This window comes from Helianthus annuus, chromosome 12 (assembly GCF_002127325.2).
Source record: "Helianthus annuus cultivar XRQ/B chromosome 12, HanXRQr2.0-SUNRISE, whole genome shotgun sequence".
Taxonomy (NCBI): domain Eukaryota; kingdom Viridiplantae; phylum Streptophyta; class Magnoliopsida; order Asterales; family Asteraceae; genus Helianthus; species Helianthus annuus.
Genome location: NC_035444.2, coordinates 95,257,547 through 95,329,635, shown reverse-complemented (window position 1 = coordinate 95,329,635; position 72,089 = coordinate 95,257,547). Strand labels below are relative to the sequence as shown.

General features: G+C 34.1%; 2 protein-coding genes, 1 non-coding gene and 1 pseudogene across 3 annotated transcripts; 3 read left to right on the top strand and 1 right to left on the bottom strand.

Annotated features, from left to right (window-relative positions):
- Positions 1 to 25,853: 25,853 nt before the first annotated feature.
- Positions 25,854 to 29,392, top strand: LOC110888827 (annotated as a pseudogene).
- A 19,096-nt stretch (positions 29,393 to 48,488) lies between these two features.
- Positions 48,489 to 49,674, top strand: LOC110891149 (protein IRX15-LIKE). Its single transcript, XM_022138815.2, has one exon. The coding sequence runs from the start codon at positions 48,516 to 48,518 to the stop codon at positions 49,476 to 49,478; it is 963 nt and encodes a 320-aa protein (XP_021994507.1). The 5' UTR covers positions 48,489 to 48,515; the 3' UTR covers positions 49,479 to 49,674.
- A 396-nt stretch (positions 49,675 to 50,070) lies between these two features.
- Positions 50,071 to 52,312, bottom strand: LOC110891148 (tRNA-dihydrouridine(16/17) synthase [NAD(P)(+)]). The gene is made up of 3 exons (XM_022138814.2): positions 51,637 to 52,312; positions 51,445 to 51,551; positions 50,071 to 51,004 (listed from the first exon to the last, which is right to left on the bottom strand). Exons 1-3 carry the CDS (start codon positions 52,279 to 52,281, stop codon positions 50,311 to 50,313), a joined length of 1,446 nt encoding a protein of 481 aa, XP_021994506.1. The 5' UTR covers positions 52,282 to 52,312; the 3' UTR covers positions 50,071 to 50,310.
- Positions 52,313 to 64,068: 11,756 nt separating this feature from the next.
- On the top strand, positions 64,069 to 64,175 carry LOC118485358. Its single transcript, XR_004875658.1, has one exon. It is a non-coding gene; the product is annotated as a small nucleolar RNA R71 (small nucleolar RNA).
- Positions 64,176 to 72,089: the final 7,914 nt, after the last annotated feature.

Below are 72,089 nucleotides of genomic sequence, written 5' to 3'. Positions count from 1 at the left end.
TGAGAATCCTTTTGCAACCCCCATCTTAAAAGCTTGCACGGCTGTTGCAACATCAAGATGTGGGATATCCAAGGATTCTCGACTGAATTTGTTCACATAATCTCTCAAGGATTCCTGGGGCCCTTGAGTTATCCTGTAAAGATCACTGGTTAGTTTCTCAAAACTCCGACTACAAGAAAATTGACTGTTAAATAAATTCACTAAGTGAGCAAATGATGTAATCGAATGAGGAGGAACATTTAGGAGCCATTTCAAGGCTGATCCTGTTAAGGTAGAACCAAAACCCTTGCACAAGCAAGCTTCCTTGAGCTCCGGAGGGATAGGGTTGATCTCCATCCTTTCCCTATACTGGGCAATATGCTCTTCGGGATCCGTTGTTCCGTTATAAAGCTTCATATTTGGAGTCTGGAATCTTTTTGGGATTTCAGCATCACAAATAGGACGTACAAACCGAGATATCCTGGGGCTATCCTTGGATACTTCAGGAATCGGCTGAACCACCCCAGGTACACTGGATATCATATCCTTTAGCTTCTGTAGCTCCCTGGATAATGCTGATGTTACACCTGTATCCTTCAAAGATCCAACACTGTTAGTGGCAAAAGTATTATTATTATTAGGCACGTTACCAGTCGGAGGATTCTGCCCATATCTTGAATCATATCCTGAGCTCCTCATGGTTGACATCCTAACCGAGGAGGATATTTCAGGAGTATGATTCTGAGGAAGGCCGGGCACAATATTCCCCCTATTATCCTCAGTATACACAGCTGAACTAAAGTTCAAAGCTCTGGGCTGTAGTGGAGTGACGATATCCTCGGCAGATCTGCTCGAGCCGGACTTCAGGAGTTGTATTTCCCTCAACAGCATTTGGTTTGTTTCCTGTTGCTGCCTCATTTGTTCATGCACACTTCCAAATAAGGTTAGAATTTCATCATTAGAAGCTAAAATCGGAGCAGATCCCTGAACACTCCGAGTGGGGATAATATCCTGAGGTTGTGAAGAAGATTGCATCCTTGGAGGAGGTGGTGGAAGCACCGGACCAGTAGTAGCAGAAGTTGTAGCAGACACAGTGGAGGAGCTCATGTTTGATCTCGAGGCCATTGTAAACAATGTGGCAAAAAGTTTTGAAAACAGAAAACTGATTAGCGATTTCACAAAAATTTTTAGCAAAGAGAGCACCACTTGCCCACGGTGGGCGCCAAATTGTTTTGGTCAAAAATTACCTAAGTAATTAATTGATCAAATTAGTTTTGTGAGGTAGTGTGCTAAGAGAATGTGTTCAAAAAAGGTGTTGATTTAGTTCTTTGCAAAAACAGTTTCAGGATACGGCTCAGGATATCGAGCTGTATCTATAATCAAACAATGAGTAGAAATGTAAAGGTTGACACGTGATGTACGAGGAAAGCCCTTGATCGATTTAGATCTCCGGCATAAAACCTCGGGAGCTGACAATCGCAGCTGCCTTGTTCTTGTTATTACTTCAAACTTCAGGATACAGTGCAGGATGTGGTGCGGATCGACTAAGTGTTACAATGTAATTTGAATACAAGTGCTTGAATGTGGTGTTTGCAATAAGCTAGAGAGTGAAAGTGTACGAGAGTGTCAGTGGAAAAATTGTGTGTCTTAAACTGATCCGCCCCCATCTATTTATAGTAAAGATAATGTAACTAACTATCCTCTAAAACCGGGATCCAACGAATATTCCTTAGCCGAACGTTGTAGACCTAGTCTTTCGGGTTCAACGTCTCTCCCTCAACAGATACGCCCGAGTCTTGAGGAGAAGAAGTCCAATTGACCGTTAGCAAGTCCCAGCCTTTAACCTGCACGTGATTAATTTGATATACCTCGGGATATTATCTAGGACGTGAGCAATATCCCCGTCCAGTATCCTGATTACAAATAAACGATCACAATCAGAATATTAGTCAGGATATACGTTCAGAAAATGGCCCATAACACTGTTGATCCGGTTTTATTTGAGAAAAACACCTTTCTAATAAAATTAAAGGTTATTTTGAAAATATCATCAAAAGGATCTGGTAACTTTCCAAGCAACCTCATAATCACATCAATCTCAAATTTTATGACCACTGTTTGGGACCACTTTCTTATCAATTGATTGCAGAGTCCTCTTTTAAGTACAATCACTAGAGATACTATTGTTACCTGAACATTCGTGAATTAATGAATGCCCACAGTTGCTTGATGACCATTGTTTTCCAAAATTTTGAACTCTTAAGTGTTTTACATTTATTCTCTTTTCCTTGGACTCTAAAAGTTTTGAGATAAATACACTTATGAGTTTTTATGATTTTGCTTCTTCCCTTTCTATCCTTCCCATTCATAAGTAATGAAATACTTACTGGGAGGTATTTATTGAAGAAATACTTAATCCAGAATCATTTTGGAGTAATGTTTTGAGAGATCTAGCCACATTTGTACATGTTTTATTACCAAATCTCACATTACGTATGATTTGGACTGTTTTGACCCCTGATTTTCTTAATATGTTTTGACAGGGTTGATTTGGTCCTTTTGAGGATTCTCAACCTGCCTTTTAACACATAAGATTTCATGACTAAAGTTTTATTTCCCTCTTTCTATGTTAGTAAAACACTAATGTTTATATGAACATAGGTTTTGTTAATCTGAGGTTCATACTTTAGCATTAAACATGATGAAATCATCACAAATTTCATAACAGTTGAAATCAATTTTGAAGGATGATAATCATACCATAGTTACCAGACATGTTTTCAGATCTGAAAACTATGGGTGATTGGTACATGACATCACTTTTTGTTTGAAATTTATGAATCTTATGTCATCTTGGTTGTTTTACAGAGCTTTAGAATAGTCACTTTGAGCATGATTTCTCGTTGCTCTGTTTTTCAACTAAATACAATCAACCTTAGTATCAATGAATTTTGAGCTGAACTGTTATGTCAAATTGATTGTTAGATCGAATTTGACTGTCCGAGCTCTGATACCAATTGTTAGGATCGGAGGCTGTCATGATTGTGTTTGTTTGTATAATTTGAACAAATCAACAGAAATGAACAGAGTTTAAATGCAGCGGAAATGAACAACAAACTTTGTAAACACAATCAAAAGAGAAAATAGTTTTGATAAACACTTGCTTTACTTTACGCTGAATGATTACAATAGTCAAAAGATTACAAAGCATGCTTACAAAACTAAGCTCCCCCTCAGCCTGATACTCCAGGGTTGGTTGCACAAGATTAAAGGATTGAATTGAGGAGAAAGACTCACCCAAAACGATCAAATGTAACAGTACAGAGTACTGCTCCATTTATAGGCAATCCAAACCACTGAGGCATCTCAACTGACGTTACCATGAAAGTGACATCTAACAGACTAACAAACTCTATCTACTGTTCTACAACTACTGACCATACAGACTCTAATTATATAAACACTGGTGTATAAACACTGACTCTTCATTCCACTAATGTAGTTAACCACTGTTGTTTGAGCAACAGTGCTTCCTTCAAAGGATGATCAGGCCTTGAATTGGGCAGTGCATTATCTCTTCAGCAGTACTTGGATTTCGTCAGTAGATTGAGCTTCAGCCTTTAAACTCCATCAGTGCTTTGGCTTAACAGTAGTTTACAGGATCAGCAGTTGTTGATAAGGGCAGTACTTGGAGCATATCAGATGTTGGATTCACTGTCAAGGGGAAAGCTTAATGTAAACAGCTGCTTATGATTAATCCACTGTAGTGATCCGGTTTTGGCTTTCATTATCTGTTCCTCTGGTAGGGTTCAATCCCAACAAGTACACGAGACAACTCAGCTGGATAACCTTATGTTAACCAGTGTTTCATAAACATCCACAGTCGATTCTCACCTTTTACTACCGATGCACTATCGTGTGGACAATCCCTTTACCGAGGCACTTGATGTGATAGTTTTTCTTCACTATATGTTATCTTGGTTCAGTTGTAGAATAGAAGCGGTGATGAGGGTGTACGGGAAGGACCATCATACGGGGCCCGTGACTTCGAGAGGCACGTATTTTTTTTAAATCCGATATATATATGTTCATTTTTTTATAGTATACGCATACCAACTCCAAGATAGGCCCATTTACAAAACAATTTTTGTTATGAACAAGAAGTTAGCCCATTGACATTAGGTTTAGTGAGCCCAATACCCATTTGATTTTAAAAAAATATTAATAATAAAACATTACGGAATGACACATTTTTTCGAGCTCGAATATGATACTTGAATTCTCAAAGACGCTACTCTTATTGAATACCAAACACCATTATGCTCCTAAGATGAATTGACACCGACACAAGCAACGATAAAAATTGATCAACATTTTTTTGTTAAAATAGTGAGTACATGCCATTGTAATTTTCTTCAAGTGAAGGTGACACTTAATACACGTGAAAGATTTAAATGTTTGACATCTTAATGATATAACTTATAAAGTCATAATTATATAACTTGCTTAAGTTTAAACCTTGCTTTCTTGACCAGTCTTTGAGTATTAAAAAGAGTGGTATGGATTAAAACTTAAACAGAGCGAATTTCTAAATTTCAAATGACTTACTAAATATGTTGGCATGTGCATTTCTATATAAGGATTGTTTGTAAGGCTAGACGGTGTGGCCCTGTTTTTAGTCCGTCCTCACGCGGCGACGGACCGGCACACCATGCCGCTCCCTGCCGTCCCGTCCTATACGTCCTTTCTTCGCCGTTTACGACGGAACTTTTTGTGGGGCCCAAGTTTAAAAACTAGCCGTTATTTAAAAAAAAATTATTTCTCATTTAATTTAATATTTCAAACGGTTATATTTTAAAAAATCACCAAATTCACTCCCACTTTTATAAGTACTCACCCCTTTTATACATTTTTTCACAACTTTTCACCCACTACAATATCATATCTCTCTCACATTTTATAACCCCTCTTCTCTTTTTTTTATAAAAACTCATCTATTTTTATACCATTTTTTATCCACTACCACTCCATCTCCCTCTCAAAAATTATCATGGCTTCACCTTCTTCCATTTCTTCAATTTCTTTCATTTCTTCATCATCTTCGTCTACGTGGTATTCTTCATCTTCGGAAGAGGATGCTATTATGCATAACATGATTATGAACGCGGCTCAGGTCATCATGGCGGGTGATGAAGTGTCGTCCCAACGGCTAACTAGACGAGCAAAATTAAACCGAGACCAAGAAGGTATTTTAGTATTTTTTTCCTTATGTTTTATATAGATTTGAAAATATATTTTATAATTAATTTTATTTATGTTTCGTTTTAAATTTATAGCCGCCCACGTTAAACTAGTAGCCGATTATTTTGCCAACGAACCCGTGTACCCAGCCGAGATTTTTCGACGTCGGTTCCGCATGAGTCGTCCACTGTTTTTACGTATTACAGGCGACATGGCCCAGTCTGATCCGTTTTTACACTGCGAAACGACGCTAGGGGGCAAAGGGGTTTCAGTAATTTACAAAAATGTACGTCGGCCATTCGTCAACTGGCATACGGTTTCGCACCCGATGCATTAGACGAGTATATAAGGATGTCTGAAAGAACCGCACGTCTATGTTTGCACAAGTTTTGTGAATGGGTTGTCAAATTGTATAGCAAGCGATACCTACGGAAGCCGAACGCAAACGACGTTCAAAAATTATATCAAGCACACGAACAGAGACATGGTTTCCCAGGAATGCTCGGGAGCATTAATTGCATGTACTGGCCGTGGCAGAACTGCCCAGTTGCCTAGCAAGGTCAGTATACTAGGGGAGATCATGGATATCCGACTATTATTCTAGAGGCTGTTGCGTCACAGGATCTCTGGATCTGGCATGCTTTTTTTTGGTCTACCTGGTTCGCTCAATGACCTTAACATCATATACCAGTCACAGATATTTGAGGATGTAGTGGCGGGTACAGGTCCAGACACAAGCTTTACGGTTTCGGGGGTGGAATACAGGCGAGGTTACTACTTAGCCGATGGGATATACCCAACGTACTCAACAATTGTTAAAACTATTCCGTAACCGGCGGACGATAAAAGAAAAAAGTTTGCGAAGTTTCAAGAGGGTGCGAGGAAAGATATTGAACGGGCTTTTGGTGTTCTACAAAAAAAATGGCAAATCATTGAACATCCAGCACGTTCGGCTACACCAAAGCGGTTACGAAACATTATGTACGCTTGTATCATCCTTCATAACATGATCATTGAAGACGAAGGTAGAGCGATATGCGAGTACGATGAAAACGCGTCTACTGGAAATTCTGTTCCAGTTAGTGGGGAACAACAAGATTTGAACATGTTCGCTCTACGTAACGAGTACACACATCATAACCTACAAGCGGACTTGGTGAAGTACATTTGGAACAACGCTCAAAACGAACCCGACAACGACATGGAAGACGAAGACTAGTAGCTTATTTTAATATATTAGGATTTAAGTTTATGTTTTTTTTGAGTTTATTTTTTTAAGCTTATGTTTTCTTTTTAATTTTTTTTAAGTTTATGTAATGTTTTTTAATATTAATGAAAATATTTTGTTAGTTTATTTGTTAAATGTTAAAAAAAAAGTAGAAGATTAAAAAAATAAAAAAACATAAAAATGGTGGGAAGGACTATGACTATGACCATCCTCCCATACCCTCTACTTTTGGAGGATGGAGCATCCTTGGGAGGACTATGACGTGACGCCTACGTAGCGGATGGTCCTCCAAAGATGGGATGTCACCATACCCTCTAGCCCAATAAAAGATTCCTCCAATACTTTGGAAAACATCTTATCATATCTAAGTTTAATAATTAGTAACATTTAAGTTGGTTTATAAAAGTATAACAAGTTTAATTTCGTTTGTTTAATAATTAATAACATTTAAGTTGGTTTATAAAAGTATAACAGGTTTAATTTCATTTATGAAAAAACTAGGTTAGAATCCCGTGTATTACACGGGTTGATTAAATATATTTTTATATAATAGAAAAGTTACATCTTTAATTACCCGTGTATAACATGAGTTGAATAAGCACGTGTACTACACGGCTTGAATAAATATAATGTAATCAGTTAACACACACAGTCGTCAAAATACGTTTTTGGTAAAAAGAACTTTGATATACTATTTACATATTAGAACATTTTACTTTGTTTTTTTTTTATTTTTCTATTATTAGGTTATAAACTTGTGTATTACAAAAGTCCATTAAATCCACTTATTTCTTCTTTCCCCATTTATGACCCATTGTTTTGTACCTAAATATTAGTTTTTATTCTTCCCTACTTAATACATGTAATCTCAATCAAGTAATCAAAACTAAAGAGGAAAACAATTACAAAAAATGATATGCACTTTTCAATTTTAATTCACATACAGAACTAACATGAGGCTATCAACCTGCAAATATGGCTTGTTTGGCATTTAGTCAGCGAAACGCAGGCTGGATCTCTCCTTTGAGTGGATGTTGATAGCTCGGAATGAAAAGGGGCTTGCTCCATGTGAATGGCCCCATAAATTTAAGAGATCCAATTATGTTTGGACTACATCTCCGGTGAAAACACAGGCAATTTTGCTTGGGTTTCAGGCAGTTTTGCGTTTGCACCACATCCCCATTCCATTTTGCGAGTCAGTTGATTTCGGTCATCAAACGATAGTGGGATCCTCACATGTTAGGCATGTGAGGGAAATAAACTGAGATAATTAACTTGGTTAGTCATAAAGGATTAAACCAGCAACAAAAATAAACTTAAAGGATGTTTTTAGCAAGTTTTAAATATTAAGGCTGGAACCTGCAAGTTTGAGAAAACATAAAGGACGTTTTGTGCAATTTACTCGCAAAATAATAAACTAAAGATAAGTATAAAGATTATATTAGGTTAGATCCCCGTGTATTACACGGGTTAATTAAAACAATTATTTAAAAAAAACTCGTTTATTACACGGGTTGAACAAATGTAATTTTATATATTAAATAATAAAAAAAATTATATCTCTAAGAACCCCATGTATTGTACTGAATAAATGTAATTTTATATACCAAATAATAAAAACCCGTGCATTGTACGGGTTGAATAAATCTAATTATATATACTACATAATAAAAAAAGTTATATTTTTAAAAACACTGTGTATTACACGTGTTAAATAAATGTAATTTTGTAACCTTGTATATTACACGGGTTGGATAAATGTAATTTTACAAACTAAATAATAAAACAGTTATACCTTTATAAACCCCGTGTATTATACAGGTTCAATAAATCCAATTATATATACTAAATCATTATCATCATCATCATACTCAGTAAATCCCACCAATAGCAAAGCTAAGGTAGGGTTTGAGGATGGTAAGATGCAGACAGCCTTACCTCTACCCCGTATGAATAGAGAGGCTGCTTTCAGTGAGAGCCCCTACTCGATAGTAGTTTTGCATCATGCCTTGGATATAAGGCACATAACACTCAACAATCAGGACAAAGACCGATTAGTGCATGGTCCCTTTTGTCTTTCTACTATCAACGCCACTACATGATGATGATACATGATTAACCATCCTCCGCTTTTAACGTTATTTTCATGAACTTAGTAAAATAATGTTAAAATTAGTGCAATTTCACTTTTGCCTTCCGAGCGTCCACACATATACATTATATGCACATACCGCAAGCGGGGCGAATCTATACTATATAATAAAAAAAGTTATATCTTTAAAAACACCATGTATTACATGGGTTAAATAAATGTAATTTTGTATAGTAAATAATATGCTATTTGATTCGTTTAAAAAAGCATAAATTTGGTTCAGTTTAATTCGAATCAAGTCATAAACTTGGTTAAGTTTAATTCGAATTGATTAGAACCCCAATTTGAAAAATAAAAAACAGAATTATATTATAAGCTTCTCTTCCTAATTAGTGTTTTTTAAAGTTTGATCTAAGGTCTAATAACTTATTTTGTATATTTTGTTTGTATTTTAAATTTTTTATGAGCATATTATTGTTTTTTTAAGTTTAAAATTATTGTTTTATGTTATTATTTAAAAAATCTTTAATTTATAATTTAAATTTGAAGATAATATATTATTAGATTAAATAGAATGATTCTATCCGACATTCAAAATAAGATAAGATTTAATATTAATTGATTATTTATTATTTAATTATTAATTGATATAAGATAAGTATGAAAATGTAGGAAATTAAAATGTAGACGCCTTCAATGAGTGACACGTGTCCCAAAGTTGGTTTCTTTTATTATATAGTATAGATAATTTCTAATCTAGTAATTAATATAAAGAAGAAAATCGTTCCCTCCATCATTGTTATGAAAATACTCGATATTTATTTTAATTATTAAGATATAATTTCTAACCTAGTAATTAATATAAATAAATAATAAGATAATTTATGGAACTTTATCTGTAATTTTTTAACATCTGAGCCCCCAACGTCTTTTTTTCTAACCCATTTAGCCCCTAACACTAACCTCATTCATTAAATGTTAGGGGCTAAAAGGGTTAGAAAAAAGACGTTAGGGGCCAAAAAGATTAGAAAAAAAGACGTTGGGGGCTCAGATTTTAAAATTCTTTTTGGGCTAAAAGGGGCCAAAATCGTAATTTACTCTATTAGTTAAATAAATCTATGAGAAGGAGATTAAACTAAATAATAATTATCCATAAAAAATAAACTAAATAATATTTAGTATAAGAATTATCTGTAATTAATTAGAAAAGATTAAACTAAAATAACGTTGGGGCTCAGATGTTAAAAAATCCTTTTGGGCTAAAAGAGTAAAAATGCTATAACCACAGGGGTCAAAATCGTAATTTACTCTATTAGTTAAATTAAATAAATCTATGAGAAGGAGATTAAACTAAATAATTAATTATCTATAAAAATTAAACTAAATAATATTTAGTAGGAGAACTATCTATAATTAATTAGAAAAGATTAAACTAAAATAATAATTATCTATAAAACATGGCCTAATATGATGATAAGTGTCCTCAAAATAGTTTCTTTTATTATATAGTATCTATCTATTATACTAAAGCAAAATAAAGGTTGACTATTTGACCATGATGTGGCAGCTCTCTTAGGCCAGATAATTGAGAATTTGGGCGCCATTCTCCTTTTCTTCCATATTCCTTCATTTTGTTCAATGCTATTAAATTCTCTGTTACCTTCACCGCTCTCTCTCTTCAATTGTCTTTGTTACCACCGCCTTATCTTCAACATATACTTCTTCCTTTTCAAGTTCATCATCTTCAGTCGAATCCTGAAATTTTTCTTTGATCCATTACGAAAAATTGTAAGTTTAGATTGTTTATTTCTTAGTTTAATCCTTCTTATTTTTTTGTCGGAATTTTATTTTGGATCTGAAAAAGTGTTATTCTGTACAACAAACCCTAGATCCGATTGTCATTATAGATTTGTTCTTTATGATTAATTTCTTTTTCTTTTTGTTATACATTTTATTGTATACTCATATCCCTGTCTCGGTTTATCTCTTCTGTTTTTTGATAATTTTTTTGAATAAATTTTGTATTGTTATTTGTATGAAACCCTAAGTCCGATTCTAATTCCAGATCTGTTTGTAATATTTAGTAACATTATTATGTTGTTATTAAATTTGATGTTTATTCATAATCCAGATCTGTATGTTATTGTTATTGAATTTGATGTTAGATTTATTAAAATCCCTAGAATGATAAGCTGATATCACAATTTCATGGTAAAAAAATGTGATATTTTTATTGAAATTTGTTGTTTATTCATATTCCAGATCTGTATGTTATTGTTATTGAATTTGATGCTAGATTTATTCAAATCCCTAAAATGTTAAGCTGATATCACAATTTCATGGTAAAAAAATGTTTAATTTTTATTGAAATTTATTGTTTATTCATATTCCATATATCTGTTTGTTTTTGATATTGAATTTTATGTTACATTTATTCAACTCTCTAAAATGTTAACCTCATTTCACAATGTCATGGTCAAAAAAACATTTAATTTTGATTGTTTCTGTGTTGTATGCACCATAAATTCTTTGAATATATTGTTTTTAATAGAGGATCTTTTTTATTTGTTGATTTTTTGTTCTTTTTTCTTTTTATTTTATTCTGTATCTGATTTCCTACGAAGATCTGTTGATTTTTGATAATTAACCTTACTGTTGCTTTTTGATAATTAACATTCAAACCTGCTTTTTGATTCTGTGTTAATCCTTTGTTGTATTATGATTTCTTACATCTGAGATGGTATGATTCCGATGGTATGAATCATCTCCAAGAAGACGAACAATAAACATTTCAGATCCATTATCCCTCTTCAACCCTACAATGAACCTCCGTCAGGTTTGTTTTCTTCAACATTTTTTCTTTAATTTCAAATGGTTGGAGTGTAATGCTATTTGGTTTTATTTGATTAACATTGTTTGTTGATTATTGTTTGTGTTCGTCAGAATGCAATTAGGGCTTTTCGGTTGAAGGAGCACAATTAACTCAATGCAACTTTTGGTGTCCCTTGATTATAAGAGGGTATGTACATTTTGGTGATTTGAGTTTGTTTGTGTTGGAAGGTTTTTTTTTTTTTGCTCATTTTGGTAGTTTGTACTTTTCTGGTTGATTGTTGATGGTTAGGAATTTGGCGAATATTCACATGAGTTTGTTTGTTGATGATTAAAATTATGGAAGATTGTTTAAATTCTTTGCGAATATTATCATGAATTTTTGAAATTCCACTTGAACTACTGCTCCTATTGACCAGACCCATATCATGAATTTTTGAGTTTTTAAAAAGTGAAACATTTACATAATTTCTGTTTGGTATATGATTTATGGAAATAAGTTAGTTGCAGACTTATTCTTTTTTTATACACTTTGATTTTTTTTTTGTTTCATTGCGGGTTTTATATGCGAATGGTGATGAAGAATTGCTCGACTATCCTTGGTGATTAAGATTTTAAGGTATTGTTGATTTTAAGGTATAGTTATGATTTAATGACTTTCTGTTGCTTTTTGATAATTAACCTTACTGTTGCTTTTTGATAATTAACATTCAAACCTGTTTTTGTAGGTTTATAGTATGTCTGTCCCTTCTTCATTAAGGTATAATTTTTTTTATTAACGTATTGTATTATAATATCCCAGTGACATATTCAGTAAGTTATATTTCGCGTTCAAACCTGTTTTGTTAAGAAGAAACGTTCAGTTGTATAAAAAAATCAGGGAAAGTGTTTTGCTTGGAACATTGAGGCGTCGTTGATGTTGCCAAGGAGTCTCAGAAAATGTTAAGTTATATAATTTTCTTACACTCCTCGGCAATGTCAACGACTCCTAAAAAAAGTTCCTTCGAATCTCTCTGACTGATTGCTTCATCGACAGATTGTTTCTTTTTCTCATCACATATTTCCTCTATATTATATCAATTCCTTAACCGCCCTATTTTCATTATATATGGAAAGTTGCCTTTTGAATAAATAAACTTTTATTTTTTTTAGGTAATTTTGGAACCGTTTCCATTTGTACTCCATATATACAAAAATTGTTTTTAATATAATGTTTCAATCGTTCACTTGAGAAGCGTTCTCTTTTTTTTGTTCTTCATCAGACATCCAAATACAAGCATCGGTAAGTATATTGCACCTCTGTTTGACCAGGGGCGAAGGTTTATTGGTGCCCGGGGGTGCACCCGCCCACCCCAATATTTTGGTTAGAAGTGTATAGGTTTCGGTTTTTCGTCCGGAAATTTTAAAAATTATATAGGATCGCCTCCTCCCAATTATTTTTCCTAAATATTTATACAATATATAAATTAAAGTTTGTTACCACTTTGTATATAAGTGATAGGTAGTTTTGTAAATATATTTTAACTCTTATTTGTTTAACCCTAAGTTACCCACCACACAATAAACTTAATCATAAATTTTTATGTCTAAGAACGGGTCCTTTGAATGAATGAATTTTTTTAGTTTTATTTGGAACTATTATTATTTGACTTGACCCGAATCGATAGCCGACCCGACCCGAAATATAACGATAGAAAAAAAATATTTGGGTCCCATCACTTTACGCCCCCTCGAAACATTTGATCAAGCTCCGCCACTATGTTTGACATTTGTATTTTTTATTATATATAACCACAATTATAGTTATTTGGTTTTTATGTTCTATTTAACTGTGTAATTGATATTTCAAGTGGTATCGATATCATAAACAATAATCACTATTTAGAATTTTCATTATATATAACCACAATTATAGTTATTTGGTTTTTATGTTCTATTTAACTGTGTAGTTAATATTTCAAGTGGTATCGATATCATAAACCCTAATCACTATTTAGAATTTTGCTAAATACATGTGTTATACAAATACTGATTCAACTGATTGAAACGAAAATTATATTATCTATTGTTATGAGATTTATATTTTTATTAATTAACTATTTATACAATTTTTTAATTTTCTTATTATGGTTATTTTGATGTTATACAACTCATTCTTCAACTTATTCATTAATCCTTTGTTTGTTAATTATTTTTATTGAAATATATTAGATCTGATGTCTTTTTTTTGTATCCTGTTTTTTTGCAGGTATTTAGTATGGGTGAACGTTCATCAAGGTATTATGTGTATATTTTTTATAGTTTCTAACAATCCCCTTATCGTGTTATATTTTCTTAACATTCTATTATGTAATTCAGTTACAGAGGACCCTGGTTCTGTAGGGTAATGAATCGAGCAGACCAACTTATTCTGGTATAGGAAAAAAATATTACTTTAGTTATTTGTTTTATCTGTTTTTCCATATTTTTAAAAACATAACATTATTATTCTGTTGTTTAAATCAATTGAAAATATTTATAATTCATTTTCCATTTCATTATATTATTAGTCCATTCCGGATGATGCGGCCTCCAAACTATGGGGTGTTGACAAAGGCCCTACTAATGTTATGATACACACTGAAGATGGTCGTGACTTTAATGTTTTTTTAAGCGCGTCTAAAGGGAAGTTATTTTTTTTCATGGATGGTCCAATGTTGTTGAACACTTGGGTCTAACTCAGGGATGTTTGGTAGTATTTAATCCTTTAGATCATGCTACGTTTAAGTTAACAACTTATCAGAATGGTGTTAGTCGTGGGTCTTTCTGGACATATATGCTACCTCCATCATGCAATTTTTATGTAAGACAAATGTGATTTTATTTTTCCTTAAGTATTTAATTATAATTTATAAATTTATAGATACTAACCTTTTTTTTTTTCATCCTACAGCTCATCCCTGAATGTATTTTGCCCAAGATTTACGATTTTTCGTCAAATGATGTAACCTCTACTGTGATGATCGACAACCAAACGTTTAAAGTTTCCATTGTAACTAATGATGGCAAAGTCGGTTTTTCCGCTGGTATGGATGTAATTATTAGTATGTTTCAGTTGGAGGTTGGTTGTTATTTCTTATTCACCAAAGGTTTTGGACATTTTTTCTATTTGAAAGTCTTTGGAAAAAACGGTGTTGAAATCACATATCCTAACTTAGATTTTCATGAGGTAAATTAAATATATGTACTTACTTCTATGTATTATACATATCAGAATGTAATTCATTTTTTATATATTAATTTGCAGATTGAGGTTGCACCTATAGATGTTGATAATGAAGTTGAAGAACAAATACATGGTGGTGTTACTCGGTTTGTTCGTACGGCTGGTGAAGATTATTTTGTAAGTTTTCATATCATCTTCAAAACTGATAAAACACATAAGTTTTATGTTATTTTATTTTATTTAATGAGTATTAATATTTTTTATTAATTTTATTTAAATACAGAGAATTCCTGATCACGTTTCACGCATGGCTAAGCTTCATGAAGGGTTAAAAGATTTGACCATAAATTTTTTGCATCTGGACCCGCCACTGCAGATTACTAACGGTACTAGACGTGAAAGAAGAACCAATGGTCGTGGTTATCGATACGCTTTAACCTCTTGGAAGAAGTTCATGAAAGCCGCTCAAATTAAGGTCCGTGACGAGGTTCACTTTTCTTTTGATGAAAATGAGCAGGTCTTGACTATTGAGAGGGTTGTACCTTACGTTAACCGTAGTAATTAGATATATGACAATTAGGGCATGTTTTTGGCCTTTCAAGTTTTTTTGGTTATAACATTGGTTTTGGACTTTAATTTCAAGTTTTTATATATCTTTCAATCTATTTCTTATTTTAACCACTGTAAGAAAATACTTAAAAGTATAATATATCATTTTACTAATTTATATTCCCACTAAAACATTTTATCATAGATAAAACCACGATATTCAAACTACTTTTATGGAAAAAATTAATCTTATATATTCAGTATAACATTGCTGATTATTGTTTACAACTAAATATGTAAAAAAACAATATATAAACTAACTTTACATATATGAAAAATTATTATGAACTTAGTATTATATCTTCAGCATATTACACTAATTTGTTACATTATAAACATTTTATAAACCTTCCAGAATAGTTTTTTTATTATATATAATAATTGCAGAAAGTCAGGTACGACATAGTAGGTTGCATATTTATAAATGTTTTCATTATTTCGAAATTTACTAATCATCAAATTTCCCTCCGTTCCTTGCAATTTCAAATTAATAACTATTGAAATAGTTAATATGCCCCATGTGTTTTTTATCCAGTGTAATCGTTTACAAATCTATAATAAGCCAAAAAATATACAAATTTAGTATACGTAGTTATGGCCATTATATGGATATGTTCGTCAATGTGTGATATGTCATAGTTCAATGCTGAGTTTAAAACTGCTAAAGTTGTAGAATGTTCCATAGTTTCAAGTTCAATTAAAGGTTATGAAGGAATTTAATATTGACAATCCGTATACTAAGTTGGTTAGTTACATTTCATTTTCTAATTTTTTATGACATATACCATATTTTTGGACATTTAGATTGATTGACTATATTTTTAGAAAATACCTTCATATTACATATTTCCATTTTCATCGTATATTATAATTGATTGTGTTCGATATTTTAAATTTTTATACTTTACAATGTTTACTTAATTAACTTTGCCTACCTATTATAAATATTCTTTAAACATTTCACATTTTAATCAGTCTTATCTATTCAGCATTTTTTCTATCATTTTTCATAATCTTTGGTAAGAATACCATTGACAGTTCTATACGATATTGATTTATAATTTATTACAATGTGTTAGTATATAGTGTTTTTTTTCTAATCTTTTCTTTGAATTTTATGCAGAAATGGAAGAAGGTGCAATCACATTGTTGAATAATTTGGACCTCAATGTTGATAACTATACCATAAGAATACGCATTGTTCGTTTGTGGACAAGAGCTGATTTCAATAACGTTAGAAAAGTGTATTGTTATGATATGATAGTCATGGACAGTGAGGTAAGTGTTCATATACGTATTTTATAATTTAAGTTTATATACTGTTAATTGTCAAAGTACGTATTATTTGTCTAACATAATGTTGTTGTTTGTCAGGGAACAAAAATGCAAGCTTTTGTCTTGGCTAAAAACGCTTCTGGATATCAACATCTTTTGGAAGAAAAGCGTTGTTTGACGATTAGAAATCCTTCATTGGGTGAGAATCGTCAGAAGGTCAAGTACGCAAAAGGTGGTTTGAAGATTAACCTTAATAACAACACCGTTGTTGAGGAATGCCACGAGGCTATTGGTTCTGAATGGGGTTTTGATTTTACTCCGTTTGATTCAGTTGTGGAGGATCCAACAGTTGACAACAAGTTTTTTAAAAGTCCAATTGGTATGATATACAATTAAAACTATATAACTAAACATAACACATTTTTTATTTTGTTGACACTATTGAATTTTTATCCACAGATGTAATTGGTTTTGTGGTCAAAAGTTTTCCCTTCGAGATAGACACGGAAACTAATAATGGACAAAACCAGAAGAAAGTCACCTTTATGCTTGAAGACTTGAAGTATTTATTTATTTTTTCTTCACTTTTATTCTTTAATATATTTTTTTTATATTATGTATTCTGAACAGCTACTTTGTTTGTATTGATTTCAATAATGTTCAGCAATAAGCAGATATTTGTGACACTTTGGGACGGTTATGCGGATCAAATAATGGAGTATGAGAGCAGCAATCGAGGTGAAAAAAATGTCGTCGTAATCATTCAGTTTGGGAAATACAGATTCTGGGGAGGTATCGTATTACTTCAAATATATTGTGTTTTTTTCTTTATGGTTACATTTTGAATAATTGTTTACATTAATTAAAATAAATGTATACATCTGTTCAGGGCATTTGTCTGTTTCAAATTTGTATACTGTCACCCGAGTCTTAATTAACAGTGATATTGATGAGGTTGCTGAGTTTAAACAAAGGTTCACTATCCTAATAAGTTTTTTTAAATTTCCTATGCATTTCTGTGAGTCTAAATTATTAAATTTTATTTTTTTACTAGATTTATCGAGAAACTTTCTCCCCAAATGTCTTCCAGTTATTCTGGCCTAAGTTCTTCTGTTGTGAAGTCTGCCACTGAAGAGTTCCTTTCTGACCTCACTTTTTTTCCCATTGGGTCGTTAAGCTCCATAGATACGGTAACACGGATAACAGATAGTTTTTATATGTTTTACACCATCCATTTTTGTATACTTTATATATATCTTAAACACAGACGAGGTTTGTTGTCATTGTTGGCACTATCAAGAGTTTTGCATCGAACAATGAGTGGTTTTACAACGCGTGCACAAACTGCAACAAAAAGGTTTCAACCGTTACTGTTGTTAAAGAAAAGCATGATGGTACTGATGGTTTTGAAGAGGTTACTGTCTTGGAATGCAAGACTGATATTTGTAATACAAGGACCGTTTCATCAATTCCACGGTAAATATTATCCATGTTAATTTTTGTTTGTCAAAATAAGTAAATCTCATTTATATTTGTTTGCAGAATTAGGCTTTATATACGTGTCCAAGATTGCACTGGTATTGTGAGTCTAACATTGTTTGAGCGTGAGGTGACAAAGCTTTTGAAGGTTAATGCTAATCAGCTTTTAGACAACAACATTGAAGTATGTACTAAATAATTCATTTTATCATAATTGTGTTTATTTTAAAAATATTAATTATATTTTATTTTTCAACAGTTAGCAAACGAAGGAAGCTTTCCAAAGGAGCTAAATTCATTACTCAATATGAAGTTTGCCTTCAAGATTGCTGTTTCTTCTTTTAACATCACCAAGAAGTCTGATGGATACTCAGTCTCCAAGATGACTGATAACCCGGTTGTTTTGTCCGAGCTTGATAAACATTTTGACACTATTCAGGTAAATTTATTCCAATTCACCTTTATACTATTATTACAATTTTCCAACAATATTTAACTACTAATTAATATCATATATTTTTTTAACTTAAAAAATTTTTAAAAATCAGCCTATTGATGAGGAAGCCGTCAATGTCGAACCATCCGATTCAAATCGTAATGATGATTTGCCTGTTAAGGTTTAGTATCCTTTACCTTATCTATGATTCAACTTTAGCTCATTATATGTTAAATGTATGTTTATAACTCACACCTATTTATTTATTTTATTTTACTAGGATTCTATATCCCAAACGGGAGACGATGTAACCCCTTGCTCAAATGTGTTTAAAGTTGGCTTTACAACATCGTTTGATCAGAAGGATGCTGACTTTGATACGAGCAGCGAGCGTGACTTGAAGCGCAATTTGGATACCGTGTATGACGTGGATGATGTATCTTCGCAGTCTTCGTCGAAGTCGCGTAAAGATGGTGGTTTGGATGCAGTTCTTCTAATTCCAAAGAAAGAAAAGTAGTCACCTATAATTCGAACATTTGATTTCATCGGCTGTTTTTTCTTAAGTATTTTGCTATTTTTGTTTATTTTGACAATGGTTTTAAGTGTGTGGTTGATTTTTATGAACATGGTTGTCTTATTGTTTAGTTGTTTGTTTTGAATATCAATTGTTATTTTGCTAATTTATTTTTCTAATCCCACTTTTTGTTTCTTATACATATGACATTATTATTCTTTTTGGTAACTAACATTTTAATATTATATTTTTTGAGTATTGATATTTTTATTTAAAATATAAGATCTAATATCATTTTGTTAATCAGTATTTAGAAAAAATTACACAGTAATAAGATAACAACTTTTTACGTTATTTAAATAATAAAAAAAAATAATCCGTGCTTTAAATAATGAATCTTACTTAAAATTTAGTTCCGAATATGATAATTCGTTAATATGGGACACTTAGATATCCATTTTTTTTATTATATAAAAATTTAATATTATTTGTTATTTTATGTAAATAAAACGTAAAATTTAATTATTGGTTGATATTTGAATTCAATTTAATTATACATGTAATGTAATGTATTTAAGGAATGTAGTTAATACATTATCCATTTTTAATATACAGTTACCATAAATTAATTCTATATATATATATATTAATTAGAATAAAATATATATTGTTTATACTATTATTTTTATATACATATTTTACCAACGAATTACCACAAATACTTAGCTGATTTCAACTGACCCTCTTCATTGTATGGTTAACAAATACATGGTAACGGTATTTTAACCCTTAGTGGAACATAAAAGGTTGTTGTGGTAATTTATGTTTAAATCCATGTTATTTTTGTCAGAAATCAAACTATAGGGGATGTATATGTAAATTTCATTATGGCGGTTCTAAATAAGGACTTTGTCCTTACCATACTCTACCATCAAATCATCCTTCTTATCATTCTTATCATCCCTAGGAGAACGCAAATCGCCGACCGGAACGTATCATCGGATTATCGCCGGAATCATCCATCTTTTAGGTTTCCGGCAACCGAAACTAGGGCTTCTAATCTTCACTTAAAGGTAACAACATTTATGTTCCTGTGATCAGTCATAAACTTTACTTTTAATCGTTTATATATTTGATTTTAGACCACTACATTGATGTACTTCTAAAGTTAACCATTAATATTGTTGATTTTTGTAAGATTTGATTCTTTAATTGTTTGAAAAATAGTGTTGTAGTTTAGTTTTGTTATGCTATGTTCAAAAGTTATTTATATACCGATCCTAATTTTTTCATAAACGTTTGTTGATGAATCTGTATTTAATAATTTACTTAAAATTTGATAGATACTGGTATTAAAACTTTAAATTGCTGATGCATTAAATTTATTTATAATATTGTATGTATATTCATATAAATTTTTAATTTGTTAAGCATATAACTTTGGGTTTTTCATTATTTTAGTCGTCATTTTTTGTAGTCCAATCAGTGGTATGTATATATTTGTTAAGATAGATATATTAGTGTTTGGTAAAGTACTAGAATTTGAAAATAATTTATTGTTGCAGGTTTCAAAATGTATACTTCATTTGTAAAGTATCTTCTAAACCCATCCTCATTGAGTATAGTAAGTATTCTTTATGTAATCTATAATTCCGCTTTTAGAGTAATATAATTTATAATTTTGTTATTTGAAACTTATAATACTAAATATAGTTAATATTAATATTGATATATATACAGGATGTACCTATCAGCTTTGTTACTCAATTCTACGGAGAGGATTGGGCCGATAGGAAGATGCGTATATATCACTCGTATATATCACTCAAGTGGGAAAATTTGGGTCGTAATGTTGAAACGATTAAAACGTATGCCAGTCTTAACTGACGGCTGGGAAACAGTTGTTTCAGATCTCAAACTTCAGAAGGATTCTCTCCTGACATTTCGTCCCATGAACCATTTTGGTCTCTATCTTTCATCTTTTGTTAATGGCGTCTGTGATCAATCTTATTTCACGATTAATCGTCATCTAAGATTGGGTTTTACGGTATGTAATCTCAATTATTTTTCCTTAAACTTTATATTTAACATGTATTTCACTTTTTATAATCTACCGTACATAGTCAACATTCAATTTGTTATGTTTCATATTATGTAGATCATTGAAGATTCATTTGTTCAACAATGTTTTGGAGACGATGTAATGGCTGGCTCATATGAAGTTAATTATAAGGGTTCTCCGTGGACGGTGTCAACAAGTAAGGTTAATTCAAACTATGTATTCTCACAAGGTTGGACTCAACTTTGCAACGATCTTGGCGTTCAGGAAGATGATTTATTGGTTTTTGAAAAACTTAATGATGTTATGTTTGATTTAACGGTGTATCGAGACGAGGTTGAGATAAGGTTGAGCAAGAAGGTTGAATCTGATGATGATGATGATGATGATGATGATGTAATTCAGATCTCTAGGGCCGATTACGATAAAGCACTTTTTAAGGTTCGAATCTATTAGGTATTATATTTTGTATCCATTTTTATTCTTCTTTCAATCTTTTTTTAATATGATTTTTTCAGGACATAGAGGTAGATGATAACCAGCCCACATCTGTTAAAAGTCCATCAGGAACAGTCCCGACAAGTACACCAAAGAATGTTCATGTTAAAGAGACGTTGAAAGTAGGTGATGCTTTACATTTCACGACAACACAAGATGTAAGTTTACACTCTCTATTATATTGTTATATTAATTTATTTATTATGACAATGACAATTGCCTATTATAACTAAATTTTTGAATTCAACCTACAATTAACCCATACGAACATTAGTACTGATAATAAACCAATTGTTGCATCTATATTATTACTTTTATAGTTTTTTTGTTTCTTTGTTTGTACAAACACATAGTTTAATCAATTTGCCTTATTAGTAATACCATGGGATAGTTTCAATCATCATAATAGTTGTATTCGAGTTGTTGGAACTTCATTATTTATTTCTTTGGTTTACAATTCAAGTATTAATTAAATAAACATGACAATGTACAATTAATTTAACAACTTTATTATGTCTGAAAAATAAACTCCAACTTGATTAGATCAATTAGAAGGTGAGTCTTGGATGTATTTTTTCCTTTTTTTTTCTAAAAAATTAGTACATTTTGTATATGTAATTTGTTGCTGACAAATTTTTGCTTTAAATTTAAAAAACATATAAGATGTAAAATATTTCATGTCCTAACTCTATTATTTCACAACAGCTCAAAGGAAAGGGAAAAGGTAAACTTTCTGTCGACCGATCCGTCACAGTTGAGAATTTCAACAAACAATGCAAAGGCCGAAAACGTTATACAACATCTGATCAAACTGTAAAGGTATTAAATAATTTATGTATTTTATTTTAACTGTACTAATATCCGTTTGTATTGTACATTATTTTCCTTATCAAAGGCAATTAAATTCTTAACTGTTGTTAAAAATGTGTAGCATCCAAAGAAGGTTTCAAGGAATGCAAAAAAAGTTTCCCGTATCTGCATTGATCCAGAATATTTCGACTTTAGCCGTAAAGCTGAATATAGGCTGGTACTTTTTCTTTTATACCTGATCAACAATTAAAAATTTTATAATTGTTTATATTTGCTTATAGTTTTTTGTTATTTTCAACGCATTTAGCGGCTTCCGGTTGAGGTTGTTAATAGAGCCGGCCTGTCTGAAAGATTGCAACCTATATCTGTCCAGAACTTGAATGGTGATGTTGAAGTTTATGACACAAAGACAGAGTTAAACAGTGGTACGTTACGTTACGCTGTGGATGGATGGAGGAAATTTATGGATGATAACCAGTTGCAGTTTGGACACATGTTGCACTTCACATATGTAACTTCACAGAGGAAGATTGTGTTGAACGGTGTAACTTCAATCTAATGAAGACTGCTATAAAGTGTGTTTAAAACAGCTATGGTTTGGTTAGTTGTTTGTTAGTCTTTTGAATAGTTTAACTTTTTTGGTTGTGTTTATGAACATGAAAAATTTGCGTCCTTTCCCATGGTTGACTTTATTTAGATCTTTTGTAATGATACTAATGTGACTTATTTTGTAATAGTTTTTAGATTTTGTTAGTGTTTTATATGTCTATTATATTAAGTAGTTACAATCTTCATATTTACACAGTTCATATCTTTTATTTATTTGTAAAGATGTTATAAATCTCAATTTCCTAAGAAAAATTTTAATATAAGGTAAACAAATTCATTTATGGAAACATATATAACAATTTACAAACTTATAAAATTAACGTATTACATAAATATATTTCCATATTTTTTATATTCTATCTCTATATATTATTATAGACTTCTTCCAATTTGTGATTTCTATATCCCCCTTTCATTTCTTATTGGATGATTCAATAAGAATTGATCAAAACACTCATTTTCCCTTGATTATTTCATCCTCGGTATTCAACCTTTCAACTCGGTTAGTTTGTTCAGTTTGTATTTTTATCTAATGTTATTTAATCATTTAGCATTTTATTTGAATCTGTATGTATTTTTGTTTTCACAATATTTGTTTTCGCACAGTATAATTCATTTAAGTTGTGCGCTGTCATTATAATGTATCTTTATATTTATATATTTATACATATATAATACATAAATTTTATGATTTAACACTCCGTATAAAATATAAACCATTGTACACAATTAACACCTTATTGTTTTGTTAAATTCTTTATATGAATCTTTATTGATTATTGATTAAATATTACTTAACATGTGTTCTAACATACCAACTATGTAATTTAACAATTCTTTTTCTAAATTCATAGCAATGCCTAAACGACCAAAAATTGTCTCCGTATACAATGACATTGATAAAGAAAACACTCAGCATGGTAAGTTATTTAAAGTTTTACGGTTTTTTTACCTTCTTAGTTATTTGATTATATTGATAGAGATGTATATTTTTTTATCCGCAGTTCACCGGAATGAAAACACATCCTCCGACATTGTTAACGGTATAGCACTAATTATTTCATTGTCCATTTATATTATTTTAGACCTACTTACTTAGCTCACTATTACGCTACAATTTTTTATTAATTCTTCCATTTTTTTTGTGTCTTTTTAAAGTTCGACGAGGCAGAAGACCTTTATCAAGCATAACGAATGGTATTATTTTAAGTATATATTTTTTTTAACAAAATGATAATTATTTTTTCCTTATCTACAATTAACTATTTTGATTTGTTATTGTTTGTTTATTATAATTTTTTCAATTTGTCTACGATTTTATAATAGCTGTCCTCCCAATTGTTACTCGAGACGAGGCATCTCATAGAAGAAAATTAAGAAAATTATACTTGGATAATAAGAAATCAAATGTGGGAACTACATCGTCATCCCTCAATATTGATTCCGCTAATATTAATTCCACTTCCACTCCGTGTGTTACATCTGATAACATAGTCAACAGAATTGGTTTTCACAATTTTGAATCCACTCCTGAGGTGACTAATAATGTTAATCCAAGTCCTTCAAGTATTGTAACAAGTAAGTATTTTTTTATTTTAATGTTTATATATATGGGAATATGTTCTTATTGTTTTGCATCTATATTTTTAAAATGCTTTTTGTCAATTGTAGCAGGTAACATTATTTGTAGTACCAGCAATCGTACAACGAGAAAAAACGATGTTGGGAATAATATTTCAACTGGCATCACATCAACCACCTGCACATCATCATTGAACCGTAATTTGCAAAGGCTATCATCTGGGAAACGTAAGTTGGTATCCAAAGCACGTATTTCGTCTCCTATACCAATGATCGACTTGACCACAGACGAAACCGTAGAACGAGATCCTTATAAAGGTGTTTCTACAGGTTAGGTTTCTTGATAAGTAGTGCTACATATTGTAAAAATACTAAGTCTTAAATACGTATATCTTTTTATTGTAATGAATGTTGTATATATAACTATAATAATGTTGTATGTTTGAACAGATTATTTGGATCACGGTGATCAAGTTATTACTTGTGAAGTTTGTTATGCAAAGTTATGGGACGCAGAGAAAGGAAGCGGAAGAAAAGAGGGTGGCAAAATATGTCATATGTTATGTTGTGGTTATGCCAAAGTTGTCTTACCGGATTACAAAACCGCGACACCTTATTATAAAAGTCTATTCATGTCCAATGACAATGAAAGCAAGCACTTTTTGAAGAACATTCGACGTTACAATTCTATGTTCGCGTTTACGTCAATGGGTGGTAAGGTTGACCAAACCGTGAATACTGGTAATGCTCCTTTTTGCTACAGAATTAGTGGTGAAAATTACCATTCTATTGGTAGTCTTGTGCCACCAAACGGAGGGAAGCCTAAATTTTGTCAGTTATACATATACGATACTGAAAATGAGTTGGCAAACAGGCAATCAGTTTTTAGGTACCATTCATGAACTAATTCTATTAATAACATTTATTTTAAGTATATATTTACTTAATATTTCAATTTGATGAAACAGGTCTTCAGACAATGTTTCCTCATCATCCACTTCAGATGAAACTGATAATAAGCTGATACAACAAATCAAAGCAATGTTTGATGCCGAAAATGTGCTTGTGAAAATTTATAGGATGGTTAGAGATTGCTTCCAACAAAATCCTAATACCACTTTAAAGCTTCGCCTAATTGGCAAAAGAGAACAAGATGGTCGGACTTATAACTTACCTACTTCCTCAGAGGTTGCTGCTCTTATTGTTGGAGATATCGATAACGCACTTGAGAAAAGAGATATCGTTGTCGAGACACAAACAGGTTATTAAAAAGAATAAGTGAATTGCATCCTTCCTATCTTGCACTTCAGTATCCTATTTTGTTCCCATATGGAGACGACGGTTACAGAATTGACATACCACATAGGGGTGTCATTGATGTTACTAACAAGAAACGTCCGAATTGTACAATGAGAGAGTTTTTTGCGTATCGTGTACAAGATCGTAGTAACCAGTTTTCATTGATTCTAAATTCCCGACGGTTATTCCAACAGTTTTTGGTTGATGCTTATACGATGATTGAGAGCGAGCGACTTAACTTTATAAGATTTCAGCAACAAGATCTCAGGTCTGATACATATGAGAATATCCGGAAACTAAGATATAACGGCCAACAAGATTTGTCTAAGGTTGGAAAACGTATTTTCCTTCCATCTTCCTTTACAGGCGGGTCACGATATATGATGCAAAACTATCTTGACGCAATGGCAATTTGTAAATGGTATGGTTATCCAGACTTTTTTATAACCATTACCTGCAATCCCAAATGGCCGGAGGTTCAAAGGTTTCTTAAGGACACAAATCTTAATCCGGAGGATAGGCCTGATATTTTATCTCGAATTTTTAAAATAAAGCTGGATTCAATTTGTAAAGATTTGAAAGACCGTGATTTGTTTGGAAAAGCTTCTGCTGGTATGTTTATAAAGTTACTTTTTAAAAATAACCTTAATTATAATTACAAGGTTTTTTTTTTTTTTGTAGTTGTTTACACTATTGAGTTTCAGAAGCGAGGATTGCCTCATGCGCATATGTGCTTATTCATGGAGAATGATTACAAACTTCCAACTGTAGACCATGTTGATCAGTTTATTTCTGCAGAAATCCCTGATTTAAACCAAGACCCGGAACTATATACGCTTGTGAAAGACCATATGATTCACGGTCCATGTGGTAATGCTAGAATGAGCTCTCCATGTATGGTTGATAGAAAATGTTCAAAAGGTTTTCCCAAGAAATTTCAAGATCACTCAACCTTGGATTCTAACGGATTTCCCTTATACAGAAGAAGAGATGACGGTTCCTTCGTTTTAAAAAATAAAATTCAGTTAGACAACAGAAGTGTTGTACCTTATAACAAAAAGCTTTTGAAAAGATATCAGGCGCATATAAACGTTGAATGGTGCAACCAAGCGGCGTCAATAAAGTATTTGTTCAAGTATATTAATAAAGGTCCTGATAGAGCAATAGTTGCTGTGGTTCCGAGCAATAATGAAAACGAGCAAGCAGAAAATGATGAAATTAAAGAGTATTATGACTGTAGGTATATATCTGCGTGTGAAGCCTCTTGGAGGATTTTTTCTAATGAAGTTAATTATAGGAGTCCTTCTGTTATGCGTCTTCCTTTCCATCTTCCTGGACAACAAACAGTTTGTTTCGGTCCTGATGAAGATATTAATCAAGTGCTAAACAAACCATCTGTGAACTCATCAATGTTTTTATCTTGGATGCAACGTAATCAAGATCCTAACGACCATGTTGCACGTACACTAACATATGTACAGTTTCCGCGTTTTTATGTGTGGAAGCTTGACAAGCGTATATGGGTTCCGAGAATAAAAGGAAAAACAATTGGAAGAATTCATTCCGTTTCACCTTCTACCGGTGAAGCGTACTATTTAAGAATTCTTCTTAACAAAGTTAAAGGACCAACATCGTTTGATGATATTAAAACAGTTAATGGTCGAGTGTACGATACTTTTAGAGATGCTTGCTATGCGCTTGGTTTGTTGGATGACGACTCGGAGTACATTGAGGCCATCAAAGAAGCAAATATATCAGGTAGTGCAGCTTATATTCGCAATTTATTCGCCACCATGTTACTGTCAAGCACATTATCTAGACCTGAAGTTGTCTGGGAAAGCACATGGAAGTATATGACAGATGATTTTCTGTACAGATTTTCAAAGTATCATCGTGTTTCAGGTAAAATTATAAATTTCATATTATGTTTTTGTGACAGTTACAAAAAATTTACCATTAAATTTATATGTGGTTTTGATTTTTCACAGGTTTATCAATTCCTGATGAGCAACTAAAGAACTACGTTTTATGCGAAATCGAGAAGTTTTTAACTCGGAATAATTCATCGCTTCGGAGATTTTTATCAATGCCTTACCCGGATACTTCATCTTTAGATAACTTTCGCTGCCGATTGATTAACGAAGAGCTTGTTTATGACAGAACAGAGTTACAAAATGTTTATCAAGGTCAGGTGAATTTGTTAACGGATGAACAACGTGCAGTATATGAAGAAATTATGAACGCAGTTCATGGAGACAATGGAGGAGTATTTTTTGTTTACGGTTATGGCGGGACCGGTAAAACATTTTTATGGAAAACATTGTCTGCTGCAATTAGGTCAAAAGGTGAGCTTGTATTAAACGTTGCATCTAGCGGAATTGCATCATTGCTGTTGGAGGGAGGAAGAACGGCTCATTCTAGGTTTCATATACCTTTGAATCTTAATGAGGATTCCGTTTGTCATATAAAACCAGACGATGATGTAGCTAAATTACTACAGCAGACCAAACTCATTATATGGGATGAAGCTCCTATGGTTCATAAACATGCATTTGAGGCTTTGGATAGAACTATGCATGACATTTTCAATATATCTAATCCATCCAGGTCTGATGTTTTATTTGGAGGAAAGGTAATTGTATTTGGTGGTGATTTTAGGCAAATACTACCTGTTGTTCCAAACGGTGGACGTCAAGAAATTGTGAATGCCTCATTATGTTCTTCTTATTTGTGGAGTAAGTGTAAGTTGTTGACGTTATCTAGAAACATGAGGTTAACTGTTGGAAGACCATCATCTGAAGTTGAAGAGATCAGTAATTTTGCAAAATGGTTGTTGGACGTTGGTGAGGGAAATGTTGGTGGTTCCAATGATGGAGAAGCAATAATTGAAATACCACCTGAGCTTTTAATTGATAACATATCTGATCCAATTTCTAGCCTGATTGATTTTGTTTATCCATCAATTTTGGAGAATTACAATGATCGTAATTACTTTAGTACAAGAGCTATACTTGCGCCTAAGAATGAGGTTGTTCACGAGATTAACGACAGATTGTTGGCAGTATTCCCTGGTGAAGAAAAAGAGTATCTTAGTTCTGACAGTCTATGCCCTACTGAAGATGGCAATGTTGATCAGCAAAAAATATACTCCCCCGACGTGCTCAATGGTCTCAAAGTGTCTGGTTTACCAAATCATAGGTTAGTGCTTAAAGTTGGTGTTCCAGTAATGTTGTTGCGAAATATTGACCAACGAAATGGTTTGTGTAACGGTACAAGGTTAAAGGTCACAAAACTTTACAGCCGTGTTATTGAAGCTGAGATAATTTCTGGTGGTAATATTGGTTCTCGGACATTCATACCTAGAATGAATTTGGTACCTTCGGACCGAAAGATTCCTTTTGCATTCCAAAGGAGGCAATTTCCAATAACTGTATGTTTTGCAATGACGATTAACAAAAGCTAGGGACAGTCGCTATCTAAGGTTGGGTTGTACCTAAGACAACCAGTTTTCACACATGGTCAATTGTACGTAGCTTTATCCAGGGTTACAAGACGAGATGGAATCAAGTTACTAATACTTGACAATGATGGCAGGCCTACAAATAAAACAGCCAATGTTGTATATAAAGAGATATTCAATGGATTGTGACTTTTTTTGTCACACCCCAACCAATGGCGGAAACATCGGGATGAGACGAAGTGTGAAGATTGCTAGAGACATCATAACGCTATTTGTGACAATATTTAATAAACCGATTTCATTTCATATTTCTTATGTTAACATTACAAAGAAATCAAATAACGTCAAGTTCAAAGGAAATACAATACAACATAATCAAAATTGATACAACGATTAAACCTAAACGTCTATATGTGTATCTAGGCATCAACACTACTTCATTTCATAGCATCATCATCCTCAACCTGTAACATGTTTAAAATAAAGTTCAATGCAAAAGCAAAGGCGAGTATACAAGTTTAAGCATAAGTATAAGTATAAAAGTTTAAAACGAATCCACATGGCAACTTAGTTTATACGAGATCAACCTATCGTGGCATGCAATATTTCTAGCCAACCTCTGTTTACGCAAGAAAGTTTAATTAATTCAACATGACCCAAGTTCAAGGGGGGCGGTGCGTTACTCCTATAGCGCTATACATGTCGAAGGGAGGCTCGTGAGAGCTAATGACTAAAACATATCACATAAGTATGGTCCACGTAAGCATCAAGTATCATAACATAGTATTCATGTATAAGGATTGTTTTGTGCATTGCATATAGAATAAGTTTAAGTGTAGTTTAATAGTAAAACATGTTACACCCCAAAAAGTGGTAAACATAAAAAGGGGGTTGCGAGTATACTCACAAATTTGCATATGCTTTCCGATTATCCAATGTGACGAAGTTGATGAGGTTAGAAGGTTGAATATGTTCGTTTAGGGACTTAGGAAGTTAAAACACAAGAATATATGTATTCAAAAGTAATCATCCTTTAACGTCAAGTACTTGTTCTTGACACTATGAAACCTCAAGGGTTAATGTTTTCATGAGTAGTATACTCATTAGAATCGTAACAAGTCTTATGTCTTGGATGATGTATTCTAATACTTTGACGAATGAACACAAGTCCACCATCAAGAGTTCGAATAGTAAATATATGTATAAGTATTATATGTATTATTTAGTCCAATAATCAAGCATGAGGTAGAAGATAAATCTTCATTTAGGTACCTCTATTGTGTCATAGAATTCATGTAGGAGGTAGGAAGAACAAGCTTCCATTTAGGTACCTCTTATGGTTCACCACTACACTTGATGTAAAAACATACAAGGAGGGTCATGAACTAATATCATTACAAGAATAAGAAACATCTACACTATGAGAAATCATCAAGGGATGTGGGGATTTTATGTTGGACAACCCAAGTTAGTCCACAATCACACCTTTATCAAGCTTGAAGCTTGAACACCACTTGTGGGTTAAAAACCCTAAATAAAACAGAAAGTATTTGAGGGTTATCCTCTGATTTTGTATGTCTCAACCTTGTTTTTAAGCCTAACTAACCATGGGAGTGGTTATAAGCATAAGGACATAGGTTTGAGTGAGTTAAACTCGTATCTAAACAAAGATTAATGAAAACAAACTTAAACAGTGGACTTTGAAGCCTCTTTGCCAGAGTTCCAGGGACTTGTTTGCTGTGAAACACCCCTAGAATCGAAGCCAAGGTCAAGCCAAGCGTTCTGGAAAAAGAATCGACGAAAACGGACAAGAAATGAAGAAGTTATGCTTGTTTGAAGAACATGGTATGAATCTGTCCACTCTTGCGAAAATCAGCAGATTGAGAGGTGTTTGAGAGTGATTGTGAGGTGTTTGAAAAGTGTAAGAAGCTTGGGAATGACTTGGTATTTATAGGGAAGGGTTAGGGTGGTTTGTAGTTGGGTAATCAATGTTAAAACATGTTTAAACTCAAAAAAATCATCAAATCCCGCTCATAAAACGCGTCTGAATCCCTTTTTGCGCGCTGGGTTATCTTACTGAAAGAGTGGTTAAGTATTAAGGGAGCTGATTTATGAACAAAGTGAGGTTGCAGCAGACTGGTTAGGCGCGAGTTTGTGAAGGCTGGGGACCCGGGTTCGATCCCTGTTATCCTCAGTTTTTTTGTTTTATTTTTTTTTAAAACTCCACTTTCAGCAAATTACTCAATAGAACATGTATTTTTTAAATTCTGCACTTTAGTGGAGGGTTCAAATGAGAAGAAATTCTTTGTAAGAAGAAAAAAGAAGAAATTTCAACCAATAGAAATGCTTCATTAGACTTCATTTAATATTTGTACTTAATGTAACTATAAGGGTATATTAGTAAACTTACATACATCATTAATTGGTAGTTTCATCTTTAATAACTAACTATATTAAATTTGTAACTTATTTTTAAAATATATATTTTTCACAAAAAATAAAAATAAAAATTCATTTATAGTGTAGGATAAATACGAGGCGTGTAGGATAAATTACGAGTTGTGTAGGATAAATTTCAATATGTGTATGATAAATTTTTAAATATGTAGGATAACTTTTTGATGTGTGTAGGCAAAAATATTTAGTGTGGAGGATTATAGTCTTAATGACTAATTAATTAGTCAAACATAATAATAAATGAGATGCGAAAAAAACTATTTAGTGTTTTACAATTATACCCTTTTATTCTTTTTCTTCTCAATAAAATTTCTTCTCAAATGAACCTTTCCCCTGCACTTTATTCTAAAATCCCTTACATTTAACTAACTAAGTTATATTATAAAAGAAAAAGAGAACTAACTTTATGGATTAACTAACTAAGTTTGTTTACTAGCTTTAATACTTAACGAGACTAACTAGATATTATAAAATAAACCGTTTTTTATAATATTAATTAATTAATTTCATTAACTAATTAAAATAGGATCGATAAATAACCATTTTTATGAACGAATTAAAATCAGGATAAAAATCCTTAACCGATTATTTATTTTATGAAGCTTCCAAGTCTTATTATTTTAAGAGTTTCAACTAGTTTAACGAGTATCGAGTTTCGTTGATTAATAACGAACCAAAGTCTTGGATAATATATCGGTTGCAACGAAAGACGGCATGCGAGAGTAAAAGGTTTCCAAAAATAGGACTTCAAGTAAGGGTTCCCAAATATAGAAAGTACGAAAACGCAGGGCGTTACAATCTCCCCTCCTTTAGGAAATTTCGTCCCGAAATTTATTCAAGAGGAAGGCTTGAAAGAGTTTTGGCATAAAGGTGATCATTAATAATTGAAACTTGGGAAGTTTGAAACGTTTTGAAAAGTACCAAATTTTGGAGAACGTCAAGGTAGATTTGCAAGGGGAAGTTTTTAAGGATAGTATAAAAAAACATACTTTCGTAAAACATGTTTATTGAGAGGAACGAAAAGGTTTGTTACTTTAAATAAAGCGTTAACGGTCTACTAAGTACGTTTACAAAAGAATAAAGAATAGGAAGACGGTTTTAAAGGTAATGAGATAAGTTAGGATTCGAAAGTTTAAACAAACTTGATCGCGAACGAGGTTCGTATGAAAGAAAGGATAATGGAGAATAATAGGAGTATGGGAGTGAATGATTGACTCTTAACGAATGCAAGTATATGAATGATATAAGTATTGGATTGACGAAAGTAGCGTGTTAAAGATGAAGTGTCTTCGTGGATAATCGGATATAATGCGTTTGTGTGTTGTTTAAAGTTCGTATTAGGTCCAAAGGTCTGCAAAACACTGAATTTCACATGACACGTTTTACAAAAGTTTGGTAATGTGGTGAAAACACTTATATATAGGAAGTACCAGCGGCGTATCCAGCATGTTTTGACCATGTTACGTTTGTTTCGTATTCGGTGTCGTGTTACGTTCCGTGTCTTACCATACACAGTAGTACACTCTATGGTTCTCATGAGCCAATCGCTATAATCCCGTGTGCACCCGCGATTATTTTGATCGTCGCATGATCCGTATAGCTTGTACTAGTTGTGTATGAATCGAGGTATACATAATTTAAAAAGTAAAAAAAAAAGTGTGTACGTGTAAGAATATAGTATATAAGCAAGTCCATGCTTAAGTATGTATGGGACCCACGTAAGCGAATCACTCGGATTACGCTCGCGTATGGGTATGAATGTATGTATCACATGCATGAATGAAAGTATGAGCATAAGTTTAAGTATGAATATGCATGTAAGTATGAGTAAAAACATAAATCTTATGAGTAATATGAGTATAAATATAAGCATAAAAGGTATGATTATAAGTATGAAGCGTATGAGTATAAGTGTAGGCACGATTAATAAAGCTACGTATATAGTGTATGTTGAAGTATAACGAATTCGGCCATATACAATGCTTGAGAATTTGAAAATGTAAACCGAATGATGTAAGCGAACTCGCCGCAAGGTGATGATTAAAACGTGTTGTATGATTTACATGTATAGTTGTTTGAGTTTATCGAATCAAAATAGATTGAGTTGATGGGGAAGGTAGAGTATAGTTTGTATAGGTAAGGGAACATAAAGTACCCATTGGTCAAGCATAATGTATTTTGTAATGAATGGAATGCCACTTTTGTTCCAAAATAGTTTACGTAAACCGAAGATGATCGGTCCCATGAAGTCTTCTTGCCCACGTGGTTTGTAAATTGGTGTAGGAAAAGGCTTTCGATAAAAAGTAAGTCCGTTTCATTAAACAAGAAATTATGAATTTAGGAGGTTCTTTGTGAAATCGAGGATCCTTAGAAAATAAATTTAGCAAAAGGGCGTAGTGATTGTTAAAAGTTTTATCAAATGATTCGTTGATGTTGAAAAGAGTATTTGGTAAAACGACCATATAACATCTATGAGGTCTTACAAGTAATTGGGAAAGGTTAATTTGATTTCGATTAAGAGTGGAAGTCTCTAGTATGATGATATAATGTGAACGTGTTTTAGTAAATAAATTGGATGTGAAGTTCATGGGCAAGAGATTCATTACACCGATTAAATTGATAGGTGGCATTTCGTAAGGTTTGGAAATTCGTGTAGTAAAACGTTTAAGACATGATTAAGAATCTCGTGTATATGGTTTATGTGAAATATATAATGGAATAAGGAATACGTTTGATAAAATATTAAATTTTGAAAGTCGCATAAGTAGTGATTTGATTAATGACAAGCAATTTAGGTATAAAATATGATCGAGTTTGCATAATAAGATATTTGGAAGAGACGTTTTGGTAACGATCACCTAGGTAAGGGAATCACCCCTAACTCGTTGGTGAGGTCGTTTTAAGAAAAGGGGAGTGGAGTTAATCGTCAAGGTAAGGTAATCACTCCTATCTCGATGATATGTCCTCACTCGTTGTTACAAGGAATACGAATTTAAACTATATGAAATCATGCATATGTATAAATGTATGGAAAGATTCAATATGATGTGTGTGTGAGAAAAAAAAAACGTCGAAGGTAAATTCGAATTTGAAAGATTGCGTCGTATAAATAAATAGTAGAGCACATGCTTGATTAAAATTTGGGATGGTTCCAAACGGAACTTTGACTAACCAAAGTGGTCGAAAAGTCTTTCGAGTTTGAGGAGCATGCTTTGGCCTAATAGGTGAAATACTCTTGCCGACAAGTCGGTTAACGGTATTTACCCTTCCGGTTACTACATGTCACAAATCGATCGAAATCTCGAGACTTGGCGGGATCTATGAAAACAAAAGATCGAGGAGTGGAACTGGTCGACAAGGTGCGGGTTTCACCCCTAACTTGACGATTTCGTATCCCAAGTGTGGTTGGTACTCGTCGGGTCAAAAGTTAATTTCGACCCTTTGACGAGGGTCCACTAGAATTTGAAATTTGAATTTCTCCATCAAGGTGAGGATTTCACTCCTAACTTGATAGTGAATTTCGTGTAAGAAAAGAAAAGTAGAAGGATTGAGAGTCATTCACCAAATTGTGGGTTTCACGCCTATTTTGGTGAAGTCGTCTCGTTTATGTATTATGAGTGTTTTCGGATTTAGAAATATCGAGTAAAATGCATGAGGGAAAGAGTATGTTAAGGGAATAAACAAACAAATATAAACGCACCATGAAGCATATCAAGAATAGCACATAATGAGTGGGACAATAAAACATGTATTAGCACATAATATAGCAAGTATAGCATGTCAAGTGTTAACACATAAGCGACATATATGCATAAAAGATCAAAAGAGAATAAATAAGAGCAAATAAGGTAGCATGCAAGTAGTTTCAAGTAAAACATAAGAATAAAGCTCTAAAACTATAGACTAGGTTAAAGCATTCCTACTTTTCCTAATTCCCTATAGTTATGGCTCTGATACCAATCTGTCACACCCCAACCAATGGCGGAAACATCGGGATGAGACGAAGTGTGAAGATTGCTAGAGACATCATAACGCTATTTGTGACAATATTTAATAAACCGATTTCATTTCATATTTCTTATGTTAACATTACAAAGAAATCAAATAACGTCAAGTTCAAAGGAAATACAATACAACATAATCAAAATTGATACAACGATTAAACCTAAACGTCTATATGTGTATCTAGGCATCAACACTACTTCATTTCATAGCATCATCATCCTCAACCTGTAACATGTTTAAAATAAAGTTCAATGCAAAAGCAAAGGCGAGTATACAAGTTTAAGCATAAGTATAAGTATAAAAGTTTAAAACGAATCCACATGGCAACTTAGTTTATACGAGATCAACCTATCGTGGCATGCAATATTTCTAGCCAACCTCTGTTTACGCAAGAAAGTTTAATTAATTCAACATGACCCAAGTTCAAGGGGGCGGTGCGTTACTCCTATAGCGCTATACATGTCGAAGGGAGGCTCGTGAGAGCTAATGACTAAAACATATCACATAAGTATGGTCCACGTAAGCATCAAGTATCATAACATAGTATTCATGTATAAGGATTGTTTTGTGCATTGCATATAGAATAAGTTTAAGTGTAGTTTAATAGTAAAACATGTTACACCCCAAAAAGTGGTAAACATAAAAAGGGGGTTGCGAGTATACTCACAAATTTGCATATGCTTTCCGATTATCCAATGTGACGAAGTTGATGAGGTTAGAAGGTTGAATATGTTCGTTTAGGGACTTAGGAAGTTAAAACACAAGAATATATGTATTCAAAAGTAATCATCCTTTAACGTCAAGTACTTGTTCTTGACACTATGAAACCTCAAGGGTTAATGTTTTCATGAGTAGTATACTCATTAGAATCGTAACAAGTCTTATGTCTTGGATGATGTATTCTAATACTTTGACGAATGAACACAAGTCCACCATCAAGAGTTCGAATAGTAAATATATGTATAAGTATTATATGTATTATTTAGTCCAATAATCAAGCATGAGGTAGAAGATAAATCTTCATTTAGGTACCTCTATTGTGTCATAGAATTCATGTAGGAGGTAGGAAGAACAAGCTTCCATTTAGGTACCTCTTATGGTTCACCACTACACTTGATGTAAAAACATACAAGGAGGGTCATGAACTAATATCATTACAAGAATAAGAAACATCTACACTATGAGAAATCATCAAGGGATGTGGGGATTTTATGTTGGACAACCCAAGTTAGTCCACAATCACACCTTTATCAAGCTTGAAGCTTGAACACCACTTGTGGGTTAAAAACCCTAAATAAAACAGAAAGTATTTGAGGGTTATCCTCTGATTTTGTATGTCTCAACCTTGTTTTTAAGCCTAACTAACCATGGGAGTGGTTATAAGCATAAGGACATAGGTTTGAGTGAGTTAAACTCGTATCTAAACAAAGATTAATGAAAACAAACTTAAACAGTGGACTTTGAAGCCTCTTTGCCAGAGTTCCAGGGACTTGTTTGCTGTGAAACACCCCTAGAATCGAAGCCAAGGTCAAGCCAAGCGTTCTGGAAAAAGAATCGACGAAAACGGACAAGAAATGAAGAAGTTATGCTTGTTTGAAGAACATGGTATGAATCTGTCCACTCTTGCGAAAATCAGCAGATTGAGAGGTGTTTGAGAGTGATTGTGAGGTGTTTGAAAAGTGTAAGAAGCTTGGGAATGACTTGGTATTTATAGGGAAGGGTTAGGGTGGTTTGTAGTTGGGTAATCAATGTTAAAACATGTTTAAACTCAAAAAAATCATCAAATCCCGCTCATAAAACGCGTCTGAATCCCTTTTTGCGCGCTGGGTTATCTTACTGAAAGAGTGGTTAAGTATTAAGGGAGCTGATTTATGAACAAAGTGAGGTTGCAGCAGACTGGTTAGGCGCGAGTTTGTGAAGGCTGGGGACCCGGGTTCGATCCCTGTTATCCTCAGTTTTTTTGTTTTATTTTTTTTTAAAACTCCACTTTCAGCAAATTACTCAATAGAACATGTATTTTTTAAATTCTGCACTTTAGTGGAGGGTTCAAATGAGAAGAAATTCTTTGTAAGAAGAAAAAAAAAGAAATTTCAACCAATAGAAATGCTTCATTAGACTTCATTTAATATTTGTACTTAATGTAACTATAAGGGTATATTAGTAAACTTACATACATCATTAATTGGTAGTTTCATCTTTAATAACTAACTATATTAAATTTGTAACTTATTTTTAAAATATATATTTTTCACAAAAAATAAAAATAAAAATTCATTTATAGTGTAGGATAAATACGAGGCGTGTAGGATAAATTACGAGTTGTGTAGGATAAATTTCAATATGTGTATGATAAATTTTTAAATATGTAGGATAACTTTTGATGTGTGTAGGCAAAAATATTTAGTGTGGAGGATTATAGTCTTAATCACTAATTAATTAGTCAAACATAATAATAAATGAGATGCGAAAAAAACTATTTAGTGTTTTACAATTATACCCTTTTGTTCTTTTTCTTCTCAATAAAATTTCTTCTCAAATGAACCTTTCCCCTGCACTTTATTCTAAAATCCCTTACATTTAACTAACTAAGTTATATTATAAAAGAAAAAGAGAACTAACTTTATGGATTAACTAACTAAGTTTGTTTACTAGCTTTAATACTTAACGAGACTAACTAGATATTATAAAATAAACCGTTTTTTATAATATTAATTAATTAATTTCATTAACTAATTAAAATAGGATCGATAAATAACCATTTTTATGAACGAATTAAAATCAGGATAAAAATCCTTAACCGATTATTTATTTTATGAAGCTTCCAAGTCTTATTATTTTAAGAGTTTCAACTAGTTTAACGAGTATCGAGTTTCGTTGATTAATAACGAACCAAAGTCTTGGATAATATATCGGTTGCAACGAAAGACGGCATGCGAGAGTAAAAGGTTTCCAAAAATAGGACTTCAAGTAAGGGTTCCCAAATATAGAAAGTACGAAAACGCAGGGCGTTACATTTTTATTTTTGTCATTTTTTGTTCATCACGTTATTTGTATCATTTTTTATTATATGCGAAGAAACTTATAACGAAGTATTTACGCATTAAAGTATATTCACATTCTTATGTATTATTGAATCAATAGTTATTTCTGGTAATAATATTGGGACATGAACTTTTATTCCAAGGATCCATATTCCTCCGTCCGACAAACTAATTACTTTCAAATTATATAAAGTAACCGATTCACATATAAACAACAATAACTTATTATGTTAATATATATACATACACATATTAATCAACAACCTTTTATAGATGATACCAACATTACTTACATTCCAAAATATGGTTTTTTTTCATGATATATAACTAAATGTCTTTAAGGTTAACCACTTACTACATTTCCATAACAAAAGTAAACATAACATCATAACCACTGATTACATGTGCAAAACAAAAGTAAACATAACATAACTTGCATAATATAGTCCTCATTTCGAGTACACAAAAAACCTTCTTCATTAGCTTAAACATTTACCTTTCAACCTGCATTAACTTGATCCACGTCTGTTAAGATCAGCAGATTTCCTTTGCTTATGAATTTGAAATGCATTTTGTCACCCAGACGAAGCCCATTCTCTTTCATGAACATTGGCCATCCTTCGATTGCATACCTCACATCATCTCCATTCTTTTGGCGCCTAACATTCATATCGACTGTTTTTCCCTTCATGCTCCTCACTTTTAACACATGCACTTTGTTTTTTAATCCGCCAATTCTTACAACATTAGCAGGCAATCTCTGCATGAATATCATAATTAACAATTAAACCAGCCTTATGAATGTTATAGTCTTACCGTTTATCAATTAGTGTTGAAAAAACATACCATTCTGTTACCTCCCTTTTGTGTAAATTCACAGCAACCATCTTTATCTACAGAATTGTTCCTTGCAACACGTTTTCGTGCAACATCTGATATCTTCAATTTACTGCCCGATATCTTTCTAATGTCTTTTTCCTAATTATTACAGAAACACATAATGTTTATATAAAATATGTATTATATATTTTAATCTCTTTGAGTTAATCATAAGTAAATGTTGTTATACGTACCAACCGACTGCGTGTTCTTTTTCCAACTGTTGAAACGGTTTGCATTTCCACTTCTGTTCCGCATATCAGCACCTTACCTTCGTCTGCCTTACAATATCCCTCAATATGTTTTCCTTTTTTCTTAACCTGTTTACACAATTTCTTATTTTAGACATCAATGTCCAAGAAGTAAAAAATAAATATGGCTATACATATTAAAAGTACTACTCATGTATTATTATGATTAAAATTCTTACATCTTCTTTTGGCAGTTGGTTTATCTCTTCTCTCATCACACTCTTTGTTTCCACGTTCGAGGCTTCTTCTCCACCAACGTTCTTACTCCCCTCATCTTTGTAACCACTTTCATTCATCTATTTATCATACATTTATACTTAGTAAAATCCCAAAAGCTAATTCTAATTTATATTTATCTACATAAATGGATGCTTATTACCTCACACATAAACAGATCAACTGAATCATCGTCTTCACATAAAGTCTGTCATACAATAACATACGTAAGTAAGTCGGATTTTTTACTAAAGTCTTATAATTTAGTATAAAATACTTACAAAGTCAACGTTTTTGTAGTATGTGTGTTTAGGTATTTCCAGCACAGATTCATCATCACTTTCTTCTTTGATGTTAACATCTAACTCAACTCCTCTACGATATATCTTTATCTCAAATGTTGCGTTGTCAGTTTTCGTCAACAACAGTAAATCATCCTCTTCTATTCCAAGATCATGAAATAACTTCGGACAACCTTTTGTAAAAACATAGTTATCATTTATTTTTTCCGTCTCAACTTTCCAACTATGACCTGCTGCATTTATGTTGTAACAGTCGTTCACTGGGACGTACGAGTAACATTTTGTGACATAAGCTTCTGGAAGCACCTGAAAAGTAATGTAACATTTTATTGATATATATTTATGTAAATCATCTATATTTCAAGTATGACAAAATAAAAAATCATTAAGAAATAATAGTATACTTACTATTAACTTTAAAACGTTGTAACGATTGAATGTTACAAAAGATTCACCACTTATGTTTTCAACGAAGCAACTGATTTCCATACTTTTGTCCTCCATTATCCTTAATCGCAATATCGTCCTCTTTGTCAATTCAAGATCCCTTACTAAATTACTCCATCCGTCGGTTATAACAGATTCCCCACTTACACTTCTTAAAGAAACTGGCCAACTTCTACGACTTTCATGATTTATCATTATTTTTTTCCTTTGCCAATATTCTCCGTATACATTCTTAACAAAATCAATTGGCAGCACCTGCGGTTAAAGTTAGTCGTTACATAATTTTTAATACAGGTTATATATATTATTTTTTATCCTTTATACATACAAGTTTTAACGACGATGGCTCTTCTAAGATTGCAATGCATGAGGGACTCATTTTTTAAACCTGCATTATACCAACATATGGTATAAACATTTAGTGTTGAACTTCAATGGATACATATATGTTCATATCAATAAGAAAATAATATTTTAAACAGATGTTCACACACATTTTGCTGATACAATTAATATCTACAATATACATATAAACAAGACTAAAGCAACTTTTCCTGATCATTACATTTATATAGAGTATTAGAAATAAATAAACGAGTCAATTATTTTTTACCAAAAATTATCATTTTATAGTGTTCAAGATGAGTTAAATATAATCTTACTTTGAATACAAATCAACAAAAAAAAAAATTGGATCATAAATTTAAGATGATAATCATACCTATTCAATCATCCAAATCACACTATTAACTAACATTTTTTCTTCATAACAATATCATCAAAATATATCAACCAAATCAAAGTAATAACCGAAATTATATACACTCAAACACATGCAATACATATACTCCTTCTTAAACACAGATAACATACAGAACTTTCCAATTAATGAAAACCTAACTCTGATTTCACGTCCAATTCTTCAATAATCGATGGAAATAAACACAATTCTTGAGTTGTTTGTAATACCGTTGATAATTTTAGTTGGTAAATGAAAGTAACCATGTTCTTACAAGTGATCGGAGTTGAAGTCGGAACTTACCTTTACCAATTTTTAGAACCGGCGGTGAAGCTTTTCTTGAAGCATGTGAAGAAGGTAAGCTTATTTTCAAGAAGTTGATTTGATATATTTGCAATGATAATGATGATAGTTTTGTTAAAAGATATTATCATACATTCTTGCCGAAAATATTTATTAAAAAAAAGTAATTGGACGGTAAGTTTGGTAAGAATTTTTTACTTTTATATATTTTACTCAAAGAATTTTAATACATATTGTTTTGTTTATTTTAGGATATAAAATTCTTATTAGATTATTAGATGTTCAATTTTTTACAACTAATTTTAAATATATTTACAAGTTTAGTAATGTACAACTGATTGTTTTTTCAATTGGTCTAAACCGAATTTGAAGTTATTTGTTACGAAACTCCATGAACCATAAGTTTTAGAGTAACAAATTTTAAATATATATTGACATCCGAGAATCATATTTCTTACATACACATCATCTATCCACTTTTTTTACATTTGTAGTACGATGAATATTTTTTTTTATATTATAACTTCAAATTGATATGATAACAACGTATTCTGTTTTCAAAAAGTAAGAAACATATCATTGTTCAACACCGCAATATTCGCGGGTATTATCAATAGGCATCATTGATCATAATGTTCTGAGGTACTAACTTTACATTTATGTAGATTAAAATACATCATAATATTAGAACGAAGCTGTAATAAAGAATTTACGTTTCAAAGTATAATTTATTTGTTCTTTAGCCACCCGTGTATTACACGGGTACTTAGACTAGTAGATATATATTTGAATTCCTAAAACTCTTGCTTCGTTTGTGATCTTAACTTTGTGTTTCTTTGTTATACTTACTTCTTAGCTATATGTACAATTTTATATATTCGTTGATTTTATCATATTAAGCTAGTTACTATCATTAGATTTAGGGCTGTAAACGAACCGAACGAACACGAAAAAGGCCTTGTTCGTGTTCGTTCGTTAAGGAAATAAATGTGTTCATGAACGGTTTATGAACACTTACCGAACGAGATTTTATGTTTGTGTTCGTTCATTAAGGAAATAAGCGTGTTCGCGAACGGTTCACGAACACAAACGAACACAAATAAATTTGGCGAATGCGACGAAGGATAAAAATAGATATCCTAGAGAGTAGCACTCGAACTTGAATCCCTTATTGTGGAATGGAGGTCGATTGTATTCGTAGATGTAAATAATGAGAAATGAAAGGGAAATAATGTGTAAACAAGGTGAAAGTGAGTTTCCTAGTTTAATTGTTAGGAAAATAAAATAAATAAAAGTTTAATAATATAAAAAGTACAAATGAAATATAAGAAAGTAGAAATAAAATATAAGAAAGTATAAAGATCTTCAATTAAAACACAAACATACGAACATAAATGAACGCAAATCAACAAATGTTCATGAACACGTTCACGAACACCTTACCGAGCGTTCACGAACACAATCGAACGAACGGGACCTCTGTTCATGTTCGTTCATTTAACTAATCGAACGAAATTTCTTGTTCATGTTCGTTCGTTCATTAAACGAACGAACATAAACGAACTTCCCGCCGAATGGTTCACGAACTGTTCCCTAAACGTTCGGTTCGTTTACAGCCCTAATTAGATTAGAATAAAAAGAACACATCATTGTGTATAATATATATTAAATATTAATGTTGCAAGAACACATACCAAACCACCCATCTCCAATTCGACATGAATATACCAAAACCTAAAAATAACTAACATTTTAATTTTGTGGGGTTGGTTTGGTATAAGACACGTGTAGCTTGTATCAAAACACATAAAAAGTGGTAAACTTTTCACTTAGCAAATCAATACATGTCACGTCAACTCCTTTCTTTACCCTCATTTTGCACTCAAACACTTGAGGTGCTCCCATATGAGGAGTCCATTTCTTTTTCTTTTTTTTTTATTATTATTTTGTATATCTATAAATAACTTATATTAAACAAAATAAAAGTACATTTAATTAAAAAAAGACATTTTACATTAAATTAAAATAAATAGAATTACATTAATATAATAATAAGACAACATGTTAAAATAAAATAAATAAAATGACATTAAAATATAAAAAAGACATTTTAAAACTAAAACCAATTTAACTATTCGTCGTCGAAATCCGCCTAAGGTATGGTAAATCTTGTTCTCCAAAATGCTTCACGAGATCATATATTAGTATCCAATGCGTATCTTCGTCAATGAGCTCGTTAAAAACAGTATCATCGAAAACGGGCTCGACTGGAGGATCCCGAATGTGTACCGGTTTAATCGCGTTTCTGTTGTCTTTTAGAATCATATCATGTATAATAATGCACGTATATACGACATACCTAATCCTTTTTACACTCATAGCACGCCTTGGTCGACTAAGTATACCCCATTTTGACTTTAAAATACCAAAAGCTCGTACACATCTTTTCTTGCCGCCTCGTGTTGCCTATTAAACTTCTTTTCCTTGAGAATGTGAGGATGCGGAAATGATTTCACAAACACAAACCAAGTAAGGTAGGTTCCATCTGTAAGATAGAATCCACGCTTGGAAAAGTGGTTGTTCACGTAAAATGGGTATTTTGGTGCAGTTCCATTTCGTTGAGTAAGAAATAACGGAGATTGTTGGAGCATATTGATGTCGTTTTGTGAACCACAAAAAGCATGCCAAATCCACAAATCTTGAGAGGCCACCGTTTCGAGCATAATTGTCGGGTACCTGTGATCCCCTCTCATACACTGACCCTGCAACTCTGGGACACATTCTCTAAATAAAATGTGTACAATCAAGGCTACCCAACGTCCCAAGAAGGTGATGTTTCTCCTCATGAGCTTGGTACAAAAACACAACGACGTGGCTTGTTGGTCTACGTAAGAACTCGGAAGCGTATAAATTACATACCATTTGGCATAAATATTCTAGACACTCACGGGAAATACTTTCGGCCATATTTAAATACTTGTCGTTCTCGTCTGGAGGGTTACCGGTTGCAAGTTGTTTAATTGCCGATATAACTTTTTACAACGGTGTAACACTCTTCTTCATTCTCCCATTCATGCCCTCTTGAAACCACGAGTTATTCGCTTGCACATCACTCACAATTTTAAAAAACAACCTTGTTTGACATACGAAACCTATGACGAAAAACTTCTTCATTGAATTTGGGCTCCTCAACAAAATAATCTGCCATAAGGACTTCGTGGCCTTTCTCTCGATCACGACGGACAACTTTTTTTACTAGATGTGCCCGTGTCTTCTAGTTCGGCTTCCTCGATGAGATTTTTGAAAAAAAAAATAAGCTACTGTCGCTTGAGAAAAAATCATCATCTTCACTAATTTCGAATGGAATGAATAGCTATGTCATCCGCCATTTTAGAAAATAGGGTGAGATTTTTGGAATGTGAAAGAAAGGATTTGGTTGATAGAAGTTTGGATTGTGAAGAGAAATGAAAAATGGTGTTGTTTATAAAAAAAAATTGTAGTTTTTTTTTTATTTAAAACATAATGGCTATATATAACAGTTACGTAACGGCTACTTTTTGATCCTTCCCACTCAGTGACTACTCACCGTTCAAAACACTTACCGAATACCCTTTGGGTGCCGACGGCGGTATGCCCGCACAACAAACTCAACTCCTCGATCACTTTGCCGAAACGCCCCTACCACCCTTATAGTTTCTTTTTTATTTCCTGTAAACGGGGTTAGTGGTAATTTCAATATCTTGTACTTTTGTTGTTTTATTAATGTTGGAAATTTAACTATATCAAATAACTAAAGTATTTGAGATAATTTTTATAAAAGGCATTTTACTCTTATTTTATGTTACACAAAATCAACTTTAATTAACATAATATATAAGAAATTAACGAGAAGTCCAACTAAAGAAAACTTAAATAATATTGTGTATTCAACTTATACATTGTCTTTTAGAACCTATAATATAGTATTATAAAACTTAAATAATATTGTGTATTCAACTTATACATTATGTCTTTTAAAACCCATAATATAGTATTATAAAAATATTTAACAAAGAGATAAATGCCATTTTAGTCTATGTGGTTTCGCCATTTTGTCAGTTTAGTTCAAATGTTTCATTTTTCGTCTGTGGGTCCAAAAAATTTTCACCATTGTCATTTTAGTCCACTATGTTAACTTCATCCATTATTTCTGTTAACTAGAAAGACAATTCGGTCATTTTATATGGCCGGATTGCCCTTCTAGTTAACATAATTACATTTAAAATGACTGAATTGCCTTTCTCGTTAACAGAAAAAATGGATGAAGTTAACCCAGTGGACTAAAATGGCAACGGTGAAACCTTTTTGGACATACGGGCGAAAAATGAAACTTTTAGATTAAACTGACAAAATGACCCAAACCACATGAACTAAAATGGATTTAACCCAAACCTTTTTTTTTTAAATGGATGTAACTCTTTAACAAAAGTATGATACAATTTTCACTTTCGGCATACAAGTGGTTCAACCGTATGTGACAGTTACATTTGTTTTATTAAAGTTACATAAGATCTTAACATTTGTGTACAATGGAGTCATGTATGGGTTACTAGCTTATGTGTCAATATTAGGGAAGTCTCGTTGGGTCATCTTATTAGGCCTATAAGCTAAAATACATTTGCAAGGTTAGCATTCCGAAATGTATAACTTAAGAAGTTAGAAAAGTAAATCCAAACCTTAGAATTAAGAAAAGTTAGGTTAAGAAAAGTTACATCGAACATTAAAACCTATACAAAGAAGCAACCTCTTAGTGCATATGTGAGTTGTAAGTTGGGTTTTGAGAGTCTTTTAAAAAAAAAATGGAAATTTTCCTTTTTAACCCTAAAGTTTTATATTTGACAATTTAAGTTTAAACTTGTAATCTTTTTCTTTTTAACCCTAAAGTTTTAATCTTTGACAATTTACCCTAAAATTTTAATCTTTGACAATTTAACTTTACAATTTTTAATCTTTCTTTCTTTTTTAACCTAAAGTTTTGATCTTTAACAATTTAAGTTTAAAGTTTTAATCTTTGGTAATTTAACCCCTTTGATTAATTTGATTTTTTACTTCTAATTCAAACGTTTCCATCTTTTGCGATTTAACCACTTTGATTTTTTTTACTTATGTGTTGTAATTTTGGTTTTGGGGTTTTTCAAAGAAAAATGGTTATACATATGGTTGTTGTAACCTTGGCTTTGGGGCTTTTTCAAAAAAAATTTTGATTTTTTTATTTTTCACCCAAAAGTATTTCATAAATTACTTTTAACCCAAAACTATTTGTTTTTTTTTTACTTTTAACACAAAACTTTTTATCTTTTGCAATTTATCCTCACAATTTTTTTACTTTCAATTTTGGTCCTTTATAGTTTTCATTTTCCGCAAATTTTTCGCTTTATGATTCGTTCTGAATTTTGTGACTTAAAACATCGCAACGTGCGTCTATGGTTTAGCATTTTTCACGTTTCGTTCTAAACTTTGCGAGTTAACACGACGCAACGTGCGTGTGTGGGTGAATGTTTTTACATCGTCTATTTTTTCCCGTTTGACAGGTTCAACATAACGTGCGCGTCCTAAATCGACTTAGTTATAATTAAAGAATCCCCGCCGCATTGCGGCGGGTCGTAATTCTAGTTAGAATTTAAAAACGTTACACCAACTATCTCACTTGTTACCATGCTCCTGCGCTGACCGTTTGTATACGACTTGATCACTGCTTACCCTTACGGTTTAACAACTACTATTAGCACTTTCTGTATTTATAGTCGGCGGTCTCATTTGAGAGCCCAATAAAATTTGCTCTCATCTCACGCTCCCTATACCCTACTTTTTTATCAAGATTTTACTAGGTAGTTTGTGTGTTTGTTAAATCTTCAAAAAAAAAAAAACTTAAATCAACATAAGTTTTCACAAACATATAGGGTATGTTTGGCAAAAGTAGCTGGTGGCTAAAAGCTGGTAGCTGGTGGCTGGTAGCTAGTAGCTGTAGCTTTTTAGATATATTTGGTGTTTGCCAGAGTAGCTGGAGCTTTTAATAAAATGTATAAAATGACCAAAATGGACATTACTAAAAAGTTAAAAAGTTTGTACATTAAAAAGTCTATTATCTTTAGAGGTTAAAATAGTTATTTTTTTCCCTAAAAGCTTGTAGCTCCTTCTAAACGCTACTAGTAGGAGCGTTCAACCAAAAGCTTCAAGCTCCTAACCTAAAAGCTTCAAGCTCCTTCAACCAAACAACTTTTTAGGTTCAAGGCTTGATACAAAGCTACAATCGAGCCGGGGGTCTCACTGAAAGCAGTTTCTCTATTCCAACAGGATAGAGGTAAAACTGTCTACATCTTACTCTCCTTAGACCGTAGGATTTTGTGAGTATGACATATTAAGAAAACAAACATACAATCGTTATAAGTTATCTATATATAATAAGTTTGTTTTTTTTTTTTTTTTTTTTTCAAATACTCATATTTTTTTCATTAGTATACTAATTAGGTGCAAGAAGCTATATTACAGATGAAATCTCACAATCAAATATGGTGCCTTAGCCATTGTAGCGTCTCCATCAATCCCTTTTGCTTCAACCCTTATTTGCTCCCCAATCCATCTTCCTTCTTTATATTCACTCAAACCACCATCTTCCATCTCACAACACCAAACATGAAGAACACCATCAACAATGGAGGAACCAAGCTCATCCTCCTCCACCCTTACATCCAAAAACAAGGCTCTTCAACCCGCCTCTACTGGCTCATCGCCGCAGTCTCCATTTTCGCCATAGCCTCCCTCCTCACCTTCGTTTACACCCGCGAATCTTTCATCACAACCACAACTTCCGTCGCCACAGCCTCCATCACCACCGCGGCAACCACCCTGGACCACCACATTCTCCCCAAATCAGTCGCCAAAGCGTTAATGTACTACGCTGCAAACACCAACTCCTCGGATCACATGTCGCACACTGATATTAAACAAGTGTCCGACGTTATCCGACAATGTCCTTCACCATGCAACTTTCTTGTTTTCGGTTTAACTCCGGAAACACTGCTGTGGAACGCGTTAAACCACCGCGGACGCACAGTTTTCATCGATGAAAACCGTTACTACGCAGCCTACATAGAGGAAAAACACCCGGAGATTGAAGCGTATGATGTGCAGTACACAACAAAGATCAGTGAGCTTCATGAGCTTGTGACTTCAGTTAGGGAACAAGCGCGAAACGAATGTCGTCCAGTGCAAAATCTGTTATTCTCCGAATGTAAAATCGGGTTGAATGATCTTCCTAACCAGTTGTATGAGTTGGATTGGGACATTATACTAGTAGATGGTCCACGCGGGTACTGGCCGGAGGGGCCCGGGAGGATGTCAGCGATCTTCACCGCTGGCGTGTTGGCCAGGAGTAAAAAGGGTGGTAACCGAAAAACGCATGTTTTTGTTCATGATTATAAGAGGGAGGTTGAGAGGGTGTCTAGTGAGGAGTTTTTGTGTAAAGAGAATTTGGTGAAGTCTTCAAAGGATTTGTTGGCGCATTATATGGTGGAGAGAGTGGTGGATGATGGCGGCAGCCACCAGTTCTGCCGGACGGCAAAGGCTAAGGCTAAGGCAAAAAGGAGGGCGGCGTAGGCAGGTGGTGTTGGATCTCCGGCTGGCTGCGAGCCGTGTGTTTTATGATGGCCGTTGTAAAATTTGATTATTTATCATCAAGATTTGAAATTTTGAGTTCGGTTTTAAATAAACATTCTTGGAGGATTTGTGTAAATGTAATTTCTTGTTATGTAAAGAATTGTTATGAAATGGAAAACATGGATATAATTCAATACGTCTATCTCTTTATTAGTTTTAAAAAACAACGTAAGCGCCACGTTATAATCCTTGGAGGATGCCTCTCCAAGGATGAAACCAAGGAAATGGAGGATAAGCCTGCCCGTTAATGTTTGAAAAAGGGAATTTGATTTTTTTTTACAATGGTCCATGCCCCAAACGGATATATTTTTTGTCTTATGCGAGCGTCCCCAACGTCCCTGACTAGACGACGGGCCGGGGAGGGGGGGGGGGGATGGTGTGCAGGGCGGCGACGGGCCGGGGACAGTCTCCATACCATCTGGCCTACTTACCAAGTGTACTTGAAACGAGTAACAAGTCAAGCGTAAGCTTGTAAAGACATAAAACTAGAACTATTATGCAACTTTCCAAGATCTACATGATATACAAGTGCTAACAAATCTAATTAGGGCTTTAACGAGCCGAGATTTTATCGAGCTATTAGAATTTGAATTCGACATGAGCTCCTTAGAGTCGAGAATCATAACGTCAATAATGATGTTTTTTCATCATATTATCACAATTGACTACCCAAAAATGGAGATAAATACCAGGTTATTATCTTTGGTCTAATAATAAACCAATGAATTCATGTAAATTAATAGAAAAGTGATTCCCCTTTCAAATCCAGTTTCTAACTCTCTGCACAATGAACTTGCACTCCATCTTCGTCCTCAGATGCAGTTTCCGAAACAGTTTCTTCACCAAGATCACGAAGCCGATTAACCATATCATATAAAAACTCAAAGCTTAATTTGGACTGCTTGTTAAGATCTTCCCGTACGTGTGGATGAACCCTGAACCATTCCCCCAACATCTTATGAACATGAGATCTAATCATCCTCCATGGCACAGGATACTTCTCACAAAGCTGCAAATACTCAACCACCAAATCACGCTGATCGACGGTTCCGAATCCCGCAAACAGAGCCGGGTTTTCAAGAAGCGATTCAGCTGAAAGTACACCATCCGCGCCAGTATGCTCCAAGCAATCGTTCACATCATCCATGTGACGGATGTTTCCGTTTGCAAGAACTGGGATTCTAAGAGCGTGTTTAACCGCACGTATGGCGTCCCAATTCGCTCTGATCTTTTTCCCGTCTTTTTCGTCTCTAGTGCGACCGTGAACTGCGAGAAGAGAGCAGCCTGCATCTTCTAGCATTTTTGCGTAGTTTAGAGTGTCTTGCAAGTCTGGAAAGATTCGAATTTTGCAAGAAACGGGAACGTGGAGGTTATACGCTAGCTTTTCAACTAACGATCTGATTACTGGAAGTTTATCCATTAGAAAAGCTCCGTAGTTTCCGCGTCTAGCTATACGTTGTGGGCACCTGCATATGGGAAACGATTCGCAGGTCATCACTAAAAGGTAATATACTCAATGAAGCTGATGATGAAAGCAAACCCTAAATATTTAAAATTTAATAACCATGTTCTAGCATTAGTTCAAGCATCATGTACATGTATCACATACAGAGGTAAGCATATAACCAAATTAACCGAACTGTAACAGAAATAAGTAAGTAACCGACTCAAGCGGACCGAAATAACACAACCAAACAATTAACTTATGGTCCGCTTAAGCCATAACCGATTAACTGAAATTTGTGGTTCAGTTTTGGTTTTGATGTATGGCATAACCAAATTAACCGAATCAAAACAATTTGATTATACGTATAACACATTTTTCTACTCCATTGAACATCCATTAACAATTTTTCTCAACATTATGCTTCATGAATATCAATCAAACAAAAAACTTGCAAGTTACCCCAAATTAATGTCAACGTAATCACAACACGCCTCCACTCTACGCGCTGCTTCTAGCAACGTCTCCGGATCATTCGCACAAAACTGAACAAACAACGGCCGATCTTCCTACAATTTCAATACATAACAAGTTCACTACAACACAACAAAAGTCATCATACATTCTCTAAACACACACACAACATAAATGCACCTTGCAGGTAGTAAACTCCTGAGACCGATACTTGGCATTCTCAGAAAATATCCGAGAGTGAAGCATAGGACTATATGCAGCTTCAGCTCCGTATCGTCTACAGAGGATTCGAAAAGGTAGCTCCGAATTATCCACCATCGGAGCAACAATCAGCTTCGGTTGACCTAATTTTCTCCAATAAGATAAAGCTTTCTCGATCCGAGCCTCTCGGTCTGAACTACCAAAAAATGAACATTCTGTTATCAACGGCGGCGGTAAAGGGGGAGCGGTTTCTGTGGTTTCGGAGCAGATGCGGTCGTCGGAGTTAGTTACGGTGGAGGATTCGGTGGTGAGTGAAGTTAGGGTTTGAGTGAGAGTAGATATGTTGTTGTTCATGAGTGAGGTGTTGAGTGGTGTGGATGAAAGGTGTTTGGTGAAAAGGATATTGATGATGGAGGATTTGAATTTCATGATGCGGAGGAGGCGGCGGGAGGTGGAGCTCCGCCCATCGCCGCCGTGGATCGGTGTGTGGTTAAGGTTTCGGGTGTTTACCGATGGGTCGAGTCGGGTCTTGGGTCGAAATGTTACATCCAAAACGAATTTTTGAAATAGGTAAAACGATATGGGCCGGCCCCAGCATTTTATCATATACAAGCTAACCAACATTAGCACAAAATACAACCACCAATATTTTACCAAAAAATTAAACAATTACACACCTACATATGAAAAATCAAATCGGCACCCTTGGTCCCATGTAAGCGTTGGGACCTTTACTCGGTTTTCTAGCCACAGGTAGGCCACCATTTAGCTAAACATGACCGCATTCATCTCCTTTAGCGACCCAATCCCAAATCCCACCTGACTCTTTTGGCTTTATGATGTTACATCAGACTACCCAACTGTTCCGATTATGTTTATACGACGCCCCCCTCAAAGGATATCCCTTCTAAGCCTTTCAAGTTCATAAATGACTTGCTTTGGTGCTTTAAATCGTGAAAAGTAATATGTGGACAATGAATATAAAACTGATTCGATAAGCGTAATACACCCCCCCCCCATATGACAACGTGTTAGCTTTCCAATTTGAGAGCCATTTTTTAAAGGTATTAATAATCACTTTCCAATTTTTAACCAAGTTCATATTTTCCCCGACTTACAGCCCTAAATATTTAAAAGGAAATGAGCCTCTCCTAAGACCTGAGGATCTTGGCCATTTGTTGCAATTGCCCTTATCCACACCTAATCTAGTACAAGTTACTTTTTACCAAATTCACGTATAGCTGAGATGCAAGATAGAAACATCGCATAATTCTACTCAAATTGATGGTGTTCTGGTCCACCCATTCCCCAATGAACACTGCATCATCCGCAAATAGGAAGTGTGATAATAATTAACCATGGGGAGTACACTTGACCCCTTTAAAGAGCACCAACGAGCACGTGCGTTTAACCACCTCGGATAATACCTCCATATCATAATATCATAATAAACAAGAATGGAGATACATGGATCACCCTGTATAAGGCCTTAATGACACATGAACTCTTGAGCCGGAGCTCAATTAACAAGCACGAATGCCTTAACTATCGTGAACATTGTCGTGATCCCATTACACCACATCTCTGGGAAATTCATTTGGCACATGATTGACTTCAAGAACCCTCCCCCCCCTCCCCCCCCCCCCCCACACACACAATCTAGAGAATCATATGTCTTTTTAATGTCTGCCTTAAATGATGATGTTTATTTATTATTCTATCGTATTTTTATTATGTGATGAACCTTACCCGACCTAACCATCAAAGTGACTCGAAATTTTTATGTCTGGTCTATGATATTGAAGCATCCAATGAACCCACCGAAAAAATTCTTGAATCCGCCACTGGGGACATAAATTTACACTTTACATCACATAGTTTCCTTAGCATAGTTTGTATAACAACCCTTTTAGATGTTATCTCTTGTCAATGTATAATTGTATTTATGCTTTCTTTTTCAACCTAAGTACATCCATAACCCCTTATTACTCAATACTGATTATCAATGTTTACTTCAATGACTTATAAACATCACAGTGCTTATTCAACAATTTTGGGTCACAACTCACAATATTACACACAAAACCAAAGGATTCGTAAATGAACGTTTAACACCTAACAATGATGAAAAGCGGGTTGTTACGTAGCTTGATTTTGCCTTAATCATTAATCTTCTAATTTTCGCTTTGAGTATGTGTTGGTTTGTTAAAATAATATTGTTATAGAATCAGTTTTATGTTTTATAAATATTTTTATATGTGGTTTCTAATATTTGTGTTTGTTTTTGTCATGGGCTCGAGATTGTCTAAAGTACTGGGCTGAATCTACGGAGCAGTTATTGGGCTTATCAGTTGCGAAAGGGAGCAGATGGGCTTAGGGTATCGGTCTGCTATATTAAAGTGTTAGATATGGAAGATTGTCAAGGATGGTCCATTAGGTTCTCTCGTTTTTTCTTTCCAGCAGTCTCTTTCACAGTTCGGTTTAGGGTTTGAGCGAATATTGTTTTGTTAACCTGTTAGATCGAGAGCTGTATGAGAATAGGTCATCGTGTTGGGGTGATCGATTCGTGAGCTGTGAGTTTGTTGATAAAAGATAAAACTATTAGGAATTGAGATTTTCTACGGTTTTTTGTTGAAACACGAATTTGGTTGATCTGTACACATGTTGATAAGTAACATGTTTTTTTTTTCTCATTTGTTGTTATATAGTAGTTGGTTTTTTGATTGCTTAACAACTAGAGCTGTAATCGAATCGAGCCAGAGTGGGCTCAAGCTCAAGCTTGAAATTTATTGAGGCGGCTCGACTCGGCTAAAGCTCTAACTTGGAGTTGAACGGGCTGAGCCATGAACAGAGTCGAGCTTGGCTTGGTTACAAAATGAGCCAGCTCTGCTCACATCATCTAAAACTGAGGTTTTTTTAGCTAGTTTTTCTCTAGCTTTTTTGGAGCAAGTTACGAGCCGAGAGCTTTATAAACAACCCTATTAACAACATTAGCATATTTCTAAATCTTTCTAGACAATTTTTTAAAGTTATTTATGATGAACGGAATTTAGGTCTGATCGTGTTTCTGCTGCAACTTGTTAAAAGGTGGTCAAATGGTTTCTTGTTTTTGAAAAAATGTCAATATTGTGTTGGATAAATAAATATATACTTACGTACTGTCTTTCTAAGCAAAGCAACTTTATTGGTGTTTAGTTTTTCTTCATAGTCAAATGACCCATATCTCGTATTTTTTTTTTTGGTCTCCGTTGGTTTTTTGGTTTTTTTAGAAAGGTATATCAAACAAATTGGTAAATCGAACTTCTGACAGTTTCAAGTTTATTTGTATCAAAATGTTTTGTCCAAGTAATTACACATTCAAAGTTAAAAAGATTAAAATGGATATTGTTGTTAACTATCTTTAAGAGAATAATATATTAAAGTTGACAATGTTCTTTTAACCATAATAATAGATAATAGACAACAGTTAAAGTAAATTGGACCTTAGTGGTTATTGATGACATTTTGCGATTTCACGACAATCCGCTATTTTTTTTTTTTTTGAACATGTTAAAAATTGTTCATTTTGCCATGTCATCAGCAATCTTATGTTTGTTGAATGTTTTTTATGTGGCTATTTTCATGAATGTTTGGATGGTAAAGAAATATGAGTGGTTCTTGTTTGAAGGATTTTTTTTGTTTTTTCTTTTCTATTTTAGTCTGGTTAGGAATATAAAGTACTCTGATCTTGTAGAATTTACTGTAAACAATCTCGATTGTTTTCTTCTTATACGGAATGTACTTAACATGCCATTCAAAATAGTTGTAGATATTCAAAAAGTGTTGTTACTGTGATCTATTATATGTTTTTTTTTGTCGAAAGTGAATTTGGTTTAATTCTATCTAGTTCAAATTCAGAGTGTTTTTGTGTTTATGTGTGCTATTACTTCGATTATGGCTGAATTATTATTTTTTCAAAACTCTCAAGAAAGTTTTCTCTAGATTTAGGGTTTGTTTGAGTTTAACTAGGTTGTTCGAGCATCAATCTGTTAGATCATTAGAAAGAGTGAATACAAAATATTTTGTTGTTCTGTTAGGAATTTTTTTGATCCTCGTAGTTATTTTGTATTCTATAGATTTATTGAAAGTGGTTTAGATTTCATCCGATTACCATATTTTGACATGACTATATGAGTTTTGAGCTTTGTCTTTGATGTAGGTTGCTAAACATAGGAATCCTAGGTCTTATTACTGTTCTAGAAAACTTTGTCTTGAACTGTGTTTAAATGTCTATATGCAAGGAGGGTCTCTTGAATGTGTTTTCATTTTTACAAGTAGTATCATGTATGGAAGGATTACTAGCACTTTTGGTTTCATTGTTGTTTGCTTGATCCTCATGCCTTGTTTGTTACTGTTATACGATCTTGTTCCTGGCTGTTGAACCACGTGGTTCATAAATTCAACCAGTTGTATTATGTTCAAGATTGTTTCTTGAATGTTATAACAACCTTGTTTGCTCTTTTGTGAAATGGTTTTTTTTCTAATTGCAAAGTCATATGATTTATAGTTACAACTAGAATGTGTTTTTGGTTGTTAATTGTTGTCTGATGTAGAATTGTGTAATTCTCATTTTATCAGATTTGTTTTGAATCATGTGATTCAGGTTTTTGGTTCAATTATTGTGAAGGTGTGAAAGTTCTTTGATAATATCAATCGAGTCTTTATGTTCTTTGCATGTTTTGACCTGGTTTTTATTTCAGATGTGATTCTGAAATTTTTTTAGTCGTGTGACTTTGTTTTATTAGATATATATCTAATATTGGTTTAAAGTTTCAGTTTTTGTCATTCTGTGATGTTACAGGAAGTCGATGTGTTTTGAAACTTGTTTAGTATCTTGGTAGTGGATTTAAAGTTCATTTGCTAGTTTAAAGTCATGTGACTTTGTGTGTTGTCAGATGTGTATCGGATAATTGTTATACAGTTATATATTTCTATGTTAATTGGAATATACTGTATGATTGTTCTCTTCAGTGGTGATTACTGAAATTTATGATAGCCTTGTGTTTTAGTCTCTTGTGTAAGAGATATTTTCTGGTCATAAAATCTTGTGATTTTGTGGATTATCAGAATTTGTTTAGGCTATAATTCTTGTCTGGTATGGAAGTGTGTACTTGTTATTTTTCAGACTTGTTTCTTGAATCTTGTTTCTCTCTACAACTTGTTAGCCTCTCGAGTACGCATCATAGATTTAGGGTTCTTATTTAGAAATCTGTTAAATCTGAGTGTTGATGATTGTAGGTCCATCATGTTGATGGTCCAAGTTGAGAGTGCTATGTATTATGTGAGAGATTCGTAAGATTTTTTGTAGCTCTCGTACAGTTTGTTCCCAAAAGTATCTAGGGTTTCACAGATTGAGTTGATCTGCTTGATTCTTGTAGATTTAGTATAGATTATCGTGTGGTAATCTGTAGGGTTGACTTGTGAGAGTTTCTTGTTATATTTGGCTAGAGGTTTGGTGTATTTGAGTATAGTTTCTAGTTTCTATAAGTTAACGTTGGTTGTTGTTCGATACTCATGTTTACAAGTCTTGTCTTAGTTCTTAAAAGTCATGTGATTTTTATATGACATCAGATATATAGTTCTGTTATGCAATCATATGATTCTTTGTTATTTGGATATGTTGTATTATTATATTTTCAAGGTGTTGACATGAATCCAATTCTTTTCAGATTTTTTAATCACATGATTCAAAATTTTCAGATAAGTCTTTAAAGTTGTGTGATTCTTTTTTTCATCGTATATGATTCGCATATTGTAATTGAATCGTGTGATTCATTGTTTTTATTAGAAAATTGTTGTTTCTAATTCTTTGTTGTTTTATGAGGCGTGTGTCTGATATGCTTGTTGAACGGTGTGATTCACTTTTCTGATTTGGTTTCATTAAATGTTTTAGAAAGTTGTTAAAATTGTCTATAGATGAATGATTTAGTCATTTGTTTTTGAAGTGGATTATAAGTTCACTATTCAAAAAAAATTGGTAGTCTTGTGATTTGTGATAATTGTTATGGACACGTTGATTCTTGTTTTTTTTTCATATCTCGCTGATCTTTTATAACTATACATAATTGAAGTTTCCTTGTTTCTTCTAAAGTGGAAATTTGTAATTCAGTTATTTTATTCATTTTGAGTGAACAAATGTTTAGTCATTTGTTTGAAAAGTTTCTGGAAAAAAAACAAACAACAGTTTTGTGATCTACTATAGAAGTAGAGATCGTGATGTGTATCATGTTGTTTGTGAGGTTAAGTGGCTGGTAAATGTGCTCGGTGAACTGAACGTTGTATATGCTTAGAAAGTGTTTATTGCCACAATTTCATGATAATATGTGTTAGCTCCTAGGCCTTACTAACATGGTCGAAATATAAAACTGAGGGCGGGTATTAAAAATAATATTGTTATAGAATCAGTTTTATGTTTTATAAATATTTTTATATGTGGTTTCTAATATTTGTGTTTGTTTTTGTCATGGGCTCGAGATTGTCTAAAGTACTAGGCTGAATCTCCGGAGCAGTTATTGGGCTTATCAGTTGCGAAAGGGAGCAGATGGGCTTAGGGTATCGGTCTGCTATATTAAAGTGTTAGATACGGAAGATTGTCAAGGATGGTCCATTAGGTTCTCTCGTTTTTTCTTTCCAGCAGTCTCTTTCACAGTTCGGTTTAGAGTTTGAGCGAATATTGTTTTGTTAACCTGTTAGATCGAGAGCTGTGTGAGAATAGGTCATCGTGTTGGGGTGATCGATTCGTGAGCTGTGAGTTTGTTGAGAGTTTTACTTTGGTTTGATTAGATCTATCTTTGTAAAAATGTTCAGATTCGTTTGATTTTGTAAAGATATCATTGTTTTTGACATGGTATCAGAGCTATCAGTGTGCTCTGTGGGTTAATCAGTTCTTCGCTTCCGTTTTTATTCTTTCACCGGGTATGATTCTTCGTTCTAGGGTTTCGTATATTGGAGATTTGGTGTCTTATTGGAAGGTTGCACAGGTCTTACAAGATCCTTGTTGTTCTTGTCGGTTGAAGAAGATTGATCGGAGTCAGTCTTGGTCGTTCGGGTGAAGATTTAGGGGTTCTTGAAGTATTGGTGAATCGGAGCTCTTCTAGAGTTCTTGGGTGAATCGGAGTGTTAGGGTTCCGATTGTTCGTCCGCTGACTTGGCTTGGGTGTTCTTCTACAGATCTGTACTGGAGTTCTTGATTTGTGCTATCATTCAAGTATCCACTGTTAAGGAGTCTTGGTTGGTCAGGCACATCTGCCGATTTCAGATTGTGTTCTCGAGAAGTGTGCTGATGTGCGTGAAGTGCGAAATATTTTTGACGTATATTTTAAGACCTTTTTACACTTTTAGCCAAGTTTTAAATTTATAAAACACGATATTTACTAACACTAAACACACATATGGGCAAGTGCACCCATCGTGGACGTAGTATAGTGTTGGTAAGATACCGAGGTCGTCCAAGGACACAAGAGCTTTTAGTATCGGTTTATCCTCAACGTCTAATCAAATCAAAAAGTTAGAAAAGGTTTTTAAACTAAGAAAATAAAAACTAACTAAATGCTGAAAAATAAAAATAAAATAAAAACAGATAGACAAGATGAATCACTTGGATCCGACTCGTGTATTAGTATAACCTTTGATTATTTTCACACTTTTGCACTTGTTTAAGAGATTATCTTAGTTATTGTAGTAGGCCCCTCTTTTGAAGGTGACGTTACCCTCAACCCAGTAGTTTGAGTCAGCAAGGATACAATCCTAAAGGGTCGGATTATTGAAAGATAATGAATTAAGTTATTAATGCAAATTATGGTAGGCCCCGCTTTTGGCGGTGACGTTACCCTCGGCTAAGTAGTCTGAGTCAGCAGGGATACAGTCCTAAATAGCCGGGTTATAGTATTAATAGTAGTTAACTTATGAGGGGGTCAAAGAGTTTGGATCCCCGCCATCCAATACCTATGGGCATTGAAGGAGAACCTACTAAATTTGACCCAGGTCCCTTGCAGGACCTCTAAACGCTGAACAAGGGCAAGACCCTTACCAAACCGTTCCCTTAACCCCCGACCAGGTAGCCAACATACCTCCATATAGACCGTGGAGATATGAATGGTGAAAATCTTTTATTTTATATAGACAGTAAAATAATGCCAAGACACCACGGACAAACGATAAGGAAAGATCACCTTCAACATAAGCAACTAGTTATTAAAGTCATTAATACAAAACCAAATAAAAAGTGCAAAAGATTAAAAATAAAAAGTATTATACTATACACTTGTCTTCACCAAGTGATGTAAGAGACTTAGGCAAACATGGCCTTGAATGTCAAGAACTCTTACGATCAATCTTGGATCTCGAGACGACTCACACACTCTATGATGGACAATGGATGATGGTGGTGGATGATGGTGTTATGGTGGTGGTGGGTGGTGGATGAAGTGTGAGAGAGGTGGTGTGCCAAGGGATGAGTTGAAATGAAACCAAGCACTCCTATTTATAAGCTGAACAGAAGGCTGGGCACGGCCCCGTGTCCGCTGGACACGCCCCCGTGCCCGTCTGACACTCTCTCTCTTCATTAATTGTAATTCACAATTACAATTAATGCGCCTGCTGTACTTTCGCCACGCCCCCGTGCTCACTGGACACGGCCCCGTGGTGGGCAATAGAAGCTTCTATAGGTTTGTCTTTTATGCTGCTTCTTGGGCACGGCCCCGTGCTGGCTGAGCACGGGGCGTATTCAGTCTTCTGACTTCTCTTTTCTGCTTGGGAGGATGCCGTTGAGGGGTCGGGCAATCCACTTTTGTTCCTTTTCTTGTATTTATGTTAGATTTAGTTGTCTTTTTGCTTCTTTTGTGAATTTAAGCTCATTTCATCCTGAAAATACAAAAGGAAGACAAAAACACTCTTTTTCCAACATTAGTACTTAAAAAGGGTTAGTTTTATGCCTCATTTGATGTAATTTATATGTTGCATTTTACACACATCAAATACCCCCACACTTGAACTTTTGCTTGTCCTCAAGCAAAACTCTTTAATATGTGGCTTACACTCCCAAATGGAATGGGTAGAAGAGAAGGTTTTTGGCTTGTCATAGAGTGTCGGGAATCCAAGATCTTTTTGGTTTTATTTTTATTCATTTACAATCCTATTCGTTATGATTTATTTAGAACGTTTCATAAGAGAAATTACTTATTTGGGCATAGCATGCCTTTTTAAAATTTCATTTATATACAAGTTCACATACCTCACGGGAGAAATCACTCAACACTCGGCCGAAGGTGTATTTTTAGTGAATCACTCAAGAGCGATATGGAACTTATTCCTACCATAAGCTTGCCAAGCAATCAATCCTCCTCCTTTTTAACTATATACCTTTGTAAATATCAAGAGGGCTTTTTGGGTGAAGGGTTAGGCTTGGGCTAAAGGTGGGTGGTTGGGTTAGTGGTTAGTAAAAGGGCGAAAAGCGTAAAAAGCGTCGGTTTTTGTAAAACACTTTGTTTTAGTGACTTTTTATTTCGAAGTATTTCTCCAAACAAGCCTTTTGTTTTAATAGCTTTGTTTGTTTATTTCTAACTTCATCATTTTTTTGTCACACGAAAAACCAAGCTTGTTACTAAAATAAAGGGTGAAAATAAAAAGGGGTTTTGGTGGGTGAAAAGGTTTTAGGGTAAAGAAATGAAAGGTTTAGGCTCAAAGGGGTTAACTAGGGGGATTTTGGGTAGGTGGTAAAAAAATTGAAAAATAATGGTGTAGAAAGAAAAATGGTTAGTCCTAATGCCTCAATCATTTACTTACTTGGGTTTAAGTTGGTAAGGACTGGGAATGAATCGTCGTGGCAAGTTCTAGAGTCGTAAGAACCAAGCGGCTATTCACACAAGAAATGAAAAATGAGCATTTAGTCTAAAGATGTAAATTTGTATGCTCAATAAAGGCTCAAAACTCACTTTTGTGGGAAAGGGGTTTTTTATGTGATCAAGTATATATAATCGAATTTTAACCAAGCTTGTCATGCCGTTTCATAATTTTCTAATGTTGGTTCTTGTTATCACGACGCTATCGGTTGTAAATTTGTAAAAATATAACCTTATTAAAACTTGTTATTCCCAAATTAGACCCAGACAAGTAAAAAAAAAACGAAAAGTTTTTGAAAAAAATTTGGGGTGATTAGCGGTTCCAAATAGAGTTTTGTGTAAGGCTTGTTAATAGGACTTGCAAAATTTCAAGGTTTTAGCTTCCCCCCACACTTAAATTACACATTGTCCTCAATGTGTCCCAAAAATAAATTTTTAGGTTGATTGGATGTGTAATGTGGTGTTAAAAAGCAAAGATTTATGTTACTGGTAGTCTGGACACGGCCCCGTGGGGACCGGACACGGCCCCGTGTTCAGGTGCCAGTAACAAAAATTAAAGAAATGAGACAGAAGCCTGGACACGGGGGCGTGTCTGGTGAACACGGCCCGTGTCCAGTTACCTGAACTGGGCATTTTTCTGCAGGGGGTTCAGCACGGGGCCGTGTTGGTTGGACACGGCCCGTGTTGAGCCTTCTGTAATGGAGAAATTCATGTCGGGTTGCCTTGTTCTTGTGCATGGGGCCATTTTTCTCGTTCCCCTTTTCATCCTTTACCACCATGAGTGTGTTTTATTCCTGCAAAATTGAAACTAAAAGATTAAACTAAACTAAGGATAGTTCCGCGGAATGCCTCCGTGGTGCGCCACGTTTATAAGGGTCCTTGGCTAGACCCAATGTGACGTTATATATTTTCTGAGTAGGATGTTTGGCATCCCATGTTACACCGTCAGAGAGCCGCATCCAAACTCGAATCAATAACCTTCATGTAGTTGACCGGGTCGTCGTCTTCTATTCTCTTCCCAACTCCGAATTTTACTTCATCATCCCCGTACCTCAGGGTGAGCGTTCCATCATTCATATCTACCACTGCTTGTGCGGTGGCAAGAAATGGTCTCCCTAGTATGAGGGGGACCTCGGTGTCTTCCTCAATATCGAGTATGACAAAGTCGGCCGGATAGACGAATTTGCTTACCTTTACCAGGACATTTTCGATGACACCTTACGGGAATTTGACGGATCGATCAGCAAGTTGTATGCTCATTTTTGTAGGACTCGTTGTTCCTAGGCCGAGTCTTTTAAACATTGATGAGGGCATGAGGTTAATGCTAGCCCCAAGATCGGCTAGTGCATTACGAACGGGGGAATTCCCGATTGAGCAGGGAATCATGAAGCTTCCGGGATCGATTTTCTTTTGGGGAAGTTTGTTGAGTACGAGAGCAGAGCATTCTTCGCCTAAGTTAACTAATTGCAAAGTTTCAATTTTCTTTTTATGAGTGAGGAAGTCCCTCATGAACTTAGAGTATTTGGGCATTTGGGTTAGGACATCAATAAAAGGAATATTGACATGCAATTGTTTTAATAGACTTTCGAATTTTGCGAATTGCTCATTGGTCTTTTGACGAATTAACCTACCGGGGTACGGAACTCGAGAAGCCTTGGTAGGCTCTGATGACGGAGGGGAGTTCTTCTCCTGCAGAGGCGGGGGTACAGTTTCTTCTGTCGGCAGTGGTGCCTCCGCAGGCCCTACGATGCGGTTTCGTAATGTGATGAGATGAACTTGCGCTTTTGGGTTTGTTTCGGTATTGCTTGGTAATGCACCTTGTGGTCTCTCGGAAAAATTTTGAGCTAGTTGATTTAATTGTTTTTCTATGTTTTGAATACTAGCTTGTTGATTTCTAAAATTTGACTCTAATTGTAGAAACCTTTCCGAGTTTTTCTTTTCAGTGTCGGAGATGAGGCGAGATACAATATCTTCAAGCCTTTCTCGTCCACCTTGTTGTTGAGTGAAATTTTGTGACTCGTTTCTTGGTTGTTGAAAGTTTGTTCGTTGGGTTTGTTGGTTACTACTATTGCCGGGCTCTCTCCAACCAAGGTTTGGGTGACTTCGCCATCCTTGGTTGTAAGTGCCCGTTGGAGGACCCGACGGCCTAGGTCTATTATCAATGTAGCTTACCGACTCTTGTTGATCGTCTGTTTCTTTCATACAACTCCAATTTTCATGTGGCCCACCACACCCTTCACAAGCCATAACCGAGACTGTTTTTGTCATTTCTAATTTTTTTATTTTTGAAGAAAGGGCCTCGATTTGGGCTTGTAAAGAGGTGCTTTCATCAACCTTATGGGCGCCCGGGGCAATAGATTTATTGCCTCGGGGGGTGTGCCACTGAAAATTGGTTTGAGCAATTTCCTCAATTTGGTTATATATTTCATGCGAGCGGCGATTACCTAAAAGTCCCCCGGAGCTAGAGTCAAGTGTCTGCCTTGTGTGTGGCAACAACCCATTATAGAAAGTGGATACTTGTTGCCATATCGCAAGGCCATGATGTGGACACTTGCGTAATAGTTCCTTGAACCTTTCCCAAGTTTCATATAAGGATTCCCCGTCCTCTTGTGAATATGTATTAATTTCAGTCATTAATTTAGCCGTTTTAGCGGGAGGGAAATACTTATATAGAAATTTTTGGGCTAGTTCATCCCAGGTGTTTACCGATCCAGCTGGGAGGGCGTTGAGCCAAGCTTTTGCTCGGTCTTTTAGTGAAAAAGGAAACATTCAGAGGCGGATGGCGTCATTTGATGCTCCATTGATCCGAAAGGTATCACATATTTCTAAGAAATTAGTAATATGTAGATGGGGATCCTCGTCCGCAAGCCCATGGAAGGTTGCAGAGTTTTGGAGCATTTGTATCAAATGCGGCCGAAGTTCGAAGTTATTGGCTTCAACATTCGGTGCATTGATAGCGGCGCCTAGGTTACCTACGGTGGGTCGTAGATAATCCATGAGGGTACGTTGGTCCGCCATAGGTGGATTCCCCGAAACTTTCTCTTGGTTTTTAGCTTTTAGTCTTTTTCTGAGAAAGCGTTCAGGTTCTTCTAGAGGTTCTTTTATGTCCTTATTAGAACTGGAGCTCATACACTACGTAGGATGGCGTCTGGTTCCAAGTCCTGCAATAAAAACAGAAAAGAATGCTGGTCAGACGGTTCACCACGGCCCCGTGCTCAGCGAACACGGCCCGTGGTCGGAATTACAGTGATTGTTTTCCAGATCCCAGTTACTGGAAAGTTGGACACGACCCCGTGTTGCACCGACACGGCCCTGTGGTTAGCCTTCTGTAACTTGGAAAACTAAAAACTGCCAGTAACGATGCTGGGCACGGCCCGTGTCCGACCAGGCACGGCCCGTGCTGAGCTCTGCAGAAGCTGAAAACTTAAGAAAATCCTAAAAAATTAAAAAGAAAAATAAAAATATGATTAGGCCGTGAAGTGCGATATATTTTTGACGTATATTTTAAGCCCCTTTTACACTTTTAGCCAAGTTTTAAATTTATAAAACACGATATTTACTAACACTAAACACGCATATGGGCAAGTGCACCCATCGTGGACGTAGTATAGTGTTGGTAAGATACCGAGGTCGTCCAAGGACACAAGAGCTTTTAGTACCGGTTTATCCTCAACGTCTAATCAAATCAACAAGTTAGAAAAAGGTTTTTAAACTAAGAAAATAAAAACTAACTAAATGCTGAAAAATAAAAATAAAATAAAAACAGATAGACAAGATGAATCACTTGGATCCGACTCGTGTATTAGTGTAACCTTTGATTATTTTCGCACTTTTGCACTTGTTTAAGAGATTATCTTAGTTATTGTAGTAGGCCCCTCTTTTGAAGGTGACGTTACCCTCAACTCAGTAGTTTGAGTCAGCAAGGATACAATCCTAAAGGGTCGGATTATTGAAAGATAATGAATTAAGTTATTAATGCAAATTATGGTAGGCCCCGCTTTTGGCGGTGACGTTACCCTCGGCTAAGTAGTCTGAGTCAGCAGGGATACAGTCCTAAATAGCTGGGTTATAGTATTAATAGTAGTTAACTTATGAGGGGGTCAAAGAGTTTGGATCCCCGCCATCCAATACCTATGGGCATTGAAGGAGAACCTACTAAATTTGACCCAGGTCCCTTGCAGGACCTCTAAACGCTGAACAAGGGCAAGACCCTTACCAAACCGTTCCCTTAACCCTCGACCAGGTAGCCAACATACCTCCATATAGACCGTGGAGATATGAATGGTGAAAATCTTTTATTTTATATAGACAGTAAAATAATGCCAAGACACCACGGACAAACGATAAGGAAAGATCACCTTCAACATAAGCAACTAGTTATTAAAGTCATTAATACGAAACCAAATAAAAAGTGCAAAAGATTAAAAATAAAAAGTATTATACTAAACACTTGTCTTCACCAAGTGATGTAAGAGACTTAGGCAAACATGGCCTTGAATGTCAAGAACTCTTACGATCAATCTTGGATCTCGAGACGACTCACACACTCTATGATGGACAATGGATGATGGTGGTGGATGATGGTGTTATGGTGGTGGTGGGTGGTGGATGAAGTGTGAGAGAGGTGGTGTGCCAAGGGATGAGTTGAAATGAAACCAAGCACTCCTATTTATAGGCTGAACAGAAGGCTGGGCACGGCCCCATGTCCGCTGGACACGCCCCCGTGCCCGTCTGACACTCTCTCTCTTCATTAATTGTAATTCGCAATTACAATTAATGCGCCTGCTGTACTTTCGCCACGCCCCCGTGCTCACTGGACACGGCCCCGTGGTGGGCAATAGAAGCTTCTATAGGTTTGTCTTTTCTGCTGCTTCTTGGGCACGGCCCCGTGCTGGCTGAGCACGGGGCGTGTTCAGTCTTCTGACTTCTCTTTTCTGCTTGGGAGGATGACGTTGAGGGGTCGGGCAATCCACTTTTGTTCCTTTTCTTGTATTTATGTTAGATTTAGCTGTCTTTTTGCTTCTTTTGTGAATTTGAGCTCATTTCATCCTGAAAATACAAAAGGAAGACAAAAACACTCTTTTTCCAACATTAGTACTTAAAAAGGGTTAGTTTTATGCCTCATTTGATGTAATTTATATGTTGCATTTTACACACATCAGTGCCAGTGCAGAATAGTAAAACCCTAACTCTAGGGTTGTGCAGACGTTTGAGAAGAAGTTAATACTCGTTGGTCTCTGTATTCGATAAGGATACAGGGCATACAAACAGTCTTGTTGCTGTACTATTCTTCTTGTAGTATCTTGTAGCCCTAAGTGAAGGCTACAAGGCAGTGGCGGATCTTGCCCATTGAACGTCCCAGGGCCGAAAGCCACGGACACTAAAAACATGCCCGTGCCGAACATAGTAGGTATAAAAAATTTCGATCGAACCGCGAAAATTAGCACTTGTAGCCGAAAAACGTGCTAGGGTCGTGGCCCTGGCACAAGCCTTCTAAGATCCGCCCATGCTACAAGGCTGTATAGCTTGGAGTTAACCGTTTCAAGTTGTTTCCGATTCTTGGTTGGATTGCATGACACAGGCTATTAGTGAAGTTTTATTGGCTAATCTTGAGGTTTTTTCCCCTGACTATAACTGTGTAGGTTTTCTTGGCTAATCTTGAGGTTGTTTCCAAGCTTTAATTTAATTTTGGGTTTTTTTAAGTTGCTTATTGATCCCTACGTGCTATTTGTGAAGATTCTTGGTTTGTTGTTTTTTTTCGTGGTTTAATGTCAATGTTAATAAAAGATAAAACTATTAGGAATTGTGATTTTCTACGGTTTTTTGTTGAAACACGAATTTGGTTGATCTGTACACATGTTGATAAGTAACATGTTTTTTTTCTCGTTTGTTGTTATATAGTAGTTGGTTTTTTGATTGCTTAAAAACTAGGGCTGTAATCGAGTCGAGCCAGAGTGGGCTCAAACTCAAGCTTGAAATTTATTGAGGCGGCTCGACTCGGCTAAAGCTCTAACTTGGAGTTGAACGGGCTGAGCCATGAAGAGAGTCGAGCTTGGCTTGGTTACAAAATAAGCCAGCTCTGCTCACATCATCTAAAATTGAGGTTTTTAGCTAGTTTTTCTCTAGCTTTTTTTGGAGCAAGTTACGAGCCGAGAGCTTTATAAACAACCCTATTAACAACATTAGCATATTTCAAATCTTTCTAGACAATTTTTTTAAGTTATTTATGATGAACGGAATTTAGGTCTGATCGTGTTTCTTCTGCAACTTGTTAAAAGGTGGTCAAATGGTTTCTTTTTTTTGAAAAAAGGTCAATATTGTGTTGGATAAATAAATATATACTTACATACTGTCTTTCTAAGCAAAGTAACTTTATTGGTGTTTAGTTTTTCTTCATAGTCAAATGACCCATATCTCGTATTTTTTTTTGGTCTACGTTGGTTTTTTGGTTTTTTTAGAAAGGTATATCAAACAAATTGGTAAATCGAACTTCTGACAGTTTCAAGTTTATTTGTATCAAAATGTTTTGCCCAAGTAATTACACATTCAAAGTTAAAAAGATTAAAATGGATATTGTTGTTAACTGTCTTTAAGAGAATAATATATTAAAGTTAACAATGTTCTTTTAATCATGATAATAGATAACAGTTAAAGTAAATTGGACCTTAGTGGTTATGGATGACATTTTGCGATTTCACGATAGTTCGCTATTTTTTTTTGTTTGAATATGTTAAAAATTGTTCATTTTGCCATGTCATCAGCAATCTTATGTTTGTTGAATGTTTTTTGTGTGGCTATTTTCATGAATGTTTGGATGGTAAAGAAATATGAGTGGTTCTTGTTTGAAGGATTTTTTTGTTTTTTCTTTTCTATTTTAGTCTGGTTAGGAATATAAAGTACTCTGATCTTGTAGAATTTACTGTAAACAATCTCGATTGTTTTCTTCTTATACGGAATGTACTTAACATGCCATTCAAAATAGTTGTAGATATTCAAAAAGTGTTGTTACTGTGATCTATTATATGGTTTTTTTTTTGTCAAAAGTGAATTTTGTTTAATTCTATCTAGTTCAAATTCAGAGTGTTTTTGTGTTTATGTGTGCTATTACTTCGATTATGGCTGAATTATTTTTTTTCAAAACTCTCAAGAAAGTTCTCTCTAGATTTAGAGTTTGTTTGAGTTTAACTAGGTTGTTCGAGCATAAATATGTTAGATCGTTATAAGGAGTCGAGCTTGGCTTGGTTACAAAATGAGCCAGCTCTGCTCACATCATCTAAAATTGAGGTTTTTTAGCTAGCTTTTTTGGAGCAAGTTACGAGCCGAGAGCTTTATAAACAACCCTATTAACAACATTAGCATATTTCTAAATCTTTCTAGACAATTTTTTAAAGTTATTTATGATGAACGGAATTTAGGTCTGATCGTGTTTCTGCTGCAACTTGTTAAAAGGTGGTCAAATGGTTTCTTGTTTTTGAAAAAAGGTCAATATTGTGTTGGATAAATAAATATATACTTACATACTGTCTTTCTAAGCAAAGAAACTTTATTGGTGTTTAGTTTTTCTTCATAGTCAAATGACCCATATCTCGTATTTTTTTTTGGTCTCCGTTGGTTTTTTGGTTTTTTTTTAGAAAGGTATATCAAACAAATTGGTAAATCGAACTTCTGACAGTTTCAAGTTTATTTGTATCAAAATGTTTTGTCCAAGTAATTACACATTTAAAGTTAAAAAGATTAAAATGGATATTGTTGTTAACTGTCTTTAAGAGAATAATATATTAAAGTTGACAATGTTCTTTTAATCATGATAATAGATAACAGTTAAAGTAAATTGGACCTTAGTGGTTATGGATGACATTTTGCGATTTCACGACAGTTCGCTATTTTTTTTGTTTGAATATGTTAAAAATTGTTCATTTTGCCATGTCATCTGTAATCTTATGTTTGTTGAATGTTTTTTGTGTGGCTATTTTCATGAATATTTGGATGGTAAAGAAATATGAGTGGTTCTTGTTTGAAGGAGTTTTTTGTTCTTTCTTTTCTATTTTAGTCTGGTTAGGAATATAAAGTACTCTGATCTTGTAGAATTTACTGTAAACAATCTCGATTGTTTTCTTCTTATACGGAACGTACTTTACATGCATTCAAAATAGTTGTAGATATTCAAAAAGTGTTGTTACTGTGATCTATTATATGGTTTTTTTTTTTTGTCAAAAGTGAATTTGGTTTAATTCTATCTAGTTCAAATTCAGAGTGTTTTTGTGTTTATGTGTGCTATTACTTCGATTATGGCTGAATTATTATTTTTTCAAAACTCTCAAGAAAGTTCTCTCTATATTTAGGGTTTGTTTGAGTTTAACTAGGTTGTTCGAGCATAAATCTGTTAGATCGTTAGAAAGAGTGAATACAAAATATTGTGTTGATGATCTGTTAGGAACTTTTTTGATCCTCATAGTTGTTTTGTATTCTAAAGATTTATTGAAAGTGGCTTAGATTTCATCCGATTACCATATTTTGACATGACTATATGAGTTTTGAGCTTTGTCTTTGATTTAGGTAGCTAATCATAGGAATCCTAGGTCTTATTACTGTTCTAAAAAACTTTGTCTTGAACTGTGCTCAAATGTCTATATGCAATGATGGTCTCTTGAATGTGTTTTCATTTTTACAAGTCGTATCATGTATGGATGGATTACTAGCACTTTTGGTTTCATTGTTGTTTGCTTGATCCTCATGCCTCGTTTGTTACTGTTATACGATCTTGTTCCTGGCTGTTGAACCACGTGGTTCATAAATTCAACCAGTTGTATTATGTTCAAGATTGTTTCTTGAATGTTATAACAACCTTGTTTGCTCTTTTGTGAAATATTTTTTTTCTAATTGCAAAGTCATATGATTTATAGTTACAATTAGAATGTGTTTTTGGTTGTTAATTGTTGTCTGATGTAGAATTGTGTAATTCTCATTTTATCAGATTTGTTTTGAATCATGTGATTCAGGTTTTTGGTTCAATTATTGTGAAGGTGTGAAAGTTCTTTGATAATATCAAACGAGTCTTTATGTTCTTTGCATGTTTTGACCTGGTTTTTATTTCAGATCTGGTTCTGAAATATTTAAAGTCGTGTGACTTTGTTTTATTAGATATATATCTAATATTGGTTTAAAGTTTCAGTTTTTGTCATTCTGTGATGTTACGGGAAGTCGATTGTAGGATCGTGTGCGGACCCGGAACGAGTCGATCAGAGGGGTTCTAATCTGTTTCAGAGGCGGAAACTAAGAAACAGACGTGAAAACAGCTTGTATTCACTTAAATTTGCCTTGTATATTGATTTGAATCAGATTACAATCAAACGGCACTTCGGCAGTACCTCAGTACCGGAAACCAGAACTCCCTCAACTGATTTCGCTCTAAAGGTATATATAGGGAACTGATTCCGCTTGAATCAGTTCAAGCGAAATATGAACCTGCCGATTCCGCTTGAAACTGGCCAATGGTCATTTCAAGCGAAATCACCCTTTCAAGCGAAATCACATATATTACAATCTTAAACATCTTATTTTCTCATACAACGTGCCCTGATCTAACAATCTAATACTAGACTCGATACAAGACGAAGTCGACAGATGTATGCACCAACAGACTCCCCCTCAGATGTTGACGAGTCTTTCGTGTCAAGTCTTTACGTCTTCAGTCTTTATCAGTCTTTGGGCTTCACTCTTTCTATCAGCATTAACAGACTCCCCCTAACAATGTGCTGGCATTCCTTAAGTTCATCAGCATCATCTGTTTCAGGATCATAATCTGGCTTTCTCAAGTTCAATATCGTTGCCTGGCTCAAACTTTCTCCACAGAGTCCTCAGGTATCGGAAACTGGCTCTCTAAACACAAGCTTCTCAGGATCGATCAGCCTGGCTCTACTAATGTTGTTCCAAGATCGTTCCCTGGCTCTTATCCAGCTCAGGATCGTCACCTGGCTCAGACTTACACCTGCACAGTCTCTACCTCAAAGTAAATCTTTCAAATTTAAACATTTCAAATTTAGGTATTCAGACTCCTCCTCAAGTTTAACTATAACCTTGATGAACCACTTGAAGATTTGATCAAAACACATTTGTTTTCAAACAGACTCCCCATCACAAAAAGTCATCATGTTTAGCACTTGGAATTTTGAATATCAGCTTTCCAACATCAGTTGTCGAAAATCTTTTTGAATTTTTCAAAAGTTTATGCTAAAACACACTGAAAACCTTTTTGGATTTTTTAGATTAACTAAAATGTAGTAAAGAAATATTTACAGACAATATTTTTGTGAGTTTGTGTAAGAGGATCATACCAGTTTTTGAGACAAATCACCAACACCGTTAAGCTTCATTTCATTTTAAGTTCTAAACAGTTCACTTAGATTGTCAGTATATAGGTCCATTTAAATTTTCACACAAAGTTCAACTGTTTCGAGATACGATATTAATGTTTTAAGCACTTAAAACTTATTCGCGTGTTCGATTTCTTGAATATACTCCCATATCCAGATCCCAATATTCAGTCTTACAGGT

Bases quoted from the DNA above. Each gene is read 5' to 3' on its own strand.
- LOC110891149 (XM_022138815.2), top strand. From the start codon at position 48,516: ATGAAGAACACCATCAACAATGGAGGAACCAAGCTCATCCTCCTCCAC.
- LOC110891148 (XM_022138814.2), bottom strand. From the start codon at position 52,281: ATGTTGGTTAGCTTGTATATGATAAAATGCTGGGGCCGGCCCATATCG. The intron at 51,552-51,636 runs GTGCATTTATGT...TTGAAATTGTAG, and splicing joins AGGAGTTTACTACCTGCAAG to GAAGATCGGCCGTTGTTTGT. The intron at 51,005-51,444 runs GTAACTTGCAAG...TCCCATATGCAG, and splicing joins TACGTTGACATTAATTTGGG to GTGCCCACAACGTATAGCTA.